The sequence below is a fragment of the Phragmites australis genome, chromosome 18 (genome assembly GCF_958298935.1).
Source record: "Phragmites australis chromosome 18, lpPhrAust1.1, whole genome shotgun sequence".
NCBI lineage: Eukaryota > Viridiplantae > Streptophyta > Magnoliopsida > Poales > Poaceae > Phragmites > Phragmites australis.
The window spans coordinates 17,489,344-17,561,432 of NC_084938.1; the positions used below are offsets into that span (position 1 = coordinate 17,489,344).

At 41.3% G+C, this 72,089-nt stretch overlaps 3 protein-coding genes and 1 pseudogene across 6 annotated transcripts; 1 reads left to right on the forward strand and 3 right to left on the reverse strand.

Moving 5' to 3' along the window:
- Positions 1–1,951, reverse strand: part of LOC133898578 (disease resistance protein RGA5-like) — a 2,893-nt pseudogene extending 942 nt beyond the window's left edge.
- Positions 1,952–5,249: 3,298 nt separating this feature from the next.
- Positions 5,250–8,712, reverse strand: LOC133899702 (uncharacterized). The gene is made up of 9 exons (XM_062340742.1): positions 8,577–8,712; positions 8,359–8,473; positions 8,136–8,256; positions 7,972–8,027; positions 7,846–7,893; positions 7,660–7,757; positions 6,901–6,970; positions 6,722–6,832; positions 5,250–5,497 (listed from the first exon to the last, which is right to left on the reverse strand). The coding sequence occupies exons 2-9, from the start codon at positions 8,446–8,448 to the stop codon at positions 5,447–5,449; spliced, it is 645 nt and encodes a 214-aa protein (XP_062196726.1). The 5' UTR covers positions 8,449–8,473; positions 8,577–8,712; the 3' UTR covers positions 5,250–5,446.
- A 21,632-nt stretch (positions 8,713–30,344) lies between these two features.
- LOC133899125 (5'-adenylylsulfate reductase-like 4) lies at positions 30,345–33,952 on the forward strand. Its single transcript, XM_062340069.1, has 4 exons — positions 30,345–30,671; positions 32,406–32,593; positions 32,677–32,801; positions 33,080–33,952. The coding sequence occupies exons 1-4, from the start codon at positions 30,507–30,509 to the stop codon at positions 33,358–33,360; spliced, it is 759 nt and encodes a 252-aa protein (XP_062196053.1). The 5' UTR covers positions 30,345–30,506; the 3' UTR covers positions 33,361–33,952.
- Positions 33,953–36,618: 2,666 nt separating this feature from the next.
- On the reverse strand, positions 36,619–43,874 carry LOC133899488 (uncharacterized). Of its 4 annotated transcripts, none has more exons than XM_062340470.1 (10): positions 43,718–43,874; positions 43,201–43,350; positions 40,562–40,731; positions 39,921–40,116; positions 39,248–39,418; positions 39,045–39,161; positions 38,419–38,616; positions 37,884–37,943; positions 37,691–37,789; positions 36,619–37,049 (listed from the first exon to the last, which is right to left on the reverse strand). In XM_062340470.1, the coding sequence occupies exons 3-10, from the start codon at positions 40,702–40,704 to the stop codon at positions 36,891–36,893; spliced, it is 1,143 nt and encodes a 380-aa protein (XP_062196454.1). In that variant the 5' UTR covers positions 40,705–40,731; positions 43,201–43,350; positions 43,718–43,874; the 3' UTR covers positions 36,619–36,890. The 4 variants fall into 4 exon arrangements, with proteins under 4 accessions (XP_062196454.1, XP_062196453.1, XP_062196452.1 ...); XM_062340469.1 differs by having other exon boundaries at positions 40,562–40,753; XM_062340468.1 differs by lacking the exon at positions 43,201–43,350.
- Between the last annotated feature and the right edge of the window lie 28,215 nt (positions 43,875–72,089).

A 72,089-nucleotide genomic window follows, 5' to 3' on the forward strand; every position in this document is an offset into this window, starting at 1 on the left:
GCAGGTGAGTTCTGAGAGGTAGGGTATCCACTTTGGGAGCCTAGAGAAACAGGTGCGCCTGTCTCCGATTGAGCTAAATTTCTGGAGTTGACGTGGAGGAGGGAACCATGAATCAACCAAGAAATCCAGAGAAAAGGGTAGAGCAATCGAAATGTATAGAGATCGGAGGTTACTTTCTCCCAACTTACAGAGGGACGATACCAAATATTTCTTCGAGCTTGATTCATCATTAAATTCACCATTAGATTGCCAATCAATACCAAGCACCTTAAGTTTGGTTAGGTTCCCAAGCTTTAGCAAAAGTTCTGGGGAGTTTCTTCCGACATTGAAACGTGATAGCTCCTCTAGAGCTACCATGCTACCGATCCCATTTGGAAATTCTACACCATAAGGCAGAAATAAGTGTACCAATTGCCGTAGCCCAACCACAGTTCCTGGCAATTCTCTTATTGTTGTCCATCTGAGATCAAGTGTCTGCAAATGTTGTAGCTTCCCAATTTGCCTTGGGATCCTGCTAATGTTACTGATACTTAAATACCTCAAGTGGATCAAACTTCCAATATCCCCAATGTCACCACCCCCCTGATTAGAAAAATTCTCTAGATCTAAGACTCTTAGAACTTGAAAGTCCAAGAGAGGGGGGATCTTCTTTGCATCACCGAAGACACTGAGTGATCGCGCATGAGACAAGCCACCGGTCCCCTGCCAGAGCTTCCTTTCTTCACAATTGCCATGGATGGAGAGACGTCGAATCTTGTGAGTTGAAGGTGCCAACTTCTGATCATCTCTTATTGTTGCAAAATTTTCTTTAGTTGATATTGATACAATAAGATCAAGCATTATATCGTGTACTCGACAAGCTCTTGGTCTACCACTGTAGTCAATGCCCACTGGCTGGATCATGTTTCTGTTCATAAGCTCACTAACGTAGCTTTCTCCAGTGTCCTCCAAGCATTGTCCTCGTTGTTCAATAATAAATCCTTCAGCCATCCATCTACGTATCAAACGCAATCGATCAATTTGATGATCCGCTGGGAAAATGCTTAAATCCAACAAACATATCTTCAGATAGTGAGGCAGATCGTAATAACTAAGAAACAAAATACTTTTTACCACTCCTAGGTCATCATCTTGTTCAATTGTAGAACCAATAGATTTATGTACCCTTGCTTTGAGGGTCCTTTTGTTGCTAATAGGCTGGCTATATTAACTATTGCTAGTGGCAAGCCATCACACTTTCTTAGTATATCATCAGTAACTTCTTTCAGTTCAAGAGGGCAGTCACCTTCATGGTTAAAAATCCTTTTCAAAAATAATCTTTTAGCATCATTTCTGTCAAGAGGCTTCATTTGATAAACATAGTCTTTGTGTGGAAAGCTACAAGATTTAGCGACATCTTCGTTTCGTGTAGTGGTTATTATTCTGCTTGCATTCTTATCTTGGGGAAAAGCACATTGGATGTCTCTCCAAGCTTGTTTGCTCCATATACCATCAATTATGACAAAATACCTGTTGAGAAAGTTGTAAAAGATTAAGCACTTCATTAATAAGGTTCTGAGGAGAGTATTCAAAAACATCCGACTAAGAAAAATAAACTTGATGTAAGGGTACAAAAGGATACAATTATCACTGCTAGTTTGACATTTTTAGGACCCAAAAAATCAAAAGAAAAACTTTTTTTTATACACAGGCCACCCCTCATGGAGTGATAGCATTAGATTATATGCAAATAGTGAAAAACCTGGTAATTTATTCTTTTGACTCTTCTTATCCAAATGTTCAGATGATTATTTGGGCATTTAGGTGGCTTCAAATGAAAAGGTTGACAGCTACAAAGTTGTAGATTTTATTGAGAGCTATAATATTCATAAATATATATTTTTTATCTAACTATGTATGAACATATTATAAATTTCCGATTAACTAACCACAAACATGCAAACCGACACATGTTTCCCACGACTTCATCATGAACCAACTTAAACATTGCATATATCCTTTAACTATGTGTTTATTACCATTAGAGTTCATCCTTAATCTAACCTATATTTTTGTATCATTTCATGTTTCATCCGAGTTGGGCCAACATAAAAACAGAAGAATAGTTACATATGTCAAATTGTCTGTGATCCGATTTAGGCACATTAATGACTACAAATAAAATTATCATTGACTACAAAGTTGTAGATCTTATCGAGGGGTATAATTTTCATATAAAATTTATCTCCATCTGACTCTATATGAAAAAGTTATAAATTTATGAAGACGGGTTATGCTTCGTTATCATTGTCGGTTCATAACAAGAACTGGAAGTTGTACTATCTCCATTATTACTACCAGTTTATAACATGAGATTTTTATTGCTGGTTCATGTTAAGAACTAGCAATGATAGGATCAATGTCGGTTCTTGATATGAACCGGTAGTGATAGTTATTTTCACTGCTGGTTTTTTTTTTTTGATGGAGTTTTAGTGCCAATTCCGGTTTTAGCATAACCGGCAGTGATATAACAAGCACGGAAGGCTATTTTTTAGTAGTAGACCGTCAAGATAACCTGCTGAATGAAGTGAAGATGGAGAAGTGAAATACAAGTATCTGCATGCATTAAGCTTTTTAAATAGATATCAAATGTATAAAACTTAGGGGAATATGTAAGATCTTCATATTGTATATGGATGATTGATTCAGTTGTTGACTCTGTTTGCTCTAATATAAAATGATTACTTGCTCATGCAAGGTTTCCCTTCCATGCACTACGTTTGTTCAAAGCGAAAATAGGATTCAGCATATATAACAAAAGCTGAGAAACAATGTCCACGGTGACGTCATAGCCTAAAAATTAGGAATAAAATGAAAAAAGAAAAAGAAAATGTATCTACATAACTTGAGACAAAGTGTAAAATGTCTCCACAAGCGTAGATATGCAACACTACACACCCTTAATAAATCATCTCATGTCTTCTACACTTGCTAAAAAACGTCTCTAAATTCCTGACACAGTCCATGTGGAGACGCTCCAAACACACTTTTGTAAAATGTGTTCATATTTCCGTAGAAATAAAATAAAACGTATCTAACATATAAATAAAACGTATCTATGAGGAGTTTTTCTTGTATAACTCATCTCACATTTGTTGCTGAAACCTAAACCAAGCATCAACTACTTAGACCTTTTGGCAATTACTTATCACACAATCTATATAGATCAACCACATTCCCACAATATCTACGTACATGAGCATCCTCTAATAAAACTGCAGAAAATGGTCACTGCCAGAACAGGGAAGCAACATGCACGACCACATGGCACAGGTCCAAACACCAAAATATTATATAGCATAGCATGCCACTTTTGTAACAGAGTACAACAACAACAACAAAGCCTTTCAGTCCCAAACAAGTTGGGGTAGGCTAGAGATGAAACCCATAAGATCTTGCAAGTCTAGTCATGGCTCTGGCACGTGGATAGCCAACTTCCACGCACCCCTGTCCATGGCTAGTTCTTTGGTGATATTCCAGTCTTTCAGATCCCTCTTTACAGACTCCTTCCATGTCAAGTTTGGTCTACCTCGACCTCTCTTGACATTATCCGCACGCTTTATTCTTCCGCTATGTACAGGCGCTTCTGAGGGTCTGCGTTGTATATGCCCAAACCATCTCAAACGATGTTGGACAAGCTTCTCTTCAATTGGTGCTACACCAACTCTATCACGTATGTCCTCATTCCGAACTCGATCCCTTCTTGTGTGGCCACACATCCATCTCAGCATGCGCATCTCCGCTACACTCAACCGTTGGACATGTTGCCTTTTAGTTGGCCAACATTCTGCGCCATACAACATCGCAGGTCTAATTGCCGTCCTATAGAACCTGCTTTTTAGCTTCTGTGGTACTCTCTTGTCGCAGAGGACGCCGGAAGCTTGGCGCCACTTCATCCACCCGGCTTTGATTCGATGGCTCACATCTTCATCGATTTCACCATCCTTCTGCAGCATCGACCCCAAATATCGAAAGGTATCCTTCTAAGGTATCACCTGCCCGTCAAGGCAAACCTCATCCTCCTCGTGCCTAGCACACGTCTTCCTTGCAATGGATATTTTCCAGCATCAAAAAAGTTTTCAAGCGATCTAATTATGTTAAAGACGCACGCAATCCCATGCATGTGAAGCCAAATCAATGCTAAGCAACTTACAATGCAGAGCATCCTTGATATATTAATCAGAAGAGAACTTTTAATGTTGTAATTGTTTAGTGTGGTTGATATATTTAGAAGGTAAGTAAATCGATTTATATTATCTAGGATCCTTTTCATGTTATTTTCAGTGCGATTGCGTAAGGAGTCGAGCTCACTTAAGATTTCTAATGCAAGCTCAAGGTCGAGTGATGACATATGATTTTGTCTAAAAATGTTACGTGCAACGTGACGGGATGTTACGGTGAGAATTTTTCTCTCAAAATCGGATGCATACAGTGAGCTATAGAGTGTTTAATTTTAAATATTGCAAACGTTATTTTTTAATGTTATAACAGATCGATGGAACATCTGATCCATTGAACGCCCGGACGCTAGCGGCTCCTATAAATAAATGGTGATATTGCAGGCATAGGAACCAGAAGTTGGTAGGGAAATTACGGGGAGCTTACACAAGTTAGGACGCTGTAACAGCAACCGCTCGCGCGGCTGTGGGCGGTGTCGGATCCGGCCGGCGGCGGGGCGGAGAACGCGACGGGGATACCTGGGGGCTGGGGACGCGGTGGTGGTCTGCGCGTGCGCCTGGTGGGGAACGCGACTGAAGAGAGGCGTGCTTCGACCCCCGAGTGTGCAGAGAGAGAGACGCTTGACTTTTGAGTCGATAATGCTTTCGCCTTCCCGAATTATTTCAGGGAAGAAGGCATCAATCCATCATTTACCCCTCGTCATCTACTTTGTCGAACAAGCTTTTTCACCACCAATTATTGAGTACTCATCTGTACAAATTGCATTGTGCGAAGCATTTTTACCTGCCGCAACACAGGCTGTTACGCCAGATGAAAAGGCAAAAGACAAACAAAATCATCAAACATGCGAGCACTAAATAAGGCACTTGGATACTTTTTTTCGTTTTTTTCTTGCTAAAGTACCGTTTGCCTTCATGCTTAAGAGACACTTGTATCCTCACAATCACAACTAAGATATTGATTCTTGAGCTTGGAACTCATCAGTTTCTTGAAAGAACAAATAGCACCTTCCAAGGGCAAAATGAGCAGGATACATGGAAAATAAGTGTTGTTCTCATTGCACTTTCATACTTGTAACATCTGGGTAACACTGATTAAAGGCACATAACAAAACCGAAGTACATTGTTGCCGATTGCCATCCCCTTGGTGCTAAAATAAGCCAGTCATCTAACTCGACCGCCCGGTCACCCCCACTTCAAAGGATCCGTCTGCCTCTCTTGTAAAACACTAATCCTCATCAAACTTGATCTTCTTAGCTGAAGGCTGAATGCTCCCGACCTGTACAATCAAGAACACACTAGCTGATTAGCATCAAGGGGGAATCTATCATATTCCCCAAACTATAGAAGGAAAAAAGGCATAGCGTTGCTCAGATGAGACAGCAGGAAGACAAAAGGTAGCACAGTGCACTCTCAAAATTCCGCAATATGTGTTTTTGCATCATCCAGAAACAGCATTTGACGATACGAGTACCAAAGGTGGCCAATCTATGATATAATCTAAAATATTGGGAACATAGGCACCCCAGACAGAAAGACCATATAACAGATGGATCACAGATCACACTGTCAGTGTTTTGAAGAGTGAAGTCAACAAACTTCTGAAGAAAAGACGAACACCAGAATTGAGCCTGTGCGTTGATGTGGATCCTATTCTGTTATCAATTTATATGAGAAAATAAGCTAAGAACATCAATATGTGACGGATATAATTATGTTTATTAGCTTTTTTTGCCTCACAAATGTGTAGTAGGTTCTAGATACATATATCAAGTGTCTTTCAGTATTTCTCATTGTAATTGGCGCCTCTTTTTGGTGAAACTGTGTTATCTGATTGGGATTGGACAGCAAGGAAATAACGTGATGATGTGGCACTCTCATGTACCTCTTTTAGGTCCCAGGATTGTAATCACTGAGTCAAAGTAATCATTCAGAAGTCAGAACCAATATGTGCCGAAGTCATACTTCATCTTATCAGGGACAGAGATATGAGATTACAATCCCATTTGGTCATTTTACGAAATGCTACTGTTACTGATAATTGAGTCATTCTGCTTCCTAAGTTAAGACCTCTTTTTCACCTATTCGGTGTGAGCGAAAATCCACACAAATACAATTCTGTTTGCACAACAAAGTTTGTGTTTTCCAGATTCTCATAGTCAATTATGAACCATTTTTCCTTAAGCAGCATCTCGAAGTCCAAGGGAAAACTAGTACCCAAAAACTTATATCTACCATTGGCATGAAATTCAAAAAAGTTTGGTCAGATAATAACATGATTATGACATCAGGAAGCAAAACAAGCATGTGACAAAAGTTGGTCAGACTGTCATCAACATTTTAATGACTTCAGTACTGTGTCGAGCGGGCAACAATACAGTAAAATAAACCATGTTATGTTTATCTGTGATTTTCACAAATTCAGGAACAGGAAAGCATCAGGTTAGTATATCTGATCAAGAGATGTCATTTAATAATGAACAGCAAGTGAAGGTTTACTTACAAGGGCTGGACACTCGTAACCAATACCAGCAGCCTTGATTCTTTTGCGGCGCTTTTGATCTCGCTTTACAATTACTTCAACCATCTTTTTGTGCTCCTCTAAAGTTTTATCCTGCTAGCGACACAGGTATTTAGTACAGTTCACACTTTCTGCTACAGTTGTAGTTAGCAATGCATTACCTTGTTATGTCTTTTCCGTTCGATTGCTACCCGATCAATTGGTATAAATCCCCGTCGCACCCCTTTCCATCTGCACAAAATTGATAGTAAGATATGGAAACTGCACAGGACAAGAATTTCATTCCCGTTTAAATCAAGAAGCGAGAAACAGCCACTACGCACAGCTACATCAATACCATTACTGCTTAAGTGCTAAGTTTCATGTCCAGTAAGCACATAAAAGAACAATGATACAAGAACACTGTTTCTTACAATTGCTAGGTTGTTAAGTCAGAGAACATATCCTAAGCACATCAACTTTCTGCACAAGTTTTGTTTTGTGGTTTATGACAGTTCCAAGGACCCAAACACATGAAGCCCATCCAATACAAATACATCATCAAATCCTTAAAACTCCAGTGACTCATTGATTGGTGGACCAATTCAGCATATATACAAAAGAAACAAAAATAGTTAACAAAAACCTATTGACACTGATCCATATCATCTCAATTGAATAAGTTCTGGTATTTGTCTTAGACATCTAGATCACTCTTATTACACCAGACATGTGCTTAATATAAAGCTACAAGTCACTTTTACTGATTAGATGCATTTCTATTAACAGCTTTTCATTTTCTAACGCATCAGGCGCATGTGCTTGTTAGAATCCAGACTACTTGGATGATCCATGCTACTTCTCCAGTTTCCCTTGTTCTCAAAAAGGTGAAAGCAAACAGAATCAAGTACTTAATAGAAAGCATGGCTGGAGAGGCCTACAATTTTGGATGAACTCTCTCTGGCGGAACAAGTGTAAGTTGCAAAGTGTGCTCAAACAAGAGGTAGTTGTTTATCTCATCAGCCACAACCTTCGCCACCTGATACACCAAAGCCCATGCACAAACTGTAAGCAGACAGCAAATAACGGACATTCCACAGCACAGATATCTCAAAGTAAGCGCTTACATCAGGTTTCTCAAACTCAATGAATCCATAATGCTTGGACTTTCCTGTCTAAAAGTATCACCAAACCATAAGTTAGAGGCTTACAAATAATGCACATGAATCATGGCATACAGTAATATATGATACCTTGCGGTTCCTGGCAACCCTAAGCCTCTTAACAGTCCCAAACTGCTGAAAGAATCCTACAAGAAAATCAACAACAGCAGAAAAACATCAGCACCACGACGTGCATCCCCAATACTTAATGCTTCTACATCCCATCCATGCACCGTTGTTGCACGCAAACACACCTTGTATCTGGTCCTCGTAGAAGCCGTGGGGGATGTGCCCGATGTAGAGGACGGTGGCGGTGTTCTCCGGCGCCTCGGGCTGCTCCTTCCGGATCCTCTTCCCCGGTTCTCCTTCCAGCGGCTGCACCAAACCGCAACACAACACAGCAGCACCAGGATTAGCTGGGCTCTTTACTCTCACAGGCAAACACCAAATTGAGGCAGAGGGAGTGGGGCCACGCACCAGGAAGTCCTTGCCCTCGCCAGGGCGTGGAGCTGCAGTGCGCCGTGCGAGCACTCGCCTCTGGTTCCGCTTCTTCTCCCTCATCCCCATCTCGCCTAGTCCTCTTCACCTCTCTCTGTCAGCTCTCGGATAATCAAAATCATCACCAAGGCGCGAGACCTCGAGCCGGAGCGGAACGGGGGCGAATCGAAGGGAGGGTTTGGTGCGGCTTTCCTTACCTTGATATGGCGTCAGGCGCTATCAGGCGCGGCGTAGGTGGGAGGGAGGCGCCGGAGTTGGAGGAGAGGCGATGGGAAGGAGCAGAGGAAGAGGAGCCGTCGGGGAGGCGAAGAGAAAGGTTTTGGCGGCGGCGTTCGTTTTGATGGATAACGGCAGAGAGTTTGGGCCGTAGCCGGAAGGCCCAATACGAGTAAGGCCCGTTGTCTCCTTGGCCCGACGGGTAATTCTCCTGATAATCGATGGGAATGGGGTTCTTTCTTCCCTATGTAGTCTAATGCCATATTTATTTTTTATTTCTGGTTCTGTTTCTACTGATATAAGAAGTTAGAAGTTAAAATAAATAGAGTTTTGAAGAAGTTATTTTTGGAGAAGTCAGAAGCCTGTTTTTGAGAAAAATAAACTAAAACTGAGAAGCTCGCTGAGAGATGCTTTTTTAAAGCTATGTGCTGAAAAAATCAAAAATTTATTGCAGAAACCAACAACTTTTTAGACAAGCTAAAAACACAATTTTTTAGAAAAATCTCAAAAGTAAAAGTCCAAACAAATAGGCCCTAAACCTTGCGTGAGCATACAGGGAGTCCTGCTATTAGCGAGCGCTTCCTCGCGCGTGTACCACCCTAATAGCCTTTGCTTTTATGTTTTGGGAAAAAAAAATTCCCTACCATGTTATTTTTGTTTTTGTAAAATTTTACATGAGAAAGTTCGATTTAAAAAAGTTTGGAAAAAAATCTTGCACGAGAAAAGTTTTGTTCAAAAGTTTTGAGTAAAAATTAATGAGAAATGTTTTGAGAAAAAATTCGGAAAAAAATTATATAGACCCACGCTACATATCCGTCACTTGGGCACCAACGATCATGCGCGGAACAGGATTTTCGGCACACAGGTTCCTTCTGACGACATTGGCCATCATAACTATTGGAGATGGGCACAAAGCTCGTTTCTGGCATACCGTTGGCTTAATGGTGTTGCCCCGAAATCTCTGGCACCTAGTCTCTTCGGCCTAACGAGACGCAAAAACAACATGGTTGCCTTTGAGATGGCGAATGGCAGATGGATTAGAACAGCCAGGCGTAGAATCACGGCACCCGCTCTCTTAACCGAGTTCGTCATCCTATGGACGCGGGCTATAGAAGATTCACCTCAGCCCTGAAAACTCCTAGCGACGGACCACTAATGGCAAGTACACCACCCACACCCAGTCGGCCTACCTTACGAAATTTAGAGTCCTTACCGCCATTTGAGGCAAATATCATTTGGAAGGAAAGAACGGAAGACAATGATCTAAAACAAAATCCCCACAGCCGACACCTCGCCAACAAAGGTTGTCTGCACCAACCTACCTGTCCCATGTGCCGAAATCACCCTAAAACAGCCATTCATCTCTGCCTTGTTTGCCCTTATGCCAAGGCGGTTTGAGCATAGGTGATGTTCATAGCCCAGCATAACACACCTGCAACCATAGCCCTCGAAAACTTCGATTGCATGGCAGATTGGTGGCATTCCTTTTCCATGTCAATACCTAAGAACACGCGGCAGGACATTAACGACCTCATGATCTATACCATGTGGAAGATTTGGAAGGAATGCAACAGGAGGATATTCTAAACGAGATCAATGCAAAACGAAGCTGTGACCAAAATTATCTTTGCAGCCTAGTTTCACACTTCTTTCTTGTTGCTTCCTGATGGTTTGTAAATTGCACTTCGTTTTGACGCATTGCGTATAGCTTTGCAGTGCGGTTGTTGTAAATTGCTTAAACTCCTCTCTTAAATGATCAGACAGAGCTCCTGCCCTTTTCTGCAAAAAAAAACAAAAAACAAAAAAAAAACTAACTTGTATTTTTGCGATTTCCTTTTTAGCGGATTCCACGCACTAACAAGTACTAGTACTTGTCAAAGTATAGATTTCAAAACGTTCCTTTTTCACACTTATACATCTTTCAGTTGGCACATTTCATCTAAGTCCTTTGTGTTTTCATCATGTACCTCATATATGGCCCCTGTGTTGGCCTAATGCTATTTCTTCACCATATGAGTTGTAACATCACTAAATTACGTTGGTTTGATCCCAGTTAAATTGTGTTCATGCCCTTCACCACCGGTACTCATGCAGTGAAGCAAAAAAATCGTATGGTGGTTTCCTTCCCGGTTGCTGCCAACCATTTTCTCATCCATAGTCTCCTCTTCGTCGTCTTCACACTCCACTTCCACATTCCATCATTGGCATGGGCAACTTCGGCGGCAGCGGCACGGTGACTTGCAGCCTTAGTTTCTTTCTCGAGTACGCATTCGATGAGGACGGATGGTAGAGCAATGTCATGACATGGATATACAAAATTGGCAACATCAGATCAGATTGGGGTGCAATAGCGTCAGTAGCATTGTTTGGAGTTGTAAGCATCCTGCGGTTGATAAATCAAACAATATGGAGACAAGGGCTGTAGGCGCAGCTCCGTGGAACAAAAGAAAAGAAATAAAAACAAACTAACTTCTTTTAGCATGTCATCAGGAACCTTGAGCTGATGTTGCCCTCAGACAGCCGATCCGGGTTTGATCCCGGCGGCTGCCTCTGGAGGTGCTCGCTCAGCACCTCTGTTGTTGGGTGGGTGTGAGCCTCTATATTGAAAAAAAATCAGGAACCTTGAGCTTTTTCTTGCATCCTGCGTTCCATCAAACTTGTAAAGCAAATCTGTCTGACATTCCTATTCATCTCTGTGCCCACAGCCTTACTATATATTCTCCATTTAACCTAATCCAATTCTAGCCACCCCATTACATCCTTGGTTGTCACGGTCCTACTACCCCGTGTCCATCGCCTATGCCGAAGGATACTGACAATTCCGGCTGGTGGGCGCCTCACCCAAATGCACCCTAAGCCAAAGATATCAGTGTCGGATCAAGGATTTAATCAAATGGGTGCTAATTTCTAAACACAAAAAATTTCACCAATTTTCAATTTAAAAGATGTGCTACTAAAAGCACAATGCCACTAACACAAAAGAATTCTTGTGATCAAGACAAACAATGCACCTCAACAATTGAGTTGATCTCTCAGAAAAAACAATTGTTTAATTCAACTAAAATTTGATCAAGCACAACAATGAAAGAAACAAACTTGTTGCACAACTTATATATCCTCACCTTACTGACAATAATGACACACCCACCTGATACATCTTTGCCAATATTCCCCTCCGAAAGAACTTTCTTGTGAACTGAAGCTTTAATTGTGTTTGTTGGATCCTATCAAGAATAACCAATCGTCATCTTCCACTCGGATAAAAAAGATATGTACCTCTCTTCAACATATAATACTTACGGCATTCAATTCAATTGTTTTAGCTGAAAAGTAAAATACAAATATCGCAATCTCATTAAAAAAGCTTCAATTGTTCATGCATCAACGAATGTAACCAACTCAATTTCTGGAAACAGTAATAGCACACGGAGTAGAATCACGCAATGATGCCCACGCTCACCTTCAGCGTCAAGAAGAGATCTCTGAGCCCATTTGGCTTACACGATGTCACCACACCGACCACCTGATGACAAACAAGAACCCCAAAACCGATGAATTCATCACGAAAACACGCACAGCTCAAAATGAAGGGTCATCTAAGACCACAAACTTGACAATAGCCCGCACGCACCAGAGGTGCTCGATGTAATTCTCGGTCCCATTGATCCCAGCCTCCCACGCGCAGACATTTCCGGCATCCAAAACCACACGAGGAGACCAATCAAACATTCAGAATTGACTCTGATGGAGATGGGCGCCGTCGCGCTCACGCCACCGCGGCTGTGCCCTGCCATGGTCGGTGTTGTCGTCCTCTATCTCGACCCATACATGCTTGAGTTCGACTCGGTGGCATCGCCGTTTGGGTATTGGATTGGCCTGGTCGTTCAGGCGTTAGTATTGTTGGGCATTTGGGCAATGAATTGGGCTTGGGCCATCGGAGCCACTGGACCGTGGACGTAGCTGGGTCGGCAGGCCTCTGAGCTGGGCGTTGGATTGGCTGATTGGGTCACTGAGACGGCGGGACAGCTAGGTTGTTGATATATACTATTTTTCTGCAAAAATATTTTGATGTGCATATACACTTATGACCCAAGATGAACCAGCCCCTGGCCTCACCCTTTGCTGCTAGTAGTGCCACACTCTTCCAACCATCCACGGCTCCGGTGCCACCTCTTGCCATCGTCCTCCATCTTCCTCATTGTTACCAGCATAGCACTACTAGACCCTCCACCTCTGACTCCGCACATCCTCTTGCCTACCCAGTTCAACATGGTACCACCCCTGCTGCACAGGCCAACACCCTCCTACAATCCGGCGATTTCTAAACAGATCCGTTACGTTTCTGAAAATTTGGGCCCGCCCGTCAACCTCGATGCTCCCTCTGACCCTCTCCATCTCTCGTACTGAGACCTGGTTGGATAGCCTATAAACTTTAGAGCTTCTGGTTACTAAAGTTTATAACTATTAAATTTTGGTCGTTAATTTTTACAATAATTTTTTAGTTATTTAGCACACTAAAAAATAGAAAATTTTATTTTAATTTGCTTCTCAACTTCTTGTTTTTTTCAGCTACCCCTCGTCGTAGGACTGTTGTTCCAGCAGCTATGTATTGACTCCGTCATGGTGACTACCCTAACTTTAGAGATGGCCCTATCTTTCTCGAGGTCCATCATGACGTCACAGACCTCTCCTCTAGAACACGTGGATGCTCCGGTCCTGGTGTCCAGGACTCTTTCACCATAGCTATAGCGAAAATAGCCATATTAGATCATAATTATGATTTTAGTGATTAATGATAACATAGTCAATGAGACTAACATATTTGTTAAGAATATATATTAGTAGGTCTCATGGATGCAATATATAAAGAAGATACCGTAGTTGAGATAAAATTGGACTGAATTAGAGAAGTCCCAAGAAGATTTGTCTTATCGAATGGTCCGGTACTCTAAGTGTTGAATTCACCGGAGCATATTTGACAAATAGAAAAGAGGCCTGAAGACCTCACTGTAAGGTCTGGTGATTAGCAAATGTACAAACCGAAGCATTTCTACCACAGAAGGTTGCAGCCATTGAAGTTGAAGATCAAACCCCCGGATGGTTCGGTGATTAATATGTTATACACACAGGGCAATAAACAGTGCAAATAGACAGAAGGGGTTCAACACACCGGAAGGCCTGATGTATGTGTTGTACACACCGGAGGCTTAACACCGGACTAATTTACACAAAGAGGATACCAAGTGTTGAAGAATGAAGTTCAAGGTACCGGATAGTTCGGTGATGAAGTGATGTGCACCAAATGTTTACACCGGAGCAATTTACACAAAGATGATGCATTTGACTCGGATGCTAAGTATATATTCACCGGATAGTCCAGTGATGAAGATGAAGTATACACAGAAGTGTTCAGTGTTCACAGAGGCTTGAGGGGTTCCAACGGCTAGTTTGTGAGTGTTAATACTATTGTTCTCACCGGATCGTCTGGTGTTAACAACTTTTCTGAGCCGTTGGGTTAACGACTAGTTGTAGGGAAAATGGTCCTATTATACCATGTTTGTGATTTTGGTGATTAACAACAACATAGTTAATGGGACTAACATGTTTGTTAAGAATATATATTAGCAGGTCTCATGGATGCAATGCATGAAGAAACCACCGAAGCAGAGACAAAGTTGGTTGAATTGGAAAAGTCCCAGGAGTTTTGTTCTCACCGGATGGTCCGATGTTAAATGTGTTGCACACAGCTGACAATGAGCAGTGCATACAAACAGAGGCAGTTTTGCCTCACTGGATGGTCCGGTGTCAAAATGGCAGAAGCATCGGAGCAATTCTAGCAGAGGTAGTTTCAAGAGTTGACGTTAAAGATCAACTGACCGGATGATCCAGTGTTCAACAAGCAATACACACCAGAGCATTTGGTTCTGGGCAGAAGATTTTGAAGGCATCAGATAGTCTGGTGATGAAGCAAGAGTACAATGAACAAATACACCGGACAATGAACAATACAAAGAGGAAGGCAAAACTTAAGCCATCGGATGGTCCAGTGATGAAGTCATGTGTACACTGGAGCATATTTTCCAAAGAGGGTTGTATTTGACTCGAATGATTGAGGATTGCTCACTGTATAGTCAGGTGATGAATTGATAAGCACCGACGAAGGCACCAGAGCAATTCACACAGAGAAGATGTTGGCTCAGATGGCTAAGGTATACTCACCGGAATGTTTGGTGATGGTGTTGCAGTATACACTGGAGTGTCCGATATTCATAGTGGCTTGAGTGGGGTTCGAATGGCTAGTTTGTGAGAGTGTACTAACCAAATGATCCAGCATTAGTACTATTGTTCTCACCGGATCATCCGGTGTAAATAACTTTTCTGAGCCGTTGGGTCAATGGCTAGTGCACGGGGTTAAGGCTATAAATATCTCTCCACTTAGTCATTTGAGGGTGCTGGAGTCTAGAGAAGTTCATATACATCCGAGAAGACATCCAAGCTACCAAAGTGCTTAAAGTGATCATCCAAGGAAATTAAGCACAAGATTAGAGAGTGATTAGTGCTTATATGCCTAGAGAGTGTGTTGCTAGGTGATTGCTGCCTAGAGAGTGGATCAAAGAGTGATCTAAGCTTGTACCTCTTAGTACGTCGGCACCTTGGAGTCTTGGTGACTCACCGGCAAACTTATTGACCTTCCGACTTTGTGTGGAGCGACGGCAAGGCAATTGTGCGGGGACGCAGAGACCCTTGCCTTAGTGGCTCAAGCTCCAAAGTGATCACAGCAGCAAGGAACCGGAAGAGAGGCTAGTGGTGAGATATTGCCTTGGTGGCTCATCCGGGTGGAGGCCTTGTCTTTGTAACTTAGTGGCCCAAGTGACGTGACCGAGTGTCGACTGAGAGCATATCCTTTGTGGAGCTCCAACATGGACTAGGGCAGGCATTCATACCATCGATACCACGGGATAAAAATCCCTTGTGCCGAGTTTGCTTTCTCTACCTTATTTATGTTTCTGTGTTTATATTCTTGCAATTTACCTTCTTAGATATGTTGTAATCATTTTGATCGGTAGAGTAGATACACTAGATAAACCTAGAGCACATTTAGATAGAAATTGATATAGGTTTATCTTGTGTAGTTTTTTGAACCGAATAGATTTTAAGTGTCATAATTCACCCCCTCTTAGGATGTCGCAGATCCATTCAATTGTTATCAAAGCTAGGCCTCACATCTAGCTCATTAATTTGTGTTAGGACTTCACACCTTTCACAAGGTTTCACCAATTCAAGTGGTATTTGAGCGTTAGTCTCATTATGATCCTTTAGGTTTCACCATCTAGTGAGTTGTGACATCCGAGGTTGGGATGAATTCCCATAGTGTTTTACTTTTCGATGGTACAAACTTTTTCCGTGAAAAATTCTAATGACTTGTTATTTGTAATCCTGAGGGTTAGATGTTTAGAGAGTTATTGAGGAATGAATGAGGTAATGCATCACTAACAAGGATATACAATTAGAAGCATTGACAAAGAGTATCCTTTTATCATTTATATGTGTTGATGCATTTAATCGTATTTATTGTCTCACCAATGCACATGATATTTAGACTAGTCTCATTAAAATACATGAAGGCACAAAGGATGTGTGCAATGAGAAATATCATGTGCTTATTACTAAGCTCAATGGCATCAAGCAACTACCCCATTAAAGTGCTAATGACATATACTCATGTTTGAATATTCTTATCAATGAGATCAATAGGTTAGGTTTGATGCTAATTGAATATGATCAAGTTGTGACAAGAATACTTTAAGCTCTTCTTCAAAAGTACAAGTTGATAGTCTCCATAATCTACGACAACAATGATATCAATAAGATGACCCCAAGTCAAGTGCTCGACAAGATCACTGTCCATGAAATGACAATAAACATAGAGGTGAAAGCTTCTTCCTCATCTGACATCCAGAAACTTTCTCTCACAAGCAAGCTCAATGCTAACACATGAAGGTAAGGATGAGGAGACAAGAGCAAGAGTCAAGCTAAGTGAAGATGACAGAGATGAAGATGAAGAGAGCTATGAAGAGAATGATCAAAACACATCAAGTGACAAAGAAATTGATCCTAAGATGGCCAAGCTCTTCTCAAAGTTGGAGAAGAACATGAAGAGGATCAATGCCAAGGTTGATCATCCTATCTCTATTGAAGATTTGGTCAACACAATTGATCATATAAGAAGGAGAAGAAAACCAAGAATAAGAGGAAGACAAGGGGAAGAGCCAAGACATTTACAAGCTTAGGAAGATGGGTGAGTGACGATGAAGAGTCAAGCTGAAGTGATGAAAGCTTCACCATCCTCCCCTCCAAGAAGAGTTGTTTCTCAAGGTCATCATTATGGCTAAATGTATGGATAGCGATGTAAGTGATGATGAATTTGATGGGGATTCTCCCTCCTATGATGAACTCCTTCATTTGATCAATGAGCAACAAAGAGCCCTTCAGAAATATTCTAAAGAGTTTAAGAAATTCAATGCACTTAATGACATTTATGCTACTTTTGTTTTTAGTTATGAATAATTATTGTGAAAATTTAATTTGCTAAACAAGGAGCACGAAGAGCTTAAGGCTAAATTTGAGTGCATTGACTCTAAAACTAAGGTCCCTTTAAAGCAATCTACCTCTATATTTAAGTTCAATTCTAAGGTAGATACTTCTACTTCTTGTAATAATTTAATTGATTTATCTAGCTTACCCTTTTACAATGATATTTGTGTTGAGAATGTTGTTGTAGAATTATTTAATAACCTCATTGCAAAAGAGAATGATGAGCTTAAGCAAGAAGTGGAGAAACTCAAGAAGGACTTGGTGAGTTTAAAGGGCAAAGAATATGTCCAATCTCCTCAAGACAACCGTGCTTTCATGGTGAAGAAGCTTGTAGAGGGGTCAACCATAACATGCTTCAAATGTTATCAAGAAAGCCACAAGTCCTTCCAATGCAAACAAGTAAAGAAGAAGACCAAGAAGAAGAAGAAGATGGCGAACCTCTCCAACAAGACCTCTAACCTCTACGCTAAGCCCAACTATAAGATTAAGACCAAGAGCAACTACTACAAGCTCAACAAGAAGGACAATAGTAAGGTGGTTGCACACATGGTTAGAAGAAAGGATTAGAGGTGGAACTAACCCATTTGGATGCCCAAGGAAGTCATCACCAATATAAAGAGGCACTAATCAGTTTAGGTTGCAAAGAAGACTTGAAGTCCAAAGCGGCTATGGAAATTTGGAGACTTGGCTCATAAAATGAAGTGAATGTTCAAGCAAAGAAGTCAAGCATACAAGGATGCTTTGATGAAAATTATGATCATCGTATACCTAAATACCCATCTTATATTCATGTATTTTGTTTTTTTCTTCTAACTTATTTGTCTCGTCTAGGATTGCATATGCTTATTTCAATTTCATGCAATAACTAGTACATGTTTTCATATGGTAGGTTACCTGTATTCTCTCTAACCCATAGGCAACCTACATGATTTATTAGTTGTAGGTTATTTACATGGCACTAGTTTTACATTTGGTATTTTTCATGTGTCATGATCCAATCTATAGGATAAATCTCCATGTCATCAATAACACGTGCATATATCTCACAACTATTAAATACTTGTATGCACACTTTTAAAAGGGAGTATATCCTGTAGGTTGTGATTTTGAGACTAACATGTGTTGTAAGTTGTATCTCTTCTAGTCTCATGGAGTAATCAATATGTCTCCAAAGGTACAACTAGAAGTTTAAGCTATATTATGCATGGAGGTAGCTCAATTGGTATCCTTTTAATTGGATCATAATTTGTGAAGCTCTCTCCCATGTGCTCTAATATTTTTCCCTTTGAGTTCAACATGTGCATATAGTCTTTTTGGGAGATTGTTGACAAAGGGAGAGAATTTTGATGACTAAAGCAAGATGCAAGTTTCCAAGATGAACAATGTGGAGAAGATTGTAGCAACTAACAAGATATCTAGAAATACCGAAGTTGACAAACGAGAAGAAGAAGAAGAAGCTCTTGCATGGGTGAGCCAAGAGATAGTAACGATGGAGAATGGGGAGCCAAAAAAAAAGGACTAAGTGGTAAGAACATGCATTCAAACAATGTGGTAAGACTTTGTGCTCGCTTATGATATTTATATTTGGTATCATTTATTATTTTTCACTTGCTTTGGTTGTGTTGTCGTTAATCACCAAAAAGGGGAAATTGTAGCGAAAATGGTCCTATTAGGCTATTATTGTGATTTTGATGATTAATGATAACATAGTTAATAAGACTAGTATATTTATCAAGAATATATGTTAGTAGGTCTCATGATGCAATACATGAAGAAGACACCATAGCGGGGACAAAGTTGGACTCAATTGGAGAAGTCCTAGGAAGATTTACCTCACCGAATGGTCTAGTGCTCTGGGTGTTGAACTCACCGGAGCATATTTGACAAAGGGGGTGTGAGGAATCGTCCAAACAGTATTTGAATTAATCATTAAGTCGATCATTTACTTAATCACGACTTCAACAATTAACCTGAATACCGCTCTGGTAGTCTTGGCACATGTTTTGTGTCCAAGATCGGAACATATGCCTTCCAACATAATACATCACAACATATCTTAATAAAGAGCGAGGAATTAACATTATATTATAAGTTCTTTAAACATGCAACAGTTTCCAACAATTTACAGCAAAAGGAAAACAACAACTATGCAGCGAAAGAAACATATACAACAAAAAAGAGAGCGGTGCCACATGCCCTTAGGCACCACCCCAAAGCACGACCTCCTAGAGTAGGATGAACTACTCTTACCCGCCACCCTGATCAGCAGGCACGAAGTTGCCAAAGACAGCCTCTTTCTCGACAGCAGCAATACCTGCATCAACTTAAGGGTAGCACCTTGAGTACGAAGGTACTCGCAAGACTTACACAATATGGGTATATAATATTCCGACTCCAAGGATTATGCATTGAGCTGTTAGTAAGGACATGCCAAAAGGTTAAGTAAAACATATGTGGTAGGCAACCTAGACTTATATGTCACCTATACTTAACCAAACATGCCATTCTACCCTGCAATATCCAACTGAACATAAATGAAACTGTAACATAAATGTAACATAAGTATTTGAACATATAAGAAAATTGAACCAACTCATTCATCACCATAATAACTGAACCATCAACCACATATCCGAACCATCACTCACAAACGAGAACTCTACGATCGGGTGCAAATAAAATAATAGCATGCTCATGACCGAGAGCACGACAATTCAAACTGTTTATACACCCTGCAGAGGATACTCCTGGATCCACACGACACGAGGACCATACGGCTTGTGCCACCCGCTAAAGTGCACACAAGGGGGTACTCGTGATAACTTTTTCCAACCAGCCCCAACCATGTGGATCGTGCATCGCTCGGCACGGCGGTGCTAGAACTACTCCCGGAGCAAACTAGTACCACTTACAAGCCCGCCCGCTCACACCGTCGATGTTCAGGCCCACAAAGCCACCGCTGCGAAGGTATTCGGCTCACCTTACCATTAGATTGGCATGTGGTGAGTAAGGTAAGTACTAAAGCCAACTACTCCGACGATCGGCCTTAAACAATACAAGCGGTCTACGGTGCCCGGTTTCCTTCCCAAACTGTCCCTAGAACTTTCCTTCAAGGTAGACGTCACCCCTAACACCGCTCACATCTCGTCATATACTCACCACTCATCCAACCAACATCCACATAACCATATACGTGAACAAATAGTAAGCCCTAAGCTCACGAACAACGGTTGAACCATTGCTCATCTTCTACCGAGGACATATACATTGCTAAGCATTTTGATCGACTCTTAGACATTTACCATGTTACCAAGGCTACAAGATATAGATGGACAATTCAAGGTAGGGATTATGCAATCAACATAGGTTTTACCCATAAAAACCCGACATCGACTCCCTATACATGCAAGCCTATACATAAGCATAGTTTATCAATATTTAGATTTCATTCAATTCGACAAAGGTGCAATATGATAGATACTTGTCTTGATGCACTAGCTCAAATAGGTGGGGCGCGTCGGGATCACCCTCGGCCTTCGGGATCGACGGATTGGCGTGCTCTATGAAACATGACGCGTGCAATGATAAACATGAATAAAATACAACAATGCATGCCACAAGGCGCATATGATGAAATGCCCCAAAATATACCACATAATGCGGGGAAACAATTTTCCTAGATAGAACAAGTCATAAGGAGACTAGCAAAATTAGTTTCGTTCATTTTGGACTTGTAAAGAATTAGTGGCGAATTAAAGAAGCCTTAACCTAATTAATTCATCTCAGAAATTTAATTAACTATTTCATAGCTAGGGATATTTTTAATGGGTAGAGGAGGTTATTATGAAACCAACAAAATTGGTTGGAGCTACAGAGAATTTACTATGAATTTTACAAGTTATCAGCACAAAAGAAAAAAAAGCTGATGAACAGTCAACCCGGATACTCCGGGTACCGGAGTCTCCGGATGACCCTCCGGGAGGAGTCCTCTGTTATTTTCGGCAGGGAGTCGCCCGAACCCTCCAGGTTAACCCGGACTCTCCGAGTGGCTCCAGAACAGCCCGTTTGAGAGGGGGAAAACTTAGCCAAAATGATTTACGAACTTCTCCATACCAAAAGGAAACATCTTAGAGCTAAGGCAAGGGTCCTAGAACTCACTACCCAACCTAGAAACTCAATTCCTAACTCAAATTCATTCAAATCCTCAAATTAGCTCTAAAGCATCAAAAACACCTAAACTTCACCACCTAGCTCCAAATTCGGATTGTTGGCCAACTAAATGCGTATCCAAGCCAGGGGAAGCCTAGAGGATTTACCCAAGGTGCTTTGCCGAGGTTGGGGACCGCCGGGAGAAAGAGGAAATGGTGGGAAATCGAAGAACTCCGGTGTTCCTTGAGCTTCAACCAAGAACACCAAAAGACAACAAAATCAGCTTGAATCCTTCGGGAAAACGAAAATGAATTGAAGGAATGGATAGCTTATGAGCTCGTGATCGCAATGGTACCACATGCTTACCTCCACTCCTTCTCTTGAGCTTGGATTTGAGGGAGGAAGAGAGAGTTTGAGAGAGAGGGTGTACTCCTCTTGCCTTGGCTGGTTGGAGCTCGGGAGAGGGAGCTCAGGAGCAGGTGGGAGAGAGAGAGGGAGTGGGCTGCTACCCATAGAGAGGTGGGGTGGTTGGCCCACATGTGTGGCCCATGTTTTAGAGAAAATGGTCTGTTTTGACTACGAATTTCATTCTTTTCCCTCCCAAATTTCTTTTCTCTCATCCAATTGACTTTTAACGAAGTGCATTAGTATTCCGAATTACAATTACACAAAATTAAATATAATGCTTAAAAAGCATGATTATGTTTGATTGCATGATTAAGGATTTGGGATGTGAAAGGGGAAGAGAGGACTGAAGACCTCACAGGAAGGTCTGGTGATTAGCAAATGTACACACCAGAGCTTTTCTACCAGAGAAGTTTGCAGCCATTGAAGTTGAAGATCAAAGCATCGGATGGTTCGGTGATCAATGTGTTGCACACACTGGATAATAAATAGTGCAAAGGGAGAGAAGGAGCTCAACACACTGGAAGGTCCAGTGTATGTGTTGTACACATTGGAGACATAACACCAGACTAATTTACACATAGAGGGTGTCAAGTGTTGAAGAACGAAGTTCAATGCACCGGATAGTCCGGTGATGAAGTGATGTGCACTGGATGATTACACTGGAGCAATTTATACAGAGAGGATGCAGTTAGCTTGGATGATAAGTATATATTCACGGGGTAGTTCGGTGATGGAGATGAAGTATACACCGGAGTGTCTGGTGTTCACAGAAGCTTGAGTGGGGTTCCAACGGCTAGTTTGTGAGAGTATACTTACTAGATGATTCGGTGTTAGTACTATTATTCTCACCGGATCATCTGGTGTTAACAACTTTTCTGAGCCGTTGAGTTAACGGCTAGTACGTGTGTTTTAAGCTATAAATACCCCTCCACTCAGTCATTTGAATGCGTGGAATGCAGCTGGAGTCCTGAGAAGTTCATGCACATATGAGAAGATATCCAAACCACCAAAGTGCTTAAAGAGATCATTCAAGGTGATTAAGCACACCATTAGAAAGTGATTAGTGCTTATAGACTAGAGAGTGTGTTACTAGGTGATTGTTGCCTACAGATTGGATCAAGGAGTGATCCAAGCTTGTACCTCTTGGTACGCTGGTGCCTTAGAGTCTTGGTGACTTACCGGCAAACTTGTTGACCCTCCGACTTGGTGTGGAGCGGCGACGAGAAGCGTGTACGGGGACGCGAAGACCCTTTCTTTGGTGGCTCAACCTCTGAAGTGATCACGGCGGCAAGGAGCCAAAAGAGAGGCTAGTGGTGAGACCTTACCTTGGTGGCTTGATAGCTAATTTGGGTGGAGACCTTGTCTTTGTGACTTGGTGACTTAAGAGTCGTGACCAGGTGCCGACCAGAGCATATCCTTTGTGGAGCTTCAACATGGACTAGGGCTGGTATTTATGCCATCGATATCACGGGATAAAAATCCTTTATGCTGAGTTTACTTTCTCTATCTTATTTATATTTCCGCATTTAAATTTTTGCAATTTATCTTCTTAGATAGGTTGCAAGTGCATTGATCGGTAGTGTAGACACACTAGATAAATGTAGAGCACATTTAGATATAAATTGATATAGGTTTATCTTGTGTAGTTTTTGGAGCCGAATAGATTTTAAGTGTCCTAATTCACCCCCCTCTTATGATATCACTGATCCTTTCAATTGGTATCAGAGCTAGCGCTCACATCTAGCTCTTTAATTTGTATTATAGCTTCACATCTTTCACAAGATTTCGCCAATTCAAGTGGTATTTGAGCCTTAGTCTCATTGTGATTGGTTAGACTTCACCGCCTAGTGAGTTGTGACATCTGGGGTTGAGATGGATTCCCATAATGCTCTACTTTTCGATGGCACAAACGTGGAAAATTCTAATAACTTGATATTTGCAAGTCCGAGGGTTAGATGTTTAGAGAGTTACCGAGGAAGGGATGAGTCAACACATCACCAACAAGGAGAGGAAATAAGATGCATTGGCAAGAGTATCCTTTTATCATCTATATCGTGTTTATTCTCTCACTAATGCACATGATATTTGGACTAGTCTCATTGAAATACATGAAGGCATAAAGGATGTACGCAATGAGAAATATCATGTGTTGTTACTAAGCTCAATGGCAACAAGCAACTACCCCATGAAAATGCTAATGACATATACTTACATTTGAATATTCTTGTCAATGAGATGAATGAGTTAGGTTTGACACCGATTGAAGATGATCAAGTGGTGAGAAGAATACTTCAAGATCTTTTTCTAAAGTACAAGTTGATAGTCTCCATCATCTATGACAATAATAACATAAAAAAGATGACTCCAAGTCAAGTGCTCTGCAAGATCACCGCCCATGAGATGATAATGAACATGGGGTGGAAGCTTCTTCCTTATCTGACACCAAGAACCTTACTCTCACAAGCAAGCAAGCTCAATGCTACACATAAAGGCAAGGATGAGAAGACAAGAGCAAGAGTTAAGCTCAAGTGAAGATGACGGAGATGAAGATGAAGAGAGCTATGAAGAGGATGATCAAAGCACATCAAGTGATAAAGAAATTGATCCTAAGATGGCCAAGCCCTTCTCAAAGTTAGAGAATAATATGAAGAGGATCAATGCCAAGGTTAATCATCCTATCTCCATTGAAGATTTAGTCAATATAATTGATCATATCAAGAAAGAGAAGAAGACCAAGAACAAGAAAGAGACAAGGGAAAGAGCCAAGGCATTCGCAAGCTTAGGAAGATGGGTGAGTGACGATGAAGAGTCAAGCTCAAGTGATGAAAGCTTCACCATCCTCTCCCTCCATGAAGAGCTCTTCCTTAAGGTCATCATCATGCAAGTCGACATCAAGCCATCTCACAAGTGTATTATGGCCAAAGGTGTGGATAACGATGTAAGTGATGATAAATCCAATAAGGATTCTCCCTCCTATGATGAATTCCTTCTTTTGATCAATGAGTAACAAAGAGCTCTTACGAAATAATCTAAAGAGCTTAAGAAATTCAATGCACTTAATGACATTCATGCTACTTTTATTTTTAATTATGAATAATTATTGTGCAAATTCAATTTGCTAAACAAGGAGCATAAAGATTTAAGGCTAAATTTGAGTGCATTGAATCTCAAACTAAGGTCTCTTTGAATCAATCTATCTCTCTATTTAATTTCAATTCTAAGGTAGATGTTTCTACTTCTTGTGATGATTTAATTGCTTTATCTAGCTCACCCTTTTGTAATGAGATTTGTGTTGAGAATGTTGTTGTAAAGGAGTCCTGGTTATGGGGTGTATGTTGCCATGGCTTCGCTGTTACTGCGGCCATTCTCCTCCGGCGCTTTGTGGAAGTTGGCTCGTCATCAGCTAGAGTCTGGTATTCGTCAATCCTGTAGTAAGCGGTTGTGCTCGGTGTTCATGACTTCGTTGTACTCGTCGTGCTTCTTGTGCTGCTTGGCCACCAGCAAGAAGTTGTGCTCTCTGTGCAAGTGCTCCAGTGTTATTCAGTTACCTCCTCTCTATTCTCTGTGTACCGGTCACCGAGTTTTGTTCCTCCATGTTGCAAGCAAATTGTAAAATCTTATGATGGAATGTCTGTGGCTTAAATGCACCGGTGAGAAGAGCAAGTGTATGTCTTACAGCGGAAACCTCTAGTACGATAATTATCTGTCTGCAGGAAACAAAGATCGTGTTGTGGATGGTACAGTTTGTCCTTGAAACCTTGGGACCATGTTTTGCCCAGACCTATGCATGTCTGCCATCACAAGGCACCATCGGGGGCATTCTGTTAGCCTATTCCGACTTCTTCTTTTCCCTTTCAGACACCAGATCCACCATGTACACAATCTCTGCCAACATCACAATGCAGAATGACAATAGCTCTTGTTCCTTGACTAGGGTATATGGTCCCCAACTAAAGGATGATAAGTTGTCTTTTTTGCAAGAATTAGAAGACCTCAGGCAATATATGAACCCTTGTTGGATGAATTTCGGGGATTTCAATCTAATTTACAAAAATGGAAGACAAAAGCAATCTGAGAGTGAATAGAGCAATGATGCGAAATTTTCGGGATGCCCTGGACAAGCTTCAGCTCCATGAAATGAAACTAAATGGTAGGAAGTACACTTGGTCAAACCAGCAACCGAAGCGACGGTTACTAGGATTGATTGTTGCTTCTACACATCAGAATAGGAGCTAATTCTAACACCTTTATGGAGGCGCTATCTTCCGGTGGTTTAGACCACTGCCCGTTATTTATCCTGGGCGATCAAGTCTCTAAGGGTCTTCATGGTTCAGGTTTGAGTCCTACAGGGTCAGGATGCCAGCCTTTGCCGAAGCAGTTCAAAGAAGTTGGAACAGGCCTGTACTCAAGTGACCCAATGCTCAAGCTCCACATAAAGTTTACTTGCCTACAGAATGATCTACGCAACTGGAAGCGCAAGACAATTGGGGATACTAGACTAAGGCTGACTGTTGCACAGGAGGTGATTCTGAGGCTGGACTAGGCGGAGGAAGAACACAATCTGTTGACAGATGAAATTAAATTCAGGAAATTCTTGAAAAGCAAAACTATCGCCTTGGTGGCCATTGAAAAGACCCACCTGAGGCAACACTCGCACCTCACATGGATTCGGAAAGCTCACACAAATTCAAATTTTTTCCACCTAAGAGCAAATGTAAGGAAGAGAAATAACTTTATCCAAAAATTAGAAACAGAGACAGGTACAAATATCACTAAGGAGGAAAAGGCAAAAGAATTACATGCGTACTTCGTCAACCACATTAGGACAGCAAAGAGACATGTCAGTGGGCCTTAACTAGGAAGCTTTGCAATACTCCTAGTATGATCTCAGTGAACTAGAACACCCTTTTGAAGAAGAAGAGGTGCAATTCACTATCATATCTCTCCCTTCCGAAAAATCACCGGGACCTGATGGCTACATTGGTCTATTCTACAAAACTTGCTGGAACATCATCAACCAGGATATTCTTGCCGCTCTGCGGGCCTTTTTTGATTTAAGATGAGCCAATTTCCACCTCCTAAATGATGCAAATATCGTTCTGTTTCTGAAAAGGGATGATGCTTCAAAGGTAATGGATTACAGGCCCATAAGTCTGATCAACAATTTCTCAAAGATCGTCTCCAAGTTGCTTGCCAATAGACTGGCACCTCGCCTAAACGAGATTGTGTTGAGGAGCCAAAATGCTTTCATCAAAATAAGGTGCATCCACGATAATTTCATTTATGTGCAAGGCATCATACAAGAACCGCATAGGCAAAAGGTTGCATCCCTGTTTATAAAATTGGATATAGCAAAGGCCTTCGACTCCGTAAGTTGGCCTTACTTGCTCGAGGTCCTCGACATGCTGGGCTTTGGAGTCCGTTGGAAAGATTTTGATGAGGACATCACTCTTTCAGATACACACACACCGAGTATTCCTCCAACAATAGGTCTATTGACACGAGCTCGTGCACGTCAACTAAATCATGAGGTGAGCTCGTTCCTTAGTGTTCCTTTATATTTTGATAAGGATGGGATGCTACTGAATAATTGTGATGTATTATTACTTAGGAACACGGGAGAAGAACAGCAAGGGCGCCCAAGCCAAGGTGGAAGTCCAATCAAGTTCGAGTCCGTTTCGGAGTCCAGGACCAGCCTGCACTAAAATCGTCGCCCAGGATGCATACGGACTCCGTTTTCAATGTTCTACACATGGTTGGAAAGCTAAGGAGATAAGCTTCTCAACGGAACTAGTCCCATGTCCGAATTCTTTCTGAGCCAACAGGAATCATCGAAACAAGGCGACGTCCAGAATCTGTTAAGGTGCTGCGCCACCATCTTTTGGGCCGTTGGGCCGTGTAACGTGTTGGAGTCCATTAGGGACACGTCCAGGGGTCCTTGGCCGATCCTAGTCTTTTATATATAGTAGCCGCCACTCTAATTAGGGTTGAGTTTTGCTTAGATATTGATCTACACACAGTTGTGAGATTTTCGCTCTTGTTCCGGACCGACTAGGCCGCCGCAAGTGTTTGTGGAACCCCAACTTCGAGTGCTTGAATTCAATTCGCAATATTTCAGATTGCATCTTCTACGTTCTTGCTTGTGTTCTCGATACGCTTGCAGAAATTGAGCCTTCTTGGCGAGATCAACCGCGCGACACGGTTGATAACCATCGGAGCTGTGGTGTAGTGATTGCAAGGGAGACGATCTATTCGGGTCGAAGCCTTTGGATCATCAACGTCGAGTTCTCCACCTACCGACTTATCGCTACCTATCGGAAGATCAGGCCAACATTACTCATCAGATTTGATTTCACAACTCTTAGCCACCACTTCCTCGTGAGTAATGCTAAATGAGGAGCCTATAACTAATATCAATCATGCAAGAGCCCTTCAGCAAGGTGATCCCCTATCTCCAATGTTGTTTATCATTGCAATTGGTCCGCTGCAATGATTGTTTTAGCTGGCCGAAGACAAGAAGCTCCTCTTGGCAGTCCTCCCTAGGAAGGAAAATTTTTGTTGCTCTCTGTATGCTGATGATGCGGCCTTGTTCTGCAAACCTAACAGAGATCAGCTAGGCTCTGTAAACCGAATTTTACAGGCCTTTGGGAACACCTCAGGTCTGATGATAAATTTTACGAAGACTGAAATTATCCCGATTAGATGTGATGATGCCCAACTTGCCAATATCCAAGAGATTTTTTCAGGAGCAGTCAAGAATTTCCCTTGCTGGTATCTTGGTCTTCCTCTCCATACAAGGAGACTAAAAAGGATACATGTGCAACCTCTTTTGGACAAACTCAGGGATTGGCTTTCAGGATGGAAAGGAAAATATTTCTCCCTGGTCGGTAGAGAAGTTCTGGTAAAATCCGTCCTGTCCTCCCTTCCCACCTACCATTTGACGGCCTTCCCTCTGCAAAAATGGCTCCTACGCTAAATTGACCGCATTAGGAGAGCCTTTATGTGGAAAGGTGAGGAATCCAAGCATGTAAATGGTTCACACTCTCTAGTAAATTGGGAGGTGACATCCAGGCCTAAAGAGTTAGGGGGATTAGGGATCTTGGATTTAGAGCGCTTTGCTAGAGCTCTGAGAGTCAGATGGCTTTTGTTTCGTTGGTGGACACGGGAAGACCTTGGACTAGGTTACGTATTTCGTGTGACGGAATGGATCAAGACCTTTTCATGGTCTCCACCGAGGTTTTTCTTGTGGCAATGGGAGATAGAACACTTTTTGGCAGGACAGTTGGCTCAACGGGGTGGCACCAAGGGTGATCGCCCCAGATCTCTATAAGTTGGCAAAACGAAAGCTTCGAATGATGCACAAAGAGTTACTAAATGATAGTTGGATCACCAATATGCGCCCTCTTACAACGAGGGATGAGATAGCCCAGTTCTTTGAATTGTGGAACATGTTGCAACAAGTGCATCTCCAGGAGGATTTAATGGACCAAATCCATTGGCGATGGATTGAAGGGGGAGTATACGATTCACGGAGTGCTTACAACATATAATTTGCCAGAGTTTCCAAGCGTTACAATATGAAGCCTGTGTGGACGGCACATGCCAAACCAAAATGCAAAACGTTTACTTGGCTTCTCGTGCAGGGGAACATTCTGATGGCCAAAAATTTGGAGTGGAAGGGATGGCCACATACACAACTTTGTTCTCTATGTCATTCCGCAAATGAGTCACCCACCTTGCAAAAAAATTGTTCCTATACGAATCAAGTGTGGTGCTTTTTATCTCTTTGGTTTGGTTGGAGCAACCTCCCTGCTCTAGCTAACCATACGAGTGTCTGCTCATGGTGGTGATACACACGTATCAAGATTGCAAGGGAAGGCAGACGAGAGTTCAATAGAGCTGTTTTGTATTTTTGGTGGAACGTTTGAAAGGAAAGAAATCGACACATTTTTGAGGGCAATCGCTGGATCCGGAAGATGTGGCAAGTTTGACGAAAATGAACATTGATCAAAGGAAGAGGGTGTGGTTGAAGTAGTCTTTGTCATTTATTTTTGGCGCTACAATCGCTGGACTCGAAAGCAGTGGCAAATTTAGCGAAAATGAACATTGATCAAATGAAGAGAGCGTGGTTGAAGTAGTCTTTGTCATTTATTTTTAGCGCTACCTGTTGTAGTCTTTAGTACCTCCACATGCCGTCTTCCTGAGATAGTGCTACCCTTATGAGTGTGCCACTGCCTCTGCTTAGTTGAGGGGTTCTTCTGTATCATGTGGTTTCTGGGTGTATGTTGTGTCCACAATTGTTTTAGTCAGGGTTTGGTGGTGTTGAACCTCTTTCTTTCTTTAAATAAAACACGACAATCTTTTTCCCGTCATTCTTTAAAAAAGTTTATTTTATCCATAATCACTTTCTCAGCTAACTAAAAACTGTTAAAAACCAAAATTAAAAGCTAGTCCCTTAAATAGCTTAGCTTTTGATTTTTTTCGAAAAAGTATCCTATCCTACATCTTTTGATTTGTATAAGCTGTATCGACTCGTTCTATCTTCAACTCTCTTCGATTGGAGAGAGCGAAAGAAGGAGAGACAAAGAGAGGCAAAGATATCGAGAGACCGAAAAAAAAAAAAACAAAAAGGCCCACGGGAAGAGCGAGAAACGGGGGCGACCAACCGGCTAGCTCGCCGCTTCCGCCTTCTCTCCCCCCGTCCTTACCCTTTCCCCGTGGCCTCACCGGCTCCTCTCTCTCTCTGCTAGGGTTTCCCCATGTCGGCGGCGGCCTCCGCGGCGGCGCTCCTCCTCCTTCCCCTCCTCGCCGCCGCCGGGGACGGGGTCTGCCCGAGGCCGCCCGCCGCTGCCGCCGTCCTGCGGCAGTCGTCCGCCTCATGCCCCGCGCCGGGGCTCCGGGGCCACCACGTCGGCGTAGTCGAGGTGAGCTTGGTTTTGCGATTCTACCTCTTGATTTCACCATCACGCGAGCAGAGATTAGCGTCCAGCTGTTTGCGTTTGCTAGGTTGCCGTTTGGAGCGCGTGGATTTAATTTGGCTTCTGTTTTAGCTTTGTGATTTGGCTCTCGGAGGAGTGAATCACATGCTAGTGGGTAATAACCTGTCAATCTAATCTCTGCCTAATAAGATGGATTCGTAATCAATACTATATATTAAAGCTCCAAGAATTGGAGCGTTACTAGGGGTCAAGGCAATATAGCTATCGTTCATGTGGGTCATAAGTATGTATATATATGGATACGGATACAGATACAGATACATATATGTATACATATACATATACATGTATGTATATACATATCGGTATATTTATATGTATAATATATTTTTTTGGGAAATTTCAGAAAAATAGCGAAAGGTATAATAGTTATATTGATAAATCGGCTGAAATAATCTAAAATGCACAGAAAAATATCTAAAACTCAAAAAATATGAAACAAATTTTTGTTAGGTTCGTATTACTGTCGTCTACATATTAAAATTATGTGCATGCATAAAAATAATACTGTTCTCCCCATAATTAAATGAATGTGTTAAATATTAATAAATTCATAAATAAATATTGAGATGCCCAAAATTGGTGAACCTAATTCTTTTACTTTTCTTTTGTCATGTTCTGTACAACAACAAAAAAGGGCGCGGCGAAGGCGCGCCAATCCGCCTAGTATATTGGAACTTTACAAGATCTCCTATCCAAGATTAAGTGTCGTAGTTCAATTTGATGGAAAAATTGAGTAAACTTTGTGTTTGAATTTTCGAAGCCTCTCGATAAGCTGAGGTTGAGGGTCTGCTGTATCTTCGTGACAGTGTGTCTGACTGTTGGATTGAACTTTTTTCCTGTTGTTTTAAGTTGAATGGAGAGCAGAAACGAGGATTGGTTGGCATGAAAACTTAAGGAACTCAGTGTCTCTGCAATTGCTTCCTTATGCTCAATATCTTGGGTTTTGATGATTGTGATGCTGGTAGGAAGTAATTTGAGGACAGCAAAAATGAGTTGTAGCTGACTGTATCAGAGATTCTTTTTGTTACCATCCATTAGTATACAACACTTTTTAGTTCATGCCAGTTCTGGCGGACTCTTATGTTGGATCCGTGCTAGGCAAATTGTCCTTGATTTGGCCATAAGTAATTGTCAGTGTTTTAATATGAGAACGATTTATTTATTTTCTTGTGGGCCACCTTTACGGTTTGACCTCCATTCCTTATGATACATGCAAAAGCTAGTTGAGCACGGAATCTCTTTTCTTTTGTGTTGATACACCATCATGATAAATATGCCATTAGTTAAGTGCTTGTTTGTTTCTATGTGGAACCGATGTATTGTTTATGCATGCTATGATTTCAATTGTTATCTGTTGTCAAGAAGTAAATATATTACAGAGTTTGAATTGTTTCAATGGCTCAATTTTGATATCTTTTGCATAGAGGAATGTATGTTACTTTTTGGAGAATACCACTATTAGTTAGGTTATGCATCCATTTTATACTGCAGTACATATCGCTCCTTTGCTACTTTTACATTTAGATATATCACAAGTTGATTGGCCAAACCAAACTACACAACTAATCTAGCTTCTCAGACCTTTTGATTAGTTCTTAAATCTTGAATGGACTACTCTTCTTGTCTGTTACCTCATGCTCCATTTTTACGTGCCAGGGGGACGATGGGGCTCTGCAAAAGGCAGTGACACTTGTGCTGCGGAACAGGGAGGATTTTGTTGCTATTCTTTTTTATGCTTCATGGTGTCCCTTTTCTAAATTGTTCAGGACAGATTTTCAAAAGCTGTCATCCTTTTTCCCAACAATTGCTCATTTTTCTTTTGAGGAATCCCGTATCAAACCAAGGTGCGTAGTTCTGAAAGAAATATACTGGGCATTAGATTTAAGTAAATATTGGCATGAAATTCACTTGAATACATAAATTGCAGAATTTTGTCAAGGTATGGAGTTCGTGCCTTCCCGACGCTTTTCCTTGTGAACTCTACAATGCGCGTGCGCTATCATGGATCTCGGACCATGAACTCCCTTGCTATGTTCTATAAAGATGTTACAGGTATTACTGCTCGATGTTTCGAATTTATGAAACTAATGATACACGTCTTAATATTTACTGAAATTGATTGAGTTCACCCGGAAAGCTGTTTCTGTCCTGTTGCACCTTGACCTTTCAGATGGTATTGTGCTGCAGATTTAGCATGTAATTTGTCTAGAAATGTAGATATGGTGGTACTTTAGTAGGATTCAGTTCCCAGTTTGAACCACCCTCCTAGTACATTCATCCTTCCATAAAGTTTTTCAGGATTTCACCTTTCTCTTTTTGGAATGCTGAAGGTATGAATCCTGTGTCACTGGATGTAACATCCCTGGAGAGGATAGAAGACACGGTAAATATAATTGATAATGACAAAAGGACCGAGCAGGAGGATTCTCTGTTCTTATGGGCAAGATCACCAGAAAGATTACTTCATCAAGATACCTGTCTTGCATTGGCTAGCTCTTTTGTCCTCTTGAGGTTACTTCATTTCTTTCTTCCCAAGCTCAATGCATGTGTGAAGCAAGCCTGGAGGATGCGATTTCATGAACTGAATAGGTTGTTTCCTAGCTTGTCTTGAGGAAGGCAATGTGGACCTGAAAACTTGAACTGACTGTCTAAACAAGGCAGCATACGCATAGGAAATGATGCAGGCAGCAAACGGGAATCGTTTGGGGGGTGGATTTCTGCCATTGTCTGCACGAAAGTTAATACACACTGGTGGCTCGTGGCTGAGAAATGAAAAAGGTGGTCTCAGCAGCTACTTATACCCCTAAGGTCTCATCATGGATGTATTGTCTTCCCTCCGTGTCGAACTCTTTCCGTGTCAACTATATTTAGTCTTTCTTGGGAGATATCTTGATACAAGCTTAAGTGACGTTCTTGGAAATGCTGATGTGAATGTTGATCATTGTACTGCCTTGATGGTACCATCGGCCAACGCCTTGTATTTTGGTGTTGCTCCTGAGACACACACAAAAAAAAAGTATTCTAAGAATGATTCTTCTTTTAGGTTAGTCATAGGCAGGATTGATAGGTTTGTGATTCAATAAACTCGAGGGAGTCCGTACCCTTTGTGTGTAGTACTCCATTATATTGACCGGCTGATTGTTCTAGCAAAGTTTGCTGGTTCGTAAATGGAATTGCCGGCTGTTATTGGCTTATTTCTTTTATTGGCGTGTGTTATTGACATGTGATGTTATCTTGTTTGATGCAGTTCCATACCAATGCGTTTAATCAAGGGTTAATTAGATATATACTATTATAAATCTGTTCTTTCTGAATTATGCTATTGCAATTTGCGAAATTGTACTAGTGCTATTACTATTTCGTGGATATTGAAAGCACACCATTTTGTAAGTCTAGAGCCCATATGAATACCATCCCTGAGTATTGTATTTTGGTATTGACCAAATAGTCCTCATGAATGGCATGTGCATATTCGGATGTGGTTTGATTGGGCCATACCGTCCTCATTCTTTCGAACCCTAGTCCCAATTCTCTTCCTCTCGGTGGTGAAGGAGATGACTTCCTTTCGGCGGCTGACGATGGAGGTGATCTAAGATCCGTGGAGGTGCTCATCCTTGACCCAATTTGCACCGGTGGGCACAATGGATCAAGGTGGACCCAATGCATATGCAGTGGGATCTCTAAAATCGTGAGTAACCCTCCCTCTTAGATCCATCTGGGTTCAGCGCATTGCATTGCTATAGGTGTAAGAATTAGGTTACTCTAGTATGCTTTACCATATGGTGTTTAGTATTTTATTAGGAGCGACTTCATGTATTCCATTGCCCGTTAGGTACATGTTCATGATAGAGCTTCGGGTCCAAGGTTTTTTCTGCATAGACTCTGAAGGTAGGAAATTCTATATTAAGGGAAAGATTTTGAAATGGGTAGTGAAGTTTCAAAGTTTCTCCATAGACTTGCTTATGAAGAGCTTATACACTGCTGTGGAATGGGACTCGAGCCAGACATCTACTGTTTGGTTCTTTGACAAAATGATAGATGATGATATTAGACTAGTTGATGACACATAACTACTAGATGTGCTTGAAATGTACAAGGCACTGCAAGGACGGGTTTCGACTTTTGAGCTCACATCACATGAAATCGGGGCATTTTTTCTATAAATGACCAGCCGAGTGGTATCTTATTTGTTGTTCTGTTCCTATTCTATATACATAGACTCAGAACGATTTGCATATCATGCTCAGCAGTAATTGTCACTTTCTATCAGCAATTATCCACATGAAATCTCTCAGCGCAACACAGAGCACTGTCCTCGATCGGCTAGATAAATGAAGCCACGGATATCTGCGTACGTGCAACAAGGAGTACCGCGAGGATGATGACCTAGTTTAAAACGGGGCACCGGAAGTCGGTGGTCTTGGGGCCGACTGGGCTGTTCAGGAACGTCGCCGACATGGCGGAGGTAGCTTTTGTCGACGGCGGGAGAGGATAGGCCGGCGAGTCGAACGAGTGGCCAAGAGAGCGCCTAGTTTGGGGGAAGAAGACTGACCACTATGATTCTGCGGAGTTGTGGGAGAGGAGAGTGGGAAATGGTAGACGTAGACCCATAATATGCTACGTACTTATCTTCCTGTTCGGCGGCTTTGGAAGCGATAGGTTATTACAGTCAACATCATGCTGACTGTACTAGATTAGGAGTGATCATTACAAAACTGCGAATCCATCGGAACATTGAATCCGTCATGGTATATAATGCTAACTACGCTGCCAAACAAAAAGAATCATCTCTTTCCAGGCTTATTTGATAGAGCTCTTTCTGATCCAAATTTTTTGCGGAGAGTGATTCTCTGAATGAAGTGATTCTGTGATTGAAATTGATTCTCTAAAATAAAATATATGGAGGAAGTGATTCTGTGCGGGAAGTGAATCAGGTGAAACTGCTTTTTTCAGCTCCTCAGCTTCTAATTCATTTCAGAGAATCACTCCCACTGATTCCATTCATGGAGCTAAAAGATGAAAGTTACTGTTTGATATAGCTCCTCTGATTTCAGTCAGAAAGCTGCTCTGTGAACTCTGTTAAACAGACCCTCAGTAACAGATTTAGAGCTACAATGTAAGAGTTCTATTTTATTCTTTCCTCTTCTATGTATAAAAATTGAAAAGAGAGGAGGCTCCAAGGTAGGTGCTTGAGCCACCTTTGCCCCCGTTAGATCCGCCACTTCTCTCTAGGGAGGACGATGAATATTCAATGCATGATAGTTTGCACCTGTTGTATCATATGGAAGGAGAGGAATATGAGATATTTTTTATAAGCCGGGGCTCAATTGGCAGGAGATGTAGAAATGAGGAGCATGGCCTTTCATTGACCGAGTTATAGTCGCTTGTTTTTCGTTTCTTCTAACCTAACCATCATTTTAGGTCGTTTTATGTTGGCCAGGAATGTTTTCCTTCTTCATCCATATTCGCGAGTGATGTTGAACCCATTGTGAATTTTCCCATCTTTTGGTGGTACAAAGTTGAGCTTAGAATTTTTTGTGAAATTTTTCTAAATGTTGTTCCTTCGATTTTGCAAACCCAAATTTCCAGTTCAAATTATTCTAAGCCATTGCCAATAATGCAGTACAGCCTATGTTCTTCTTTAGATGTCACTTTAGGAACTAGTTGTTCTTTTCTCAAATAAATGTATTGTTGGGCTGTTTGTCATCGAAAGCATCAAATGCTACATCACAAACACTTTTCTTTGGACCAAGATAAAAATTTCTCCCCAAGAACAAGACCAGGATTAATTTACTGGAGGGAAAAGAAAAGGCCCAGTCAATTTGACATTGGTAGACACTAGCAACGTGTAGTTACGAAGGCAAAGTCATACAGTCACAATCTTCTCACTAGGAAAAGCACTGGAACACCATTACGGTCGACAAGTATTTACAGTTTTCCAGCAATAAGAACAACATCAAGAACCCTGCTGCCTCACATAGTTGGAGGTGCAGTTCTACCTTTTGTGTTTATGAAAGCATGGTTTATTGCTTTAACTTACAAATAGAACAAAAGGATGAATGAATAAAGGCCATTCTATACAATGCACATACAACTTACAACATGGGTGCTGTGGCTTGTCTTCAACACGAGATGTATTTGTCATTTTTTGTCAGCGGTTGAGTTAGACACGACGCGGCTACCAGCCCTGCTCATAGTTTTCCATATGCGAGGCTGAAGACGCCTACTAGTTGAACTTTCATTGGGACCCTCCAGTCTTTTCTGATACTCTTTCTGAAGCTCCTCGAGACGACTGGACACCTGAAAAATACAATATGGAAGGACCACGGTTATTATTATCTACCAGGTATGGTAGATTTTCACCAGTTTCTCAATCGTCATAATTGGCAAATGAAAAAATTCATTCCAAATTTGCTATTTCACTCATCCAAATGAAATGGATGAAGTTTGCTAGATTTTCAGACATGTCTGAATGTGAAAAAAGTGAGAGAATGAACACACAGGCATAGTTAGCTAAGTTGAATGCTCCAGAGGAACAAAAGTGAAACAAGAAATACAAGGTAATAGTACGAGTGTTATAATGCAGAACTCATCAAGCACAACAGCATTAAAAAAATCAGCTAGTAAACAGAAGCATCCACATAAATAGCTACATTAATAAATCCAACAAAGAAAATTTGTACAATAACTGTTATGTACCATACTATTGAGCTATCTTATACTATACGAAGGAGACAGATCATTGTAACCCAAAGGATAAAGACAAACGGGAAATAATTTCAGGAAAAAGTACAGAACAGCTTTTGGGTTTGCCGCGATGGGAAAGCTAAAAGGAAGAAATGAATACCAGTACACATATAAGAACAAATTTAGCCCACTACAAAAGCACACAGAAAAACATGTAACAAACTATAAAAAATGTGCAATAAAAAGTTTATCACCTTAAATGAGAAGGTAAGTGGCAATAATGCATCTGGATCAGTTGCTTCCTCAGGGAAATTTCTCAAGGCATGCAAAAGTTTCTCGAAAGGCAATTTGACCTGGACAGTAAGGTAGCAATTCAACATTTCTCAACATTTGTTTTATATATGGCTTCAAGCAAAAGCGATAAAAAAACGACACAAAAAGGCTAACCAAATCATCATGGCAGGATCTCAATAGAGCTAAACCCACTTGAAATACAACCTTAATACCCTGCAATTAGTAATCAGCCGGCAATCAGAAATAGCAAGCAGGTCAGAAAGTACACAAGATAAACAGTATTTTTTATAATCTTACTTGCAAGATTGGTAGCTTAGTTACTGAAAACTAAAATAAACTAAATGCATCACACAACGATATGATCATATGAAAGAACCATAAATTCATGTCAAAAAAATTGATTGGACTTGAAAAGTGTATCAAAAAAGGGAACCACAAGCACCTGCGTCATTAGAAGACCATTTTAGAGTAGAAATCATATTATTCAACTATGTATGAAGTTTAAACGCTTTATATAAATAAATTAGTGGGCTCTCCCAATGAAAGGAGTCACACTGATCTAAAATAAATACAATCGCTCTGTTTATGAAGCAACCATTCTTGAAAAACAGTCAACCACAGCCCATAAGTTGTAATCTCAAATAAAATTTAAACATGAAATACATATATGGCTGGATAAGATGCTAACCTCATAAAGAAAGACATCCCAAATTCTAAGAGTTAGATGAAAGGGGAAGGAATATGAGAAAACTGTGATAAACCATTGGCTTGCGTACATGCTTGGGTTAATCATTTCTTCAACAAAATGTAGCCCCAGTTTTGGCATGTGCTCAATCACTAATTTCTCAAATTGATACAGATATTGCTGCACGAGTGGCAAACCAGCCTGTTGCAAGGGTATAAACAGTATCAGTAGAAGTTTATAACATGCAGGTTTACTCCAGAGAAAAAGAAGTTGCCAATTTTTGCATTTCCTACATTACTAATCACTCAAATTGAAGATGGACACTGCTGGAAGAACATGTAGGCAGGAATATGAACAGCCAGTTTTACTTAGTAGTTTATCACTTATATATGTTTATATACATTAGATAAGAGACATTGAACTATTGAAGACAACTATAAAAGCATTATCAAGCCTTCATATTGCAACCATTGGGCACCCGAAACTAATTCCGTAAGTTCATTTGTCACTGTATTGCCCAAGTTTGCAAAGTTTTTTTTGGGTGGGGGTGGGGGCTGGGGTGTCAGTGTGTGTGTGCTGGCGGGGTGAATTGCACAAAAAGTATTGTTCCAATGAAGAAATTCAATTACCTGATACAAGCCTTCCATTGGAGCATGGACAGCTCCCTTAAGCAAGGCGACTAATAACCAGAATGCATCTTCCTCGCTCATGTAAAGAAGCAGCAGCCCTGCTAAAAATCCCATTCCCTGCAAAATGATTGTGCAAAGAAACAACATATTAATCCAGAGATATCTTTGTATCCAAATATTAGGTTCGCAGACTTAACACAAACCTGCACATATCCAACTTCCCTATCATAGACAGAATATGCTTTTAAAATGTTATACAAGGATCTTTGCCCTGGACCATGTCTTTGTTGGAAGAAAATATGAGATGGAAATGTACGCGATATGTCACGAATAATTTCCAATTCAGAGGCCGATGTCTCATATATCACCAGTGTCTGTCCAAAGGATAGCACAATGATACAGGTGAGATTAATATACTAAGAACAAGAACTTTACAAAGTAGTGTGGTCATTAAGAAAAATAAAGACAACATGAAAGCTAGATATAATGATAATGAGTGATGAAAAATAGGCTAAGTAGTTCCTTCAAATTTGTCATGCCTTAAAAGACAAGCCACAAACTTCAGTGAACTCAGGACTTAGTATGATGGAGCCAAATGTAAAAATTCAACATAAAGAATGGGCTTCAACACGATCTGAGGTTGATGTGAGTAATGTTATTATTATATATAATCTTCAAAGAGTTCAGCTATTTTATTTTCCTAACAATAGGAGTAGGATTTATATGAGCTAGACTCTAATGCATTCTGTGATTTTCCCTATTTCTCTCAAATCTAGTCTAGGAGTCAAGTATATTTTACATGAAAATAAAAAACTCAACTAGAAAAATCACAATCATATAAAATGCCAAAAGGCGTAAAAAGATCATTATTAATACCTCATAAACCCCAGGGTTCATTAGCAAGAGATCTCGGCTGCCTGAAATCAACTGCCAAACAAGCCCTCTAAGACAATCGGGAATTCCTTTCCTTATTCTCCTTTTAACCACATGGGGGTTCCTTCTAACATAATGCTTCCAGTCACTGCCACCAACACCTATCATCTTCCTCCATTTTGTTATCCTCCTTTCCTCCCTATGGTAATGGCAAAGGCACAAAAAGTAAAAATTTGCATTTGTCGGGTAGTTTGTTTAGAGAATAAATAAGTAATGAGTGGTAACTGATTTACAAAAGTAAATTAGTTTGATACGGGAAAAGAATGATAGTATGGTGCCGGAGTGGCATGTATTAGATAGTAATAAGAAGTGTGCTTTATCAGCGAAGCAGTCAAATGTATTAGAACTGTTCTTGCATCAATTGCTATACAGCCAAGATCCAAGCCTAAGTGCAGAAATGTATAATGTACCAGCCACTAGATGTAGAAACTAGAAACTGAGATGATTATACCACAACATATTGGGACGGACTAACTTATTGAGATGGCAGAAAGTAATTAATCAAGAAGATATGATGACACAAACGTATCATATAGTCAACGTATGTTGACTATAACGGTAAAGTCATGCACGGCATGTCATACCTTTCACGTTCATGTATGGATCTGCTTTTCGAAATTCCTTCAGGGGAGTTGCTTTGGTCAGGTTTTATAAAACCAAATCTGTCCACGGCATGAGGAGGAGCTGATCCTGGTTCAGTGTCATCGATCGCTTTCTTCTTATCCATTTCAGTGAGTACGTTCAGATGCCTTGTCTATATGTCAAGAAAGATAATCCTGTTATTTATATTGAAAAAAACATCCATTAATGTAAAGCTCCCAACACATGAGTTAAGCATAGATCAAAGTAGAATCTGCATATAACACAAACCATACAAAGACAAAGCAAGTGAAAATAGATAGAAGTAGAACAAAAGGTGCCTGCATAATTTCGCGTGGCTAATATCATGATATCCGACAACACCATCGTTTGTTGGTGTTAAAACTAGACATGCATAACATAAGGTAAAATGACCATGCATGTCATTAAAATGGAAGTAGTTACAGAAGACCAAAAAGAATCGGCTAACGAACAGAGAACAAACTATCCGAGCAATAACTTAACAGCAAGCAAGATCTCCATCTCTCAACACTGCAGAATCCAATCGCACTGATCCTATGATCAAGGGTTCGGATCACACCCAATTGTCGCAAGCCCACTTGCCGTTGACTCCAGTTTTCCGGGTAGATTTTATAAGTCTTGCTGGACAATTATCAAGGAGGATTTTATGCAGGCTTTGTTGGCGGTACAGCAAGGAAAGTGTGCTAAATTGAGGCTATTGAATACAGCCTTCCTCACCTTGGTGCCCAGGAAGGTGGATGCCTTGCAAGTAAAGGACTATCATCCGATAAGCTTGGTTCATAGCTTCGCTAAGTTGGTCACCAAGATTTGGGCCAACAGATTGGCTCCAAAGTTATCCTCAATGGTCTCAGCAAATCAAAGTGCATTTGTCCATAAGCCATACAAGACAATTTTATGCTTGTGCAACAAACGGCTAAGGGGTTGCACAATCAAAAGGAGCCTCACCTCCTCCTCAAGCTGGACATTTCTAAAGCTTTCAACTCTGTTTCTTGGCCTTTCATATTGGAGGTATTACGCAACTTGGGTTTCGGTCGTCGATGGTGTAATCTCTTGTGCAGTTTGCTGTCCACTTCCTTCACCCGTGTGTTATTGAATGGAGAGCCGGGGAGGAAATTATTCATCACAGGGGCCTAAGGCAAGGCGATCCTCTCTCCCCAATGCTTTTTATCTTGGTAATGGATGTTCTCAATTCACTAATCAACCGTGCAAGTCTTGAGGGCCTTTTGCAGCCACTGTCAGCTCGGGGCCTACAACATCAGGTCTCTATATGCAGATGATGTGGTGTTATTTCTTCAACCAGTTGCCACAGATTTGGAACTAATCAAGCACATTCTTCAGATTTTTGGCGAGGCATCGGGCCTTAAGACCAACATTCTTAAGTGTTCTGTGACACCAATCAAATGTCAAGAGGAGGATCTAACTGTTATTCAAAGCTGGCTGCCATGTGAGGTAAAGGAATTTCCATGCACCTACCTTGGCCTCCCATTGACTGTTCGGAAGCCTTCCAAGGTGGTTCTACAGCCACTAGTCGATAGAGTCGCCGACCATCTCCCTGGGTGGAAAGCTTCCTTGATGAATAGGCCAGCCGCCTCATTATGGTGCGGGTGGTCCTCACGGTGACTCCCATCTAGTACTTGATTGCCATGGATCTTCCTAAGTGGGTTCTCAAAGCTATTGATAAACGACGATGTGGTTTTTCTTTGGAAAGGACAGAAGCAGGCCAACGGGGGTAATTGTTTGGTGTCCTGGCAGCGAATGTGCCGGCCTAGAGTATGGCGGTCTAGGCATTCATGACTTACCTCGTCTCTTGGCTAGGCTCTTCGGATGAGGTGGTTATGGCTTCAAAAGACTGAACCTACACGTCCATGGGCTGGTTTGCAGGTTCAAGTTCAGCCTAATACGAGGACAATGTTTTCCATGGCCTCTGTCACGCTTGTTGGTGATGGAAACAACACAAAGTTTTGGTTAGATCGCTGGCTGCATGGTTGTACAATTGCTGAAGTGGCACCTAACCTCTTTACCTTAATCCCTCGATGGGTGGTTAATCAAAGAACAGTGGGGCAAGCATTGGGCAACCGCCAATGGGTGGCTGATATCAAGGGCGCACTTTCAGTGAAGGCTATTGAAGAATACTTGCAAATTTGGGATTTGGTGGAGGGTGTTGCTCTCCAACATGGAGTAGAGGACCAACATGTTTGGAAACTATCCGGCTCCAGGGTTTATTGAAGCAAGTCAGCCTACAATGCCTTCTTTGTGAGCTCGATCAGATTTGCACCTTGGAGGCGTGTGTGGAAATCTTGGGCACCATTACGTTGCAAGTTCTTCATATGGCTCGCCATTCTCAATCGTTGTTGGACAACGGATATATTGGCCAAGAGAGGCCTACCACATCCAGCATCCTACCCTCTTTGCAATCAGGCCGATGAGTCAATGCAACACTTGCTAGTGTCTTGTGTGTTCGTGAGGCAAGCTTGGTTTGCTGTCCTCCAGAAGGTCGGACTGGGTTTGGTGGCACCGCGGCCTGGAGTGACTATCTTCTCGAGTTGGTGGTATCGTGCCTTGAAGATGGTTGATAAACAGCATAGGAAGGGCCTTAACTCACTCATAATCCTTGTCGCCTGGGAACTTTGGAAGCATCGCAATGGCTGTCTTCAATGGAGATGCACCAAATGTGGAGGGGTCTTGCCGATAATAGCAGATGAAGGCGCCTTGTGGTGTGCTGCTGGAGCTAAAGAGCTCCGGCGCCTCCTATCTGTGTAGCTGACAATAAGTGAGTAATTCAATTCTCTTCTCGAATGTTCCCCCTTTTTAATTACTCGAGAGAAAAAACAGTTGATCCTCCGTCCTCCCCCCATCAATTGCACACAATGCAGGTAATCGGCCGCCTCCAGGCCATAGCCAAATCCCCCAACCCTAAAACTCCATCGCCACACTAAATTCCAAAAATCCCAAGCCCCGGCGGCCGCTCCCAATGAGACGCCACACGCCACCGATACCATTTGAATCTGACGCGACCGGAACCCGATCGAACCGAACCCCCGTTCCCACCAGAGGCCCGACCCGGGGAAGGTTAGAGCAGGCATTTCAGGAGGAGAGCTAGGAAGGGATCGGAGACCGACCTGGAGGCCAAGCCGGAGGCGGAGGGCCGGGTTCTTGCGGCGCGCCCGGAGCTCGGTGGGGAGAGGGCGTGCCCGTGGAGGTGCGATATCCTCTTCGGTTTCGTGGCACCTTGGGCATGGCGATCTGGACGTGGAAGGGACTCGGGATTTTTTTCTCTTTTTTTACGGGTTAGGTATAATCTAGAGCAAATTTCATTTTGGATCCTATATTAGGACAATTCGTATATTTTGAATCATCTTTAATAAGTATCACTCTAAACTATATAGTTTATATAAATCTTTCAATTTACACAATATTTAAGAAATGAGCCGATAATTTTCACATGATTAGCAGACCCATCCGTCTCAGTACCACGTTCAACATGATACTGTCCTGCATGTAGTCCGACTCTCCTATACTAGTTCGACTTTTGTGTTCACTGAAGGTACATAGCACTACGGATATACACGATAGCAAGACAGACATGTCAGAGAGAGTAGTAGTGCAGGTGGCAAGACTTGAGGTGCGACGGTAGAGGCATGGTAGATATGGTCAGAGAGGAGCGACAATGTGTGATAACCGGTAGTGACAGCGCATGATACCAGGGTGACTAAGTGGATGGATTTGCTAGCCACGTGATCAAATGCCAATTGGTTAGATATTGTGCAAATTGAATGATTATTACAAATTATACTATTCAAAGTGAAAATAGTAATTAAAGGGAGTTCAAAATGCAAAATACATTATCTAAAGTGAAATTTGCTCTATAATCTATATCCATATATACTCATATAAAAATGGACGAGTTATCATATATTAGAACGATCTCCACCATATATCTTACCTGATCAAACGGTCCACAATCAAAGATGATCCCCATCTCCTCTCATCTCAATTGTTTGAAAACTTTTCATTAATTTAGAAACCTACAATTAATAGGTGCTAATAGCATTAAAAAATATAATACACTATTATTTCTTTCCTTCTATGAGTACATCCTCAGCTTTTTGTTTTACAACTATTTTTTATGAAATTTTTATCCCCTATCACGATATTATAGGTTTCGCGTGTTGTGTGGACCATGTGTGTGATTACTATTTAAATTAAATGGAGCAGTGAAAAACGGATTGCGTTTCCGAAAGCTGGAGACCGGAGATGGATGGGGACATCCGTCCCGTTCTGTGTTGGCCGGGAGTTTTGTCTATTTGGTGACACGGAACATGGGAATAATCTGGGAAGAGATTCCCTCCAGGACTCTAGGTGCCGAGCAGCAAACCCACCAGGAACTCTAAACAAAACCACCGGGGAAAACAGGTCGTCCACCACTTTGGGTAGCCACACGCGACTAAGGATGTCTCTGTCACAGCTGAGCAATCCAATCGAAACATTGTAGAATATGTCAAGTGCATCAACACGTGTTTTGCTCCTTTTCATATTAGTAAAAACCACTTCAATTTTAAACTTTTTAAATAGAACTAGTTTGCAATTAAATTAGATTAAATTGAGTCGTGTGATTTGACTTCACTTCAAATTTAAAACCTCCCATAAATCAATCAATGCATAAATAGGTTCTTTTTACTTTTCTGGTTTTGTTTTAGTTTGTTTAGCTCTTTGTTTATCGGATTTAAATTTGAATATCTGGTGTCTCCTCTAAATTCCTAAACCAATCTCTTTATTCAATCCCAAATCAAATCCTAGCTAAATCCTAAATCAATATTGATTCCTAAAAGCTTCTCTGGCCAATTCTCTCCTCTCTCTCAAACCAGCCCAACAAAGTTCCATCTCTTTTCCCTCCTTCCATTTTTTTTAATCGGGCTAACCAACCTTCTCTTTCTTTCCTTTTTCCTTTTTCACCAACCAACCCAACCCACCAAAACAGGCCGGCCTGCCTCTCCTCTCTCCGCACGAACTAGCCCATGAGGCCATCCCTAGTACCATCACCTCCTATAACTGACTGGTGAGCCCTAGGCTATTGTATCCCCTACCTCCCACCGCATGCTCTCTCTCACACGCGCGCATGCTCCCTTACCCACGCGCGCGATTGGCTAGTGTGCCACCCAACGCCACCGCCATTCTTCACCAACCCATGTGCATGGACAAGCCGCAAAGGCTTCAATGCCTGGCCACATGCCATCATCAGGCATCCAAGCCATGGCCAAGCCAAGCCCCGCTCCAAAAAACCCTAGCTTGCCTCTCCCTGCTATAAAAAAGAGACAGCATCGCTCTGCTCCCTCCATTTCCACGTTGATGGCTCAAACTCCTCCACCAGAACGCCCTCTCCTCGTCCTTCTCTTTCCCAGGTAGAGCGTCACCGGCAGTGACACACCTCCCTGGTAAGCTTCGCGCCTCCTCTCCTCTCCCTTAGTGTGCACCCCAAAACATTGGGTATAATCGTGCAGTCAGTTCGGCCACATAGACCCTGTTTGGCACAGCTTGTGCTTTTGCATAATCCGCTTCCTGGAGAATCATGTGAAAAACATATTCTGCTTCTCTGAACTATGCAGTTCATTCTCAGAATTCGCTTACTTATAATTTGTCGTAGAATCCTGCCGTTTAGCATAGGTTCTGCAGAATTCTCCATAATCCACAAGCAGAAGTTGTACCAAACAGGGCCATAGTGTGTAGAGAGGCGTAAAACAGAGCTCGAAGCATCTCTGGTGAGCACCTTCAACAGCTCATTCCGCCATCACCGGTGAGCCTCTCTAATCGTTGTTTCTTCTGTTAGCACCCATGCTCCTCACTTAACATCGTCTCCCCTCGGTTTCGTGTGTAAGATGTCAGGAGACACGATTTCATCATCGGATTGGATCTACCACTATTGCAATCACCATCTTCCCCACCTCCGATCACGCTTTCCTTTGTGCATGTCCCCTCTACCTCCCTAGTGCCTCTGCTCGCCCTCTCTAGCCTTGCACAACTCCAAGCACCACACACTCACCGTTGCTCTGTTTTCACCGTCATCTTGCTCGACACCAGTCAACGCCTCTTCTAGCTTCTTCAAGCCATCGCAGGGCTGAGGCACTCCTTATTTGAGCATGTAGCCACCTATCTCCCCCTTCTCCGCTACACCACCGCCGCACACATCTCTGCCGCTGCTAATCCTTCATTGCCGACCACGCTTAAGCTCCTCTAGGCCAAGAGCTTCCATGTACGAGCTTGCAGCACACCAAAGACACATCCCTGTGTGCATAGTCACCAGAAATCTAGGTCGACTGGGTTGAGGAACGAGGTCAAGGGACACGGGTCGAAACCTAAAGAAAATAGGGTACAAAGGGGGTATGCCTCTTCATGATGACAATTCGTGACACATTACATGATCCCAAGGATTCCATATCATTGACCCCAATACGAAGCATCGGGTCGAGGGTTACGACAGTTCCCTACGAACCAAATCTAAGAAAAAAAGAGAAAAATGTTATTCTGATTATTATGCTACTAATGGGCTTGGCTGATTAGTTACTGGGTTGGCTGACTGGGTCCACTCTCTTCACCTCTCACTCTGGACTCGCCGAGCTAGGCCCGACCCAACTCTCTACTTAACACCCCTCTCTCTTACACTACTAAAGAAACATGTTTCATTACTGGCTCTAAAACCCTCTTCACTGCCGGTTTTGGAGCCGACAGTGGGTAACAGATAGTGATAGTCTCCGACTATCACTGCCGGCCTAGGAAACCCGCAATGAAATGGGTTATCACTGTCAGCTGAAGGATTCAGCCAACAGTGATGACTTGGGTATCACTGCCAATTGATAGTTTCAGCCGACAGTGTTTTCTCTTTCCTCTCTCTCCTCCCTCTCTTTCCTTCCTCCGTCTCTCTCTCCTTGATCTCTCCATCTCTCTCTCCCTGTCAATATACATGCATAGAATGAGACACATATCTAATATAAATCAATAATTAATAAAGACACATTCATTAATATGTAGCAATTCATGTCCTTCATTAATATATAGTAATTAATGTCATTCATTAATATTGTGTCATTTATCAAAATATAATAAGTTGTCAAGCCTCTTGGTAAACTTCCTCCCTATCGTATATTCTCTACTAGAAGGTACGGTATCATCTGAAGATCTCCCATGCATGGACGGTACGATCGGTTTATGAAACTCGCCGTTTGGGTTGATAACATGTTTCAAAAAGAACCCGACCATCTGTTCTTGAAGGGCATGTGTATTTTTGCAAGATGTAACACACTTTTGGAGCACCACGTTTGAAGAATCGAAAGAATTAGACCTTGAACACATGTAGAAATTGAAAAGAAGGCATTGATATATTATTTCATACCTCAAGATCATTGAACCTAACAGCGTTTCCGTCTAAGCTAAATACGTGCATGAAAGTAAAAAAACATAAAACCCTCAGAGATTGTTTTCGGGTGGCTGCCTCATACACTTCAAGAGGAAATGATTCGTCAGTGGAATAAATTGAACCTTTTTATTCAATAGGAAATGCAAGACATGAATATTCCCTGCGTATCGGAAAGTCAATTTTTATATTGTACTGCTTCATAAATGGAAAGTAGATAATACTCTTGTTGCAGTATCTTATGTATGCCCTGTATGTGAATATAAATACCAATTAAATTTAGATCCAATCAAGGAGAATATTAAATGATCGAGTTTACCTGTTTAGCATGTCGATGAGGTCTTGGTAAGTCGTCTTATATCTCTTTTTTGAGTCCAAGATAATGATCTTGCTCAAGTCTAGATGGATGATAAGGAGGATCCAATGAAAATTGCAGGAATATGTGACATCATAGCAAATTAGTACTAGAATTGAGTTGCCCACAGAAGCATAACGCCTTGGCACGCAAATACGTACTCAAAGCTGTAGGGTAAGAGTATGAATTTCTTGTGTTGGTGGTGAAACAGACATTTCAATATGTAGTTCTCGATGAAGTCTGGACTCTCTCTTACTAGTTTCTTGTTGACAAGCACAGGATCGATGAATCATACTTTATTATCTAATTCTTGTCTACATGTGCGGATATTCATTCTACAAAAGAGAGAAGTTAGGCATGCAATTTCAAGTACAAGATCATATAACGGGAATTATATGTATAAGTCACTTACAGAGTTCACGCTCTTAATATAGCCACATCGAGGGCATCTTCCTTGTATAGTTCATATATACAAGAATTCCACCCAGAAGAAGTCATCCATGTTGAAAAAATATTCATCTTTGTATCTTACGGGGAACGTCTGAAACCCTTGCCTGGAATGCTCCAAGTACCACTGATGCAATCAGCGTATTTGAGTTGTAAGGTTTCTTTTTATATCTGGTTTGACCAAAGGTTTGCTCAACTCAAACGGCCATGAACATCCAACTTTTGGATATCTGCTCCCACAGTAAGTCGTGCTAGTTCCTCTACTGTTATTCTTGAATCAGTTAAGAAGTCTGTAATGCTTGGAGCATCCTTAATGATTAGACCTGGTTTGCTCTTGGTCTGCTTCTTGCTGATGCGTTCGTAGTCAGATGGTGGCTTACTTGAAGCCACCCTAGTTTGTTTAACTTTGGCTATATTCATGGAAATTTTCATTCTTTCTTCAGGCATAACAGGCTTCGGTGGAGGTCCTGGAGGATGGAAATGAGCCGTTACACTGGCGTCCATAATCTTTTTTGTTTGTTCATGAGTAAGTGAATAGACATCCTTGGGCTCCGCCAACTTCTTAGATGGCATTAACTTCTTAGATGATATTGTTTGCTTGGATGCTATGGAACCTGATCGTGTTTTCTGAGATGATGGCCGATCTAGGAGATGGTTGAGGAGAGGGAGATCTATGAGGCGATGATAACCCGGGGTGTAGTGGAGAGTAGAGGTTCTCGGGAGCTATCCCTGGTGAAAACACTATGTAGGCATTCTCCCACGCGATGATTGTGTGCTCGTTCCCTCTTATAGTGTTTGCCCCCTCCTCTGCGGGGGTAGTCCACCTGAACATGATGATAATTGTCAACTGCCTCATCTACTTCGACCATGGTGTAGCCCTCCGGTATCAAACGTTCATGCAAAAGGTTATGGGCGATAGGGGATAAGCCACGTCGAAAGCCGCATTGATAGTAATATTTTTAGCACCAATGTGTAATTTGCACGGTATCTGTGTTGTGATGTGATCCACAGGATAAGTGATAGAATCACCTCTCGAAACTCCCATGGACGTATAGCTACTCCGACGACCACCGAGGCTGGAGCGTGTAACATTAGGAGATGCTGCCAGGCATTCCTGTTCGTTTCCAATGGTGCCCCGTTCATGCATGAGGGCTTATTGTACTCTTGTGCTATTTTTTCGTCTGTATGTTCCTTCTCATGTTGTAGCATTTGTTCAAGCATTTCCATCATCCTAGCTTGTCCTGCTTCTCATTCTGCATCTCGCTTTGCTTGGGATATCTTTCGACTCTTGTAACTGTTGATGACGTCTGGGAATCCATATTTCCAACCCATCACACCAACGCCTCGTGTGCGACCACCATGCTCCTTGTTTCCCAGGGCCAAGGTGAGCTCATCCCTATCCCTGTTCGACTTGAAAGAGCCTTGTGCAGACTGTGTGTGAGCTTCTATAAGCTTTTTTCGCAAGAGTTTACGTCACTTCTTAGTCTTTAGAGGTCGTAAAGTATAAGCTTCTATCAAACGAGTAAGGGATGAGATCTTACATCACCAACAAGGTCAAGGTTATAAATTCTAATGTCTTGTTATTTGCAAGTCAAAGGTCTAGATGTTTAGAGGGTCATCGAAGAAAAGATGAGACCTCGCATCACCAACAAGGAGAGACAATTAGATGCATTGGCAAAGAGTATCCTTTTATCACCTTTAAATGTTGATGTATTTAATCGTGTTTATTCTCTCACCAATACATATGATATTCGGATTAGTCTTATGAAAATACATGAAGGCACAAAGGATGTGCGCAATGAGAAATATCATGTGCTTGTGACTAAGATCAATGGCATCAAGTAACTACCCCATGAAAGTGCTAATGACATGTACTCACGTTTGAACATTCTTGTCAATGAGATCAATAGGTTAGGTTTGACGTCAATTGAAGATGATCAAGTGGTGAGAAGAATACTTCAAGCTTTTCTTTCAAAGTAAAAGTTGATAATCTCCACCATCTACGACAACAATGATATCAAGAAGATGACTCCAAGTGCTCGGTAAGATCACGCTCATTAGATAACAATAAACATAGAGGTGGAAGCTCCTACCTCATCCAACGCCAAGAATCTTGTACTCACAAGCAAGCAAGTTCAATGCTCACACATAAAGACGAAGATGAGGAGGCAAGAGTAAGAGTCAAGCTCAAACGAAGATGATGGTGATCAAGATGAAGAGGATGATCAAAGCACATCAAGTGATGATCCCAAGATGACCAAACTCTTCTCAAAAATAGAGAATAATATGAAAAGGATCAATGCCAAGATTGATCATTCTATCAAGTCCATTGAAGATTTAGTCAACATAATTGATCATACATAGAAGGAGAAGAAGACCAAGAACAAGAGGAAGACAAGGGGAAGAGCCAAGGGCATTCGAAATCTTAGGAAGATGGGTGAGCAATGATGAAGAGTCAAGCTCAAGTGATGAAAGCTTCACCATCCTCCCCTCCAAGAAGAGCTCTTCTTCAAGGTCATCATCCCGCAAGTCAACACGCAAGCCATCTCATAAGTGTCTTATAGCCAAATGTATAGATAGCGATGTAAATGATGATAAATCCGATGAGAATTCTCCTTCCTATGATGAACGCCTTCATTTGATCAATGAGCAACAAAGGGCCCTTAAGAAACAATCAAAAGAACTTAAAAAATTAAATGCATTTAATGACATTCATGCTACCTTTGTTTCTAATTATGAACAATTATTAAGCAAATTCAATTTGCTAAATAAGGAGCATGATGATATTAAGGCTAAATTTGAGTGCATTGAATCTCAAACTAAGGTCCCTTTAAAGCAATCTACCTCACTATTTAATTTCAAATCTAAGGTAGATGCTTCTAATTCTTGCAATGATTTAATTGATATATCATGCTCACTCCTTTGCAATGAGAAATGCATTGAGAATGTTTTTGTATAACCATCTAATGACTTTATTGCGCAAGAAAATGATAAGCTCAAGCAAAAAGTCGAGAAGCTCAAGAAGGACTTGGAAAGACTAAAGGGCAAGAATCATATCCAACCTTCTTAAGATAACCGTGCAACTATAGTGAACAAGCTTGTGGAGGAGTCCACCGTGATATGCTTCAAATGCCATCAAGAAGGACACAAGCCTTTCAAATGCAAGCAAGTTAAGAAGGAGATCAAGGAGAAGAAGAATACGACAAACATCTCCAACAAGGCCTCCAACATCTACACCACGCCCAACTACAAGGTCAAGATCAAGAGTAACTACTACATGTTCAAGAAGAAGAAAAATGATAAGATGATTTCACACATGGTTATGAGAAAAGATCCGAGGTGGAACCAACCCATTTGGGTGCCCAAGTAAGTCATCATCAACATGAAGGGACACTAATCGGTTTGGGTTCTAAAGAAGACTTGAAGCCCGAAGCGGCCATAGGAATTTGGAGGCTTGGCTTACAAAATGAAGTGAAGATTCAAGCAAAGAAATTAAGTATACAAGATGGGCGCATTGATGAAGATCATGATCATCACATACCCAAATCCTCATCCATAGGTAAAATAGGTAAGTGTAGCTAAATTCTTGTTCATGTATTTTGTTTTGCTTCTTGCTCATTTGCATTGTCTATAATAGCATATGCTTATTTTAATTTATTGCAATGTCTAGTGTAGGTTTTCATATGATAGGTTGCTTGTGTTTATCTCTAACCCATGAGCAACCTATATAGTTTATTAGTTGTAGGTCACTTACATAAACTAGTTTTACATTTGATATCTTTTATGTGCTATGATCCAATCTATAGTTTAAATCCCCATTGTTTTGTTTTTAGCTCATTTGTATTGTCTATGATTGCATATGTTTATTTCAATTTATTGCAATGTCTAGTGTAGATTTTTATATGGTAGGTTGCTTGTGTTTATATCGAAGTCATGAGTAACCTATATGGTTTATTAGTTGTAGATCACTTACATGACACTAGTTTTACATTTAGTATCTTTTATGTGTCATGATCCAATCTATATGATAAATACTCATTGTTATCTATAACAAGTGCATATGCCTCGCAAATATTCAACACTTATATGCACATATTTTGGGGTAGTATATCCTATAGGTTGTGATTTTAAGACTAATATGTGTTGTAAGTTATATCTTTTGTAGTCTCATGGAGCAATCTACAAGTCTCCGGAGGTATGCAATGCTTAAAGGCTTCAATTGGTATCATTGTCAAATTATTTTGTTCATTTAAGCTACCTCTATGTATAATATAGCTTAAACTTCCTATCTTGATATATTGTCTAGTTGTGCATATGTATCTTTCTTATCATATGTATAAACACATATAGGGAAGTTTAGACTATATTATACGAGTTTCATGAATTGTGATCTATATTCTTTTTATTTCAATTGGTATCATTTTTATTGGATCACGATTTGTGAAGCTCTCTCTCATGTACTCTAACATTTTTTTCCTTAGTTCAACATGTGCTTATAATCTTTTTGAGAAATTGTTGATAAAAGGGGAGAATTTTAACAACCAAAGAAAGATGAACAATATGGGGGAGATTATAACAACAAGCAAGATATCTAGGAATGTCAAAGCTGACAAATGGGGAGAAAAAGAAGATGCTAGAAACAACATAAGGTGCCTAGATTGACAAAAAAGAAACTCTTGCATAGGTCGATCAAGAGAGATAGTGGTATTGGAGAAAGGGGTAGCCACAACAAAGGAAGACTATGTGGTAAGAACATACATCCGAGCAATGTGGTAAGACTTTGTGCTCTTTTATGATCTTGTTAATTGGTATCATTTATCATTTGCCACTTACTTTGATTGTGTTGTCATCAATCACAAAAAAGGGAGAGATTATAGCAAAAATGGTCCTATTGGGCTATGATTGTGATTTTGGTGATTAATGACAATATAGTCAATGGGACTAACATGTTTGTCAAGAATATATGTTAGTAAGTCTCATGAATGCAATACATGAAGAAGCCACCACAGCCGGGATAAAAGTTTGGTTGAATTAGAGAAGTCCCAAGAGATTTGTTCTCATCGAATGTCCGGTGTACTGAAGGCTATAATCACCGGAGTATTCTCAGCAAAGGAGAAAGAAGACACCGGAAGTCCAGTGTTAAGACACTTGTACTCATCGAAGTGTTTCTGCTCAAAAGGCAAAATAAAATAACCCACTGGATGGTCTGTGATCAGCGAAAGATATACACCAGAGCAATTCTTGCAAGTGCTGAAGAGTGATGATTAGATGATCCGATGGTATGGTGTTTGTCTTATGCACACCGAATGATCTCACCGGAGCATTCCTACCAAAGAGGATGCAGCTGTTGAAGAAGAAGGATGAAGTCATCGGATAGTCCAGTGATCACAGAGATAGTTGCATCGAAGCATTTTCAAAGAAAAGAAGAGAATGTTTAACTCATCGGATGGTCCGATGTGAGTGGAATGAACATTATATGAATGCAGTGGAGCATTTTACACAGAGAGGCTTCAAATGTGCAGTTTGGCTCAAGATAACTCACCGGTTGATCCGGTGACAAAGAGATGCACACCGGAGGCTTCACCTGGGCAATTTACACAGAGAAGATGCAAAAACTCGTATAGCTCAAGATAACTCACTGAAAGGTCCGGTGATGGATTTGAGTATACACCGGAGAATCTGGTATTCAGAAAAAGTTTGAGTGGAGTTCCAATGGCTAGTATCCACTGATGTACACACCGGATGGTCCTATACTTGTAGTACTGTTGTCACTGAATCATCCGGTGTTCACAGTAAAGTTGAGTCATTGGAGCATCGGCTAGTCCGTGAGTTTAAGGCTATAAATACCACTCCACTCAGTTATTTGAATGTGTGGCATACTGCTGGAGTCCAAAGAATCCTATATACACTTGAGAAGATATTCAAACCACTAAAGTGCTTAAAGTGTTCATCCAAGGCAATTTAGCACATCATTAGAGAGTGATTAGTGCTATTAAGCCTAGAGAGAAGTGTTACTAGGTGCTACAACCTAGAGAGTGGATTAAGAAGTGATCCAATCGTATACTGAGATGTACGCCGCCACCTTGGAGTCTTGGTGACTCGCCAGCAACTTGTTGACCCTCCGACTTGGTGTGGAGCGGCAGCAAGACATATGTACGGGGATATGGAGACCCTTGCCTTTGTGGCTCAAGCTCCGAAGTGATCACAACGGCAAGGGACCGAAAGAGAGGCTTGTGGTGAGGCATTACCTTGGTGGCTTGGCGGCTCATCTGGGTTGAGACATTGCCTTTGTGATTTGGTAGCTCAATAGTTATGACCGGGTGTCGACCGGAAGCATATCATTGGTGGAGCTCTAACGTAGACTAGGGTTGGCATTCGTGTCATCTATACCACGAGAAAAATCCTTATGCCGAGTTTACTCTCTCTATCTTATTTACATTTTCGCATTTACTTACTTGTAATTTACATTTTTAGATAGGTTATAAGCAATTTGATCGATAGAGTAGACACACTAGATAAATCTAGAGCACATTTAGATAGAAATTGAGATAGATTTATCTTGTGAAGTCTTTAGAGCCGAATAGTTTTTAAATATCTTAATTCATCTCCATCATAGGACATCACCGATCCTCACACTGCGAAGAAAAGATTAAGTGAAATAACATCTCTCACACATGCACTTGGATCACTAGTTACTGACATGAGTAAAGCACATTGCACAGCTTCAAAGGGGTACTTACTCATTTCATTAAAACTCACAACACTTTTATGCAGCCTCTCAAATTGATCGTGCAATGCTAAATATATTGGAAGAAAATGCTTAACTTCTCAACCAAATAGAAGCGAATATTTTAACATCACATGTCAGTGTTTTGTTTCTTACTTGTATGACGTATCTGTTATATGCCGGAAAATTCAGTTCAGGCATTAATATATCTTCTGCAAATCCTAAGAGTTGTTGCTATGCAATAAAAGTGCACCCTACTGCTCATGACAACTTCTCATTGAAAAACAAACAAACATTCCATCTTCTGTTTTTATGCATGTAGGGAGCACTTTTTCGTGAGAAATTGTGATGAGCAGTAGGAAGATTTAGCTGTGGAGGAGTAATTTTCAACTCAACATTATAATCCCTTTCAGGCTCAGAACAACATTGATCTTTTCCATCACACAAGGAGGAACATCAACGGTCTTCTACAAAGGTAGATTTACTACATTTTATACGCATAAATTGGCTCAAATCTCTTAAGTCTGAAAACACGTTTGTACCAATGCTCTCTCTTATTTGATGCTCATGCTCTCCTTGATAAACAACATGAGCCAAATGCCCAGAATAATGAGCAAGATGCCTCCATTGCCACAAAGGCAAGATCTCAACCCGGAAATTTCTTTTGCTTTGACCATAGAGGTGTGCCTATAATCTGCACACTGGTGATGCGTTGATTGTTAGGTACTTGAATAATCAATCAGTATCTTAGCTACCGAAGTGAAGATACAGATCCAACAATGCACTTTGGCCTTGATTAATATGGGGTGCCTAGAATAAGGGATGTCACACTCACTAGTTCCTCACATCAAAATCATTTATAGCAACGACTTGACTTTCCACGTGGTCCTGCCATTACTAAATCATACTCGCTGCGTAGTTGGTGAGACTGAAATTGCTAGTTTGTTAACTCAATAGTATCATGTGAACGATCCTAGAACCAAATCAAATAATGGAAAAGCATCAAAGTTAAGTCACATGCTTGCAAGATAGTATCGAAACAAATTTTCAAACCAAATAGTCGTAGGAAATCTATATATACCTCGAAATAAGTCCTGCACAATGAGCAGTATATCCAGAAACTGATAAGCATGAACAAAACTTATGGGCCTACAATATCCTGGTGTACAGTGATAAAAAGCTAAAGCTGACAACTACTGTAAATGGGGACTCTAGAAAATAGGAACACAATTCTGTCAGACATCAATGGTGCAACAAAGCATTTTACCCTCAATACAAAGAAAACTGGTGGCCAAGCTTTGATGGAAACAACAATACTCAGGTCGTAAACTATGCCAACAATACAAAGTATGAAAGCATGGAGTAAGCATAATGTAGTACACCTAAATTGAGCATGGAACTGCATACAGAGAAGGACCAACAAATTCGGGGGGAGATCTAACTGCATTTCATCAAAGAATCAAATATGCATCAAGTTGATGGATGTTTATCCATGAAGATGTACATCAAATTATGCACATATATCCAAATAAAAAAAGGAAGAGATACAACTGAAAATTGTCAAAGCCATGAGGTATGCATGAGTTCTTGCCCCCAGGTCCCCAAAAATTTATGACTAACCAAGGAAGCTTTTATCTACCAAATATAATGGTATAAAGTGACCAGAGATACATTGCCATCATTGACTTTGCTTCAGCTATGACGTACTGCAAGTCTGGAACATATATGGTGATGTACTGGTCACAGTTAAATTAAATCCCTATCTGGCAGGCTGAGTAACACTCTAATATGATTTACAGCCCCATATTAGTACACATCTTACACGACATAACTTACTTGGAAAGATTTCAGTTTTCCACTACTATCACCTGTATGTGGATCTGTGGTACAAGTGACTGGTATCTCTAAAATTACGCCACAAGGACAAAGAACATATAACGAATCAATGCAGGTGTTTTTACCACGAAGAGCAAATGGAGCATCACAGAAGGAGGGAGGAAGGAGGGCCAGGGATTTACCATTGCCTCTGGGATGGGGACGGCAGCGTCGGGGACGGCGATGGCGATGTCGTGGACAGGGATGGCGACGACAGCCTCCAGAATAGGGACGCCGGTGCTCCAGGGGCGGCAGCGTCGGGGATGGGGACGGTGTCCTCCGGGACGGGGACACCGGGGCTCTGGGGGTGGCGACATCGGGGATGGGGACGCCGAGGCTCCGGGGACGATGGCATTAGGGATGGGGACGACGATGTCGAGGACGGGGACGGCGGCCAATTGGCGGTGGTAGGAAGGGAAAGAGAAGGCCTGGAAATTTTTTTCTAAGTGTTAGGGCGATTAGGGGTGCCGCATTGCTTTTATAGGGTGGTGGATTCACTACCAGCTCAAGGGGGGAACCGACAGTGAAAGTAATTCATTGCCGGCTCAAGGATGGAACCGGTAGTGAAAATGACTTCACTGTCGGTTCATGAGGTCCACCGGCAGTGAAACCCCTTTCAGTGCCATCTAAGGAGGGAGAAAAAAAAATTGTGCTACGCGCACGAGCGTCGAACCCACAACCTCTGCGCCCGAGTTTGAACAAACATACCATTACGCTAGTCAAGTATATTCAACTGACTTGTACTGAATAACATATTAACACATTAAAAGGTATAATTAATACAAATTAACACAACCTTTAATTAATACAAACTAAAGCAGTCCTTAATTAATATATTTTACAACACCTCCTTAATTAAAACAAATTACATCACATCATTAATTAATACAAATTAAAGCATTTCCTTAGTTAATACAAATTAATAATTAATACAATTTAGCTACTTTATCTTAATGATTCACCCTTCATTATGATCACGGCGTACATATGCAGTTTTGTCGGTGTCTTCCATGGGACATAGGTTGACATCCTCTCTGAAAGGAGGTAGCGTATCGAATTGATTGTAATCTCCACTCCGACAATCCTTCTTTTTTCTTGAAGAACCACGTGGCGCCTCCTTGTTAGCTGAGTCTGAGTCCTTTATATAGAAGACTTACATAACATCGTTCGCAAGTACGAATGTTTCTTCTTTGTATCCAACGAGTTTTTAGTCCATTGTAGTTATACCGTACTTATCGATCTTCACGCCCCCTGGGAGTCTGACCCATTAGCACCAGAAAAGAAGAACTTTTAGCACTCCATAGTCAAGCTCTTATATTTCCTCTATGAATCCGTAGTAGGTCTCCCTATTTCCATTGCAGTCGTAGGCATCTATATGGACACCGTTATTTTGATTGGCGCTCTTATTATCCTGAGCTCTCATATAAAATGTATAGCTATTTATGTCATATCCTTGAAATGGGAGGGTTGTAGTTGATGGTCCGTTAGGCAATACATTCAACTGAGCACACTCTATCTACTTATCCATCATCGCGCTAAAATGATCTCGGTGATCTCATGTGATCCAAACATTGGACTTCCCTGGGTTTTCGTGTCTAGCATCTTCTGGTGTTCTTCGACATACAGGTTTACTACAACTGATTATTCAAGAACTATGAAATGTGCTTATGTGAATGAAATGGGGTCGTTAGTGCAGAAAGAGCTTGCATCTATCGTCCCTTTCCCCTCTAGCCTCCCCTCATGGCGAGATACAAGCACACCAATCGTTTTGAGATTCATGTAGTTGACGTAGAAATCAATGACCTCCTCGGTTCCCTAGCCCTTGGCCATGCAGCCGTCCAGCCAATTTCAGTTATGAGCATATTTCTTCAGAACTCCCATGAACCTCTCGAAATGGTATATCTGATACAGAAACACGAGGCCAAGAATACGTATCTCTTTCACAATATGAATAATGTGATGCACCATGATATCAAAAAATGATGGAGGGAAACATGCCTCAAGCTAGGATAGAGTCTCGACCACGTCTTCCTGTAGCTTATTTAGCTTAGTCGGATCGATGGCCTTATGTGATATCTTGTTGAAGAATGAACACAGCTTTACGATTGGGTTTTGGACCTTTAGCGGCATAATACCTCTAATTGCAAATGAAAGCATCTGTGTCATAATCACATGATAATCATGAGACTGCATGCTAGTTAATTTGAAATGTTTCATGTTTACTAGGCTATTTATGTTGGCAGAGTAACAGGATGGAACTTTGATTCCATACAAGCACTTGCACATTGCAATTTTCTCCACCTTGCTCAGACTGTAGCTAGCAGGACCAAGATATTTGTCGTCTTGTTCCATATCTTCGAGATGTAGATCCTGTCTGAGTTTCAAACGTTTCAAGTCCTTCCGTGCTTGGAGTGTATCCTTTTGTTTTATCAGGTATGTCTAGTAACGTATTAATTAGGCTATCACACACGTCCTTCTCAATGTGCATGACATCGATTACATGTTGAACAACCAAATCCAGCTAGTAAGTTAAGTCATAAAAAACAGATTTCTTTTTTAACATAGGAGCTCTAAGATTAGATTTCAGAACCGGTGAACTCCCGCATCCCTTTCCAAGAATAACCCTAAGTCCCTTTACCATCTTATATATTTGTCTTCCAGTGTGATGCTTAGGAGGTGATCGAGTCTCAACTTTCCCATCAAAAGCTCTCCTGTTACTACAGTACGGGTGATCCTTGTGAAGAAATTTGTGATGACCTAGGTACACCATTTTTTGGCTATTCTTTATCCACAAGCTCTCTGTTTTATACAATCAATTCACGCATGCACAATAGCATTTGACAGTCTGGTTCGATAGGTTGCCAAGAGCTAGCCAATCTTAGATTGTTACGAATAGTATTGCATGTAGGGTGAAGTTCTCTCGTTTGTATTCATGCCATACCCGCACACCATCGTTCCACAGTGTTACAAGATCTTTCATTAATGGTTTCAGGTAGACATCGATATCGTTGTTAGGTTGCCTCTGCCTTGGTATCAGCATCTGCATCATAATGTACTTTCACTTCATACACAACCAAGGAGGAAGGTTGTAGATACAGAGAGTCACATGCCAAGTGCTATTACTATAGCTCATGTTGCCGAATGTATTTATCACATACGTACTCAACCCAAATCTTATATTCCTCACATCTTCTACAAATGGCTCATTGTATTTCCTACCGATGTTCCTCCATTGCATAGAATCAGCAGGATGTCTTAGCATTCCATCATTCTTGTGCTCCTCGGCATGCCATCGCTTCAATTCGGCATGCCTTTTATTTGCGAATAAACGCTTCAAATGATGGACTATGGAAAATACCACATCACCTTAATGGGAGACCTTTTCTTCTTTCCTTCACCATCGGTATCGACCTTCACACTTGTACCGTGCTGCACCACAGATGAGACACACTTCCAAGTTTGCATGCTCTCTGTGATACAGCATGCAATCGTTTGGACATGCATGTATTTTCTATACTTTAAACTCCAACTGGCACACAACCTACTTAGCATGGTACATATTTCCTAGCAGCACATTTCCCTTTAGAAGTAATTTCTTTAAGAATAGTAAAAACTTTGTGAAGCTTGTATCAGATGACACATTGCTTGCATTCAATTGTAGCAGTGAAAGAATGGTATGCAACTTTGTGTGCTCTTTCTCGTAGCCCGGGAACAATGATGTTTTAGAGTCCTCTACCATACATTAGTACTTTTAAAACTCTCTTTCATTGGTGAAGTTTCCCTCCCCATCACGCAACATCCGCTCCAGATCATCATTGTCGGCGTCAGCCGACATCTTCTCTAGATCATCATTGACCAACCCATCTCCGGCAAGCGGCATATCGGTGTATTCATTAGCTGGCATATCGGTGCGCAAGTATTCATCTTCTCTGCAAATGTGTTGCCCTTCCTGTACGATCTCAGTTTCATCGTGCTTGGTCCAACGGGTATAGCCAGGCATAAAGCCCCTTGGCATCAAGTGGGAATGTAACTGCTGAGTGGTGGAAAACTACTTCTTGTTCTCGCAATTGACGTATGGACAACATATGTATTAAGACTGTCTATTTGACTTGTGCACCACGGCTGCTACCAGAAAACACTCCACACCATTTTTGTACTCTGCGCTCACACAGCTTGCATCATACATCCATCTTCTGTCCATCTACAATTATATCATTATTGTAAATACATAATCAAAATTTCAAAAAGATTTTACAATCACCAACAAATAAATTACCTCGCTATCTCCTATTGGCAATTGGCTTGGGTTGGAGGAGCTACTTTTGTATGCTTTCGCATCTGCTTGAGTATTTGTTGGTGTCATCCCTATAAATTTTCTTTATTATTCAACCCTTATCTAGGACTCATTAAGTCAAAATGAAAAATAAATACTCTCATACATAAAATTTCTACATTGGAGCTTGCTATGGTGAAATTTTCTAATTCATTAAAAATCAAAATAAATACGCTCATACCTACAGTTTCCATATTGGAGCATGCTATTTAATTAAATATAAAAAAATAATTGGAACTTGCTACATACCTAAATATCATGGCTAATTTTTATAATTCATTAAAAATAAAAAATAAATATGCTTATACCTAAAGTTTCTATATTGGAGATTGCTAATTAATTAAAATATAAAAAGAAATATAATTAGAGCTTGCTATATACCTTAATTTTATGGCTAATTTTTCTAATTCATTAAAAATAAAAAATAAATAGGCTCGTATCTATAGCTAATGTAAATCAATAATAAAGACACTTTCCACCATAGACACTTAGATAATGTTTGGGGTCAAATTACATCGGAAACCTATGTGGCAATAATTTTCCTAGATGGAACAAGTTGATAGAAAGTAAAATCAATGTGGTTTGATTTACCTTGATTTCCAACAATCCTAAGCTATCCAAAAGGTCATTATAGACTTCTAAATTCATTCGTATGGTTGATTATGGTCATTATTTGACATGCTTTGAAGATTTGCCTATGGTCTCCATAGGGATAAGATCAACTTTGGTTTTTAAGCTAAAATTTTGAGTTCAAATGCTAAATATAGGATTTAACTTGGAGATTTCAACTTACTTAAGCTCAATGGGCTCCTAGAAACTTGCTTGCTATTGGGAGAAAATCCAGGGTTCCTTGCCCTAAAAAATGAAGAAAAGGCAATTGAGCAAATAGAGAGGAAAGATGAGATTTTGTTTGGATAGCTAGAAAGAGCTCATCCAGACCTTCTTCTTGACCAAAATTGAGCTTAAGTGGTGGGGGAATCAATGGGGGAGAACGGATGAAGTGGTTCCTGTCATGGGAGAGTTTGTGAGGAAGAGAGTTCTGAAGTGGTCTATTAAGCTTGTGCTAGAAGAAGCTGGGGAAGGGGAGGGCATCACTGCCAGCTCATACTACTAGCCTGCAGTGATGCCCTTCTATCACTGTCGGTCAGTGGATTAAGCCAGCAGTGATGAGGGAGCAGGACATCACTGTCGGCACAATCCATCGGCTGGTAGTGATAACCTTTATTACTGCCGGTTCATAAGCCCCGATTGTTGATTCTTCCCGTGTAGCTTATGAACCTACAGTGATGCCATATCACTGTCGGCCTATTAGAAACCAGCAGTGATGGGCTGGCATATAAGGCCGGTTCTATAGTAGTGTCATGACTATCTCCTAGCCTCTTTCTCTCTCCCTCGTGCTCACCTCCCTCTACTCTTTCTCCCAAGTGACGTGGAAGTGGCCACCTCCACCGTCGCCCTAGCTTCCACTATAGCTGTGGCCGCCTGCGCTAGATCCTCCCCCACTGTGGGAGCTGAAGGCCCCTCCGACACCACCACCATTGCTGTCGCCCTTGATGTAGGATACATAGGGGGTGCGGCCTTGGTGCGGCCATCCTTTCCCTTGGAGAGGGAGAACTCGATGGTCACGCCCTTGGTGAGGGAGCGGAAGCCTTAAGAGTTGATAGACGACTGTTGCACGAAGAGATCCTCGCTACCACTATCGAGGGAGATAAAGTCGAAACATTTCATGTCATTTAACCACTTCACCATCCCATGTTGCCTCGCCACCGCCGTACATAAGCCTCATCTGCATCTCATCCTATTGTAGGCCTATGCAGAAAAGGGCAATGGCCATGTCAAAATGGGGAAGTCGACCCCGAACGTCCCTGACCCTCGGTTCAGGATGACGTCTTAGAGTTGAGGAACGTGAGGTCGACATTGTATCATGTGACTATGCCCGCACACCGGTTTTGCAGCAGAAGCATCGCGTGTGCACTTCCATTTTGCACCAACATTTTAGCCCACCACCGACTACAAGAACCACACCATCTTGATCAGCATGATGAGGAGAGTCCTTAGGTGTAGTTCTCATTAAGGTCTGCCATCACTCCTCGTAGTCTAGCAAGGTAGCCACCGTGCGCCACCGTAGCATTTGGGCATAGGTATTGTAGCCCCAATTCCCTCCGGTATGGCTATTCCATGAGAGTCGATCCATGGTGGACTACTCTCTAGACCCAGCCGCGGTCTAAGGATCGTGGACTTAGTCCATGATGCACCAGACCATATGGGTAGTGAACCCGATCCACATCACCTTTCTCATGGACAAAATATCAAGTCAGTCATGTCCTTTGACTGTAGACTCTGACCGTGAGTCCTGGTCCCACATGTCAGACCCTCAAGCCATTTTCTAATTTCTAGAAAATCCTTTTTAAATAATTCTAGAGAATATTCCTAGGGAGTATTTTGTCCCCTTTTCATGTTCTGGAAATGTTAATACCTAATTATGTGTTGCTTCCTTTGCCATGATGCTAACAAAGGAAATACTAAGTAGAACACACACTAATACAAACTTGAAGAACGTAACATATTCCAACATGAGGTGCTAGATAAAATGCTAAACACATGAAACAAGCCACAAACTAAACACAAACAACGCACACAGTTGTCATGCCATGTAAGTTAGGGAAGGTTAAGTACCATGGTAGATACACAATCTACGCGTAATATGTAGACACGTCTTAGGGAAAGTAAATTGGCAAACTACACAAGACTTGCACCAGAGTCACTCCTCACCACTTGATGCTCCTATCTCACACGTTAGGGCTAAGCTTCTTCCTCACGCGTCCGGTGAAGCTTGACCATGTGCCACTTCTTCCTCTATTTCACCCATTCTTGGTCCTTGTGGAGATGAAGTCATCGATCCATAGGTGGAAAGAACATACCCTGATGGGTTCTTGACTGTGATTGGATGCATGTGTAGGACGATTGTTAGTACACCAATTGAATGGAAAACGAAATTTTGTCAAAGGAACTTGACATAATGAATGTGATTACTTGAGAATATTTGCTCTTCTTCAAAATTGTATATATGTTTGGACAATAGAAGAACCTCCTCCCAAAAGTATCCAACTCGAAGGAACTCTTAACCATGCATTCTTCTTCACATTGGCACTCGGGCTTCAACATACCTTTCGAGAGAAGGTGGTTGCTAAATGAGTCCCTACTAGGATCACTGAGTGGAGGTCCTTCAAACTTTTGTAACGCCCTTGCCCATCTGCCTCTCGCGGCCATGGTTGGTGTTGGTTATATTTCCAATGGCACGCCTATTGCTAAAAAGCCCTTGAGGCAATCATAGAGATGATTGTGTCACGTCTATGTTAATGTACTTTTGAATAAATATGTTATTCGGTTCCTTAGATAATTATAATTTACATTGATTAGCAAATATGTGACATGTTTGTGCAGATATTTATTTTATTTTGATGTTATTCTAAGTAATCCTTAGTCTTATATCATTATGTGACACAATAATGATTCACAGACTAGCACATATATTGATTGATGATCATGTTTTATAGATTATAGATATAGAGATATCAAATCAATAATATGGACACATGTTAGTAAACATAGTGGTGGATAGACCTACCTTGAGATACTGTTGGGATTGTTATATGATGTGTCATCAGTTGTAATTTTAAATGATGTACTTGCAAGATACTTAGACCTGAGATCATCATTGATGCTCAGAATGTGTAGTGATATACTTTGGGGCTACCAAATACTACTCCATAACTGGTAGTCATAAAGTTATTTTTTGGGTTTGCCATGAAACATGTCGTGAGGTATGAGCAATCAAGATAGAATTTGCCCCTCTTATATAACTGGAAAGATAACTCTGAGCCCCTCAATGTGGTTGGATTAGAAAGTGCATGCCATGCCATTGTGATTAAAGAGTTAATCATGAGTTGAGTAATCCACTATAAAATTAACTGAATGGTCAGGCTATCACAAGGATAGCACGTGTCTCGCCTTGAGCTTGACTGGTATCATGAGGCAAAGAGATTGGTGTATGTATATATATCAAGGTTTAGCCGGTATGATCTTTATGTATACTCGGGAGTCAATATGCCATGCTAGGGATTGCTGTTGATTTCAGTTCGAAAAGGGGTTTCCCAGTCATAGCCATTTGTACTTGAACCTAACGGGTCAAACACTTAATGTGTTGGAACATGACAAACAGATTGGATCCATAAGAGGGTTTGATCAGATTGTGATCCACGAGGGACTAAAGTCCTAATGGGATACTAACGTGGGAGCCCATAGTAGAATCTATATAAGGGGAGGTGTGAGAAGGGGCATGTATGGTTGAGCCACTCCGAAATCGTCACTACGCCCTCTTGACTCAACCTCTCGAAACCCTAGTCATACGTGTGATGCTAGCACATCAGTGTTTGACGTTTCATCCCAGGACGTGTGGATACTGTAGAGGCGCTATTTCTATTATGGCACCGATCGACTTGACAGCAAGAACTCAAAGCTACTACTGTTTTGATTCCAAATCTGAGACTGGAATGATCCTGACTAGGAAGTCACTCCCAACTAGGAAGTCGCTCTCAACTAGGTAGTCGAAACGCTCCCGATAAGGAAGTTGAACTCAAAAGTTGATCCCAACTAGGAGGTCGATCATCTCCGACAATCCTGCTGGGTTTGGCTACTTCCTTTAAATCGATGCACATGACGTTAGACCGGTCTGCTCCAACACTTCTTTCATTGCACTCACGTGATAGAAAATTTTATTTTGCGCTATCGTAGCATACACGTTCCCCAACAATGCCTAGTAGAGGGGGTGGCTTAAATAGCAACCAAGTGAGATGCTTGCAAGAGTGAACGATGGTGCAGTGTTGTATCCACATCAACCAAGTGAGCTCTGACTAGATGCCTGACATTGCCCTGTCTAATTGACTGCAAAGCCTATATCTGAAAAGTCTATGTGCATGAGTTGTAACATCGATCTGAAAAGCCTATGCCATAAGTTTCTAGGACAACCATTAGCTATAAATGAGAAAACAAAGAATTGAGTACATAATATGTCTTCATACACAAATGTCCATAATACTCATAACATCATCATAATATGTCCATCTTACTAATAACACTAAGGGTGGTCAACAACTGTCACAGTCATGCTTGTTGGGCACGCCTAAAGCCTTCTTGCCTCGGCACCCCGCCGCCCTAATGGATCTGACCCATGGAGAACCGCTGTAACATCTCCACCCTCCAATCAACATTCACGTCCTAGGGGGGTACACAACAGCCCCAACTATGGGCAAGCCAAGAAGCATGGAGACATCCTAAAGGGTTGGTGCCATCTCACTAATGGGAAGGTGGAACGTGTGGGTCTCTGACCACCATACATCAACCAAAGTTTTCTAGAGTGCATGATCCACTGGAAGATGAGGGGACTGCTACCGAGTCGGATCCACCACCCGAACCAAAGGAAGTTGACTTGCAGCTCACAACCTGATACAATAAGGTAGTTGTTCCGTATGAGTTGGGGATCAATTACTTGTAGGAACTAAGTGGTAAAAAAAATAACAAACGATCAATTACCTCGAGATCCAATGTGAGTCTAGCCTCCAGCAGTAGTCTGGGGTATGTAGTATCAACATGGGGTGAAGTTGTCCATCCACTAAGCATGATCGGTCATTGGGTCAATCAACTCCAGGTGTGCATCGGGTTCTGCCATACTTGCAAACAAAAGATGGAAATATTACGACATTACAATATTATTTGAACATAATGAAAAAACTGGAATAAAAGTTAAAAAGTGGAACATTACAATGCTAAGGAAAAAGAAGTGAGAAACAATTCAACAATATTACCACCCATGGTCTCAATATTACAATATTACCACAAACGGTCTCAATATTACAACCTTAGCACACAGTCTCAATATTACAACATTACCACACACAGTCTCAATATAACAAACATTACCACACACAATCTAAATATTACAACATTACCAACCATAGTTGTAATAGCCCAAATTCTAAAACCAAAAGAAACAAAAACTTCTTTTATAAAGAAAATAGAAAGTTTTGCAAAACTAAATAAACCCTAAGTGTATATATGCATATATGTATACATACATGTATATGTGTGTGTGTGTGTGTGTATAATATATATATAGGAAGGGATATTTTCCTTATATTAGAATATATAAATGGCGATGCGTACTGGATAATTACCATATCCGGGCACCCCAGGGTTTTTCGTAATTCTTAGGGCATATCTCTATATCCGGAAAAGGGATCCTTGGATGAAAGGAAACTACCCGTAGGCACCTAGGTTATCCCGTACATAGGGAAGTTTATCTCCTGGAATGGGAAGGAAGACTCCAAATGACGTACGCCTCCCTATATATACAGAGCCTAGGAACCCTATGGAGGACAAGAGATGAGAAGCCTAGACAAGTCGAACCAAAGCCAACAGGAGTCGGACAAGTCACTCAAGCCTTTCGACAAACTCGAAGCCGAGCAAGAAAGTCGTCGACTACATTTAGATCCATCTACGTTAGCTACATACCCCCTTGTAACACGCTCAGATCAATATAAGACAAACATGACGTAGGGTTATTATCCTCGAGGAGGCCTGAACCTGTATATATATAAAAAAACCCTGTGTGTTCTCCTGCAATTCGTCTACTCAAAGCATCCCATATTTCTTCAACAAGTTCGTTAGATCAGTGATTCACAAATCGTCAACAATAAGTATATATATAAATAATTGTATGTGCTTGAATGATTACTTGATTGTTTATGTGAGATATATATATATATATATATATATATATATATTCAGACATATTATACAAATATATATATATTATGTATGAATATATCATGTACCTACAAGAGAATACAACAAATAGAATATGTCAACGATTTGTAAACTGCCAATTTTACAAACTTGTAAATGAAGTAGGGGATACTTCTAGGAGCCAAATCACATGTCACACACAAAGATTTATGCAGGTTCAAACCTCCCTTGTGATAATAGCCATATGTCATGTTTGTCTTGTATTGATCTCCAAGATTGTTTACAAGGGGGTTTTTAGCTAGCTTAGATAGATCTAAACCTAATCGAAAAGCTCCTTGCACATAGTCATGGAGGGTTACTAATGTAGACATGAAATACAGAAGGCTTGAAGGCTCAAACCTTCTGTCGGCTTGAATGGCTTTAATGGACTTATCCTCTGCAGGGTCCCCTAGCTTCGTATGTCTAGTGGGGTCATTGTGCGACCTGACTCCTTCCTTATCAATCTTAGAGATAAACTTCCCTATTTACGAGATATGCCGGGTACCTGCGGGCAGTTTCCATACATCTATGGATTTTCTTCCAAGGCACAGAGATATACCCTAAGAAAATAGAAAATCCTAGGAGATCCAGATACGGTAGTTTTATACCAACCATCGACAAGCCTCCATTAGTATATGAAAACGAGGCTACAACGTATTAAAAGCTTAGTTAGCAAAGATAAATATTTTGTCTAATTACTTCTTTGAGTTGTAACTTGGGTCTCCGGACTGTATGGTATATCTAACTAGGATCTCAGAGTTCTCGGGTAATTTAGTCTGGATTCTAAATACCTTCAAGTGCTCAGGTGAGGTTCTAAGAAGGTATTTCATCCGAATAGGAATTCCAAGTCATCCAAGAAATGACTGGGAGAAAAAACTTATCACTAATCGTGTTTGAAATTTGAACCATCGCAGCGGAGATTCTGTGCAATGCTAAAAATAATCTCTCTCTAGCAAAGGATCATGATGACGTTTAGAAACTGTGCGTGTCCAATGGAGTAGTGCGTCGTTCACCCTGAGGTATTGTTCCAACTGATCCGCGTGTGTCGAATGATACTCTGAGCATTTAATGTGACAAGACGTTGGCGTTGGAGGTCACGACTCTGAGTTATAGTCAACCATTACCAAACTAGTCGGAAAGCCATCAAGTGCCTCTTCATGCCAAACTAGTCAGACGAGTAGGTACGTCGACCAATTCGCCACGGACGACGACCAGTCCCAAACACGTCATGATTAACTTGCCGAGAAGATCAATGCCACAATAGCAGCAGCGCCTCTAAGGTATCCACACGTACTGGACAAAAACGTGAGCGCCGATATGCTAGCACTGCACGTGCAGCTAGGGTTTTGGGAGATCGTGTAGAAGGCTGTGGCTAGGGTTTCGGAGTTGCTCAACCTTAGCATGCCATACCCATGCCTCTCCTTATATAGAGCTAGCCAATGGGCTCCCACGTTGAAAGCCCTTTAGAACTCTAACTCCTCATGGATCACAATCCAATCAAAACCCATATACGAATCAAATTCGCTTGTTTTGTTCCAACCCATTAAGTGTGTGACCCATTAGGTTCATGTACAAACAGCTATAATTTGGAAACCCTTTTCGAACCGAAATTAATAGCGGTCCCAAGCAGGACATGTTGACTCTCAAGTGTACACAAAACATCATATCGGTTGAACCTTGATATACACATGCACCGATCCCTTCGCCTCACGATACCAATCAAGTTCAAAGCGAGATACGTGCCACCCTTGTGATAGCTCGACTATTCACTTGATCAAGTAGTGGATTCATCATGACTAACTCTTTAATCATATTGGCATGGTCATACACTTTCTCGATCCAACTACCCCGAGGGGCCCAGAGATATCTCTCCCATTATCAAAGAGGGGCAAAATCCATCTTGATCGCTCACACCCCATGACATATTTTATGACAAGCTCAAAAACTACTTTTATGACTAACTAGTTACGGAATAGCATTTGACAGCCTCAAAGTATGCCACTACACATTCTAGGAATCAATGACAATCTCAGGTCTAAGGATCCCGCAGGTACACCATTTGAGATAACAACTGATGGCACATCATAAATAACAATCCCAGCAGTATCTCAAGTTGGATCTATCCAATATCATGTTCTCTAACATAAATGTCCACATTATCGACTTGGTATCTCTATACCTATTATCCATGAAACGTGATCATCAAACAATACATGTGCTGGTTTTATGTATCATCACAATGATATACGACCAATGATTGACTAAGAATAACATCATGATATAAATAAAGAGTATCATGAACAAGTCACATACTTGCCAATCAATGTAAGAGGTAGTCATTCTTGGAATAACATATTATTCAAAAGTACATTAACATAGACATGTGATATAATCATCTTTATGATTGCCTCTGGGGCATATCACCTTCATGAGCAGCATCGAGATGACCTCTGGTTAGGCCACTGAGGAGAAGTCAACTATTCTTCCAGGGTCTTCAAGCGTCTCCACTATTCGATGACTTCACATAGATTATTTATGGGATGGTTTTTGATCGCGAGGTCCTATGGCGGCTAGGCGCTTGGTTGTCATCCCAGACTATCTTGTTCCAGGAATTACATCTTTCCGAATCTGAGTCTTCACGGGAAGGGTTAGTGTGAGTCTTCCCCCGATTAGAGCTATTCGTAGCTATAGCTTGATGAGAGCTCCTGGCCTAGAGGATAGCTTCTTTGGCCAAGTTAGTCATTGAGTTGATCCAATCTTTGCTACTAGGGGTAGTCAAATTTGTAGGGGGGGGGGGGGTTGGCGGAGGACCTCTTGTAGAAGGAGGAGCCTCTAAGCCACTGCAGATCTGAAGCACTGAGTTCCCTATTGATGATTAGGGGATGCGATATTCTGGATCCCATTGGGATTTGCGATCGAAGGAGTTTTCATCGGCGCAGGCGTGTTGTGCTTCCTGCAGCCAGAGCAGTAGGGTCCCGCGTGCTTGGGGGATCATTGCCATCATGATTGGACGGACCAACGTTACCATCTCCGATGGAGAAACTTCTCGAGGGTAATCTCCAATGAAGGAGAGTGTAGATCCATCATGGATTTGTCATCGGAGGAAATCTCTGGGTAGGTACTTCGACAATCCATGTTGTCAAAAGCCACATGGAAGGATCTCAACAATCGAAGTGTTTCAAACTTGATGTTGTAATTTTTGGCGCACTGATCCATAAAATGACTTACCTCATTGCTAGAGTCATTGTCAGTAAGGTCGTCATCGAGGTCCACCCAGTCGCCCGTCGGTTCGTTGTTAGTCAAGAGGGTAAAGTTATCATAGAATCCATTGTATAAGAAATCAATTTTCGGTGCAGACTTGGGCAAAGCCGGCAACATGTTGTGCGTCGAAGATTCGATGTCTTTGGTCATATTCCCTACGTCGGCGCCAGCTATCAACAATTTGTAAACCGTCGTTCTTACAAACTTGTTAATGAGGTAGATGATACTTCTAGCAGTCGAATGAC

Coding starts and splice junctions, on each gene's coding strand:
- LOC133899702 (XM_062340742.1), bottom strand. CDS start 8,448: ATGGGGATGAGGGAGAAGAAGCGGAACCAGAGGCGAGTGCTCGCACGG. Junction 8,257..8,358: donor GCGAGGGCAAGGACTTCCTG/GTGCGTGGCCCC, acceptor GGTTTGGTGCAG/CCGCTGGAAGGAGAACCGGG. Junction 7,758..7,845: donor TTGAGTTTGAGAAACCTGAT/GTAAGCGCTTAC, acceptor TTGGTGTATCAG/GTGGCGAAGGTTGTGGCTGA.
- LOC133899125 (XM_062340069.1), top strand. CDS start 30,507: ATGTCGGCGGCGGCCTCCGCGGCGGCGCTCCTCCTCCTTCCCCTCCTC. Junction 30,672..32,405: donor ACCACGTCGGCGTAGTCGAG/GTGAGCTTGGTT, acceptor TTTACGTGCCAG/GGGGACGATGGGGCTCTGCA. Junction 32,594..32,676: donor GAATCCCGTATCAAACCAAG/GTGCGTAGTTCT, acceptor CATAAATTGCAG/AATTTTGTCAAGGTATGGAG.
- LOC133899488 (XM_062340468.1), bottom strand. CDS start 40,704: ATGGATAAGAAGAAAGCGATCGATGACACTGAACCAGGATCAGCTCCT. Junction 38,617..39,044: donor CAATGGAAGGCTTGTATCAG/GTAATTGAATTT, acceptor CCCTTGCAACAG/GCTGGTTTGCCACTCGTGCA. Junction 37,790..37,883: donor GATCCTGCCATGATGATTTG/GTTAGCCTTTTT, acceptor CTTACTGTCCAG/GTCAAATTGCCTTTCGAGAA.